Consider the following 72,089-nt stretch of genomic DNA (forward strand, 5'->3'; position numbering starts at 1 on the left):
GGTTTAAAGGTGTCTTCAAAGTCAAAGAAGTAAAACAGAAAGAGATGAGACCACTCTATGTATATTGTCAATTGCAAATTCTGTGTTCTTTGCATTAAAAATGATTCTATGCTTGGTTATCAAGAAACAAGGATCAAAACTTATTTTTTACTCCACATATGAATGGCAAGATTTTACTTAGTTCTATTGAATTACAACCTTCCTACTTGTATTAGTTCTCTGCTGCTACTTAGCAAATTACTACAAACTTAGCCATTTAAAATGACTCCAGGAGTCTGGGCACAGCATGGTTGAACTGTTTCTTATTATCTATCTAGAGTTTCTCAGTTGTTCTGAAGACATTCATGTATCAACAAGGCTGCATTCTCTTCTGGAGGTTCTGGGGATAAACTCCCTTCCAAGCTCACTCAAGTTTTTGGCAGGATCCAGTTCCTCACAAGACCCCATTTCCTTACCGGCTGTCATCTGGAGGCCACCCTCATCTCTTTGAGGCTGACACACTGCGTCTCACACGCATGCTCCATGTTCAAAGCCACAACAGCATGTCAAACCCCTCTCATCTTTTGAATTTCTTTACCTCCTTTCTGCTTCCCTATCCTGCTTTTTAAAGCTCTCATGTGATTAGAGCAGGCACACCTGGATAACCTCTGCATCTTAAGGTCAATTAAAACTGACTTGGAACTTTAATTATAACTGCAAACTTCCCTTCCAGCAGTACCTAGATTGATCTTTGATATAAATAACCAGGGTCTAAGAATCTTAGAGCAAGAAGGGCATCGTTAGGATTCTGCCCAACACACCACTCAAAATGTGGTCCTTGGGCTGGCAGCATCAGCATCACATGGAAGCTTGTTAGAAATGCAGAATTTCAGGCCTCACCCCAGATGTCCTGAAACAGCAATTTATCAAGATCATCAAGAGATCCATATGCATATTAATAAGAAGCACTTGCTTCTGAAAATGTGGGGGTTTTTTTCTTTTTTTTTTTTTGGCAGTAGACATTGGGTTGACAGAAACAAGAAGCAAACCATTCAATTCTTTTATTCCATCTTGTGTTTCTTCCCTCCCTTTCTGACATGGAGAAAGGGGTCAGATAAGGCCAAAGGCAACTTTCTCATTCATGGCCTGAAAGTGTAAGCAGAGCTGCACCCTGCCGAGCAGTGGAAGGAAAAGAGATTTTTCAGAGCATTTGCAATGAAGTTTTCAATGGTTTATTACTTCTTAGCCTTCAGCATTCGTAGTGGCACTCTTTGCTGCTGAGAGTGGACAATCTTGAGAATATTATGAAATCTTTTCATGTTTGTTTATGGTGCATGGCTGAAAAGTTTAAAACTTTAAATGAAAATAGATCCCTTTGCAGTACTGGGATAATAGTTAGAGGACAAAAATCAATTTTATTTTAGATGGAGGGAATTATGTACCATCCAATTGTTATGATATGCTGCATTATTTAGAATGTATCTCACAGGGGCTAGCTTTCCATGAGTGCATATTGATTTCATGTCCATTTAGCTGTAGAATGAGATGTGACTATAAGGAAATCTAAGTGATATTGGTTAAGGATTTTAAACATATGCTCAGCTTCCGAGAGCTAATCAACCTTACCAGGAGAATGCTGAAAAACCTGGATGTGCCTCCACTTGGTGCCAGCATGCTCACGATGTGGCAACTCCTCTATCCTGGTTATAAAGTGGCAACTCTTTAATCGTGGGTATAAGGCAGGATAATGTAAGATGGATATAATGAAAGAATCATGAGATCAAAGTTCTAATTAAATTTTGTAGCTAATGATAAAATGAATAGCTGATGAGAAAAAAAGGGAGCAACTAGATCAGAAAGTATTTGAGTTTATGGTGTGACTGTGTATATACTGACGACAGAAGTGTGGGTGAAGTGAGGGGGCAGAGGATTGAATGCAGAAAGAAGCCACAGGACCCTTTTAACAGGTTACAGCCAGAAAGATCTAGCATTCATTTTGAAAAAGTGACATGTCTCACATAGTATATATGCTATGAAATGTTGTATAATGTATTATATTAATAACTGCACCATTATTTCTTATATATGTTAGATATGCTAGGATTTTTTTCACGTATTATACGAAGCTTAGTAGAAATTTCTTCTTTGATTTCTGATTTTCTCCCTTACGGTAATGTGTTCCAAACTGAAATGGGAATGCCCCCCGAATACACATAACACTAATAACAATAAGCTAAAATTATTACATTTTAAAAAATGTATTGCATGCCACTTCCCTGCCAGAAGCCATGCCAGGTGTTATGGATACAAAAATGAATAAGCTTTTTTTAGTAGGAGCTTGTAGACAATTATAAGATAATTTGATACGAGTACTAAGAGGTACGTGGAAATTGCCATGTGACCACAGAAAATGAATGGTCAAATGTAGGAAACAAGGTGGCAGGACTGAGGAAGGCCTCACAGAGAACACTGTGATGTATATCAAAGAATAATGAAAGCTCATCTAACTTGGTACTCAATGACCAAGTCAAGTGAATATTAAAAAAAAAAAAAAAAAAGACACCAGAAACAAGTGTAGGTATTGGTATGTATAAGTTATAGCAATTCGACAGATTAGTGAGCAGATGAGAATATCAGTTCCATTAGGAGGGAACTCAGGAAAAATGAAACAGGAGACATCGAGGATAAATTATAATGTTATAATTTCTGAAAAATTACTTCATAAATTCTAATGTGTGCAAATGTCCTGCTGATTGTCTCCAAAGCAGTATTACCCACATTTTACAGATGCAAAAGTGGATGACCATGAAGGTAAAACGATCTGCTGAGGCTTTTAGAGCCAGTACATGTTAGTGACTCCAGTTCTTCTATTTCTACTACCAGTGTAATCCATGACCGCCTATAAAATAAAGTGCTTTATTCCATCTTTTCTGACTATTGCTTTGTGGTTAATTCTCAAAGTTTCAAACCTGGATACATGAATTAATAAATGTGAGCACGGAGCACAGTGCTTGCCCCTAAAAATCAATTAATTGATGTAAGGTCTCTTCTCCTTCTTTTTAAGAATCTACATTGTCACCGCTCTGGCGCAAACTACAGCATGTTAAGCTGTAGAATCGTCAACACCTCCTCTCTCATCCCTTAGCCTGTTGGCCAGCTCCCTCTAGTCTAGAATTCTAAATTAATCATCCTTAGAAATGACTTCACCAGTCCTTTGTTCTAAAATGTACAATGGTTTATTAATAATAACTACCATTTCAGAGAGTGTAATGTGGGGCAGCCTCTTGGCTCACTGTTTTGCATATATGATCTTGCTTAATATTTAAAACAATCCCTATGAGGTAGGCACTCTTATCACCTCTATTTTTAGGGGATGGAATAATAGTCCAAAGAGTGACAAGGTCAAGTTTCTTTACAAAATTATAAAGAGGCAGAGTCCTGATTCATAACAGTCTATTCACAGTACGCGTGCTCTTAACCTCTAAGCTTAAGCTGCCTCCTGCAGCAAGCTGATGGACAAAACAGGTGGAAAACAAGAAATAGGTATTGAGTATCTAGAGTCAGTATGACACAAATGGGGAGCTAGAAGCTTCATCTTTCCTGATTTGGGATTTGGGCCAAGGAGGATAGAAGAAAAACTTGAAAATTATTATGATTTTTTTTTTTTTTTGGCATTTTGGGAAAGCACAAGAGCAATTCCCGAATGAAACAATTTTCTTTTAAAAAAAATTTTTTTATGAGCTCAGAATCAATTACTTTTCTTTCCTTGGCTACAGTCATTTTAGGCCATGGGTGTCATCATCACCATCAGTATCAGTGAATATGATCATTAGGCTTTAAACTGCCCTCACATTCTTGGTCGTTTCCTAGTGCAGTTGGATTTAAAGTTGGTTATTACATTATGAAATGGAATGTGTTAGGTTTTCTCAAGTTCAGCTCTGGAGTTTACATCAGAGTGCTGTGATTATACAGTATTTGGACTGGAGCTAAAAATGACATTTTCTTAGAATATAAAGATTATAAACAAAGACTAAGAAAATCCCAATATACTTAAATATGCAATATACAAATGCTAAAAAATAGGTCTTTGATGTCACACATACTCAAGTTATTATACAAGCAGCAGCTCCAATGCCCAAGTCAGGGCCACAGCAAATGCTGCCCAGTGATAAAATTTGGTGCCCAATTCAATCAGCCTGAAGTTCTTGGAAGTGTTTATGGCCAGTGAAGACTCAGCAATATGGACCTGAGAGGTTTGAAAAACAGATGCAAGGAGGTACCTTCTTACTTTAGCATGTATCATGTCCTGTTTTGCCATTCCTTACCTCTCCCAATTTTGATTTTATACAGAAACTTACAGTTTCACGAAGTACATTTTTTCTTCCACGGTGTAGTCCACGGTAGTGATTCTCAAAGCCTACCTGTCCAAAAGCAGATTCCTTTGTCCCACCTTCAGAGATGATAGTTCTAGAGATGGGGCACAGGAAGGAATGCCCCGTGAATTATACTCCCTAAACATGTGAAATGCATTTCTATCCAAGCATCTGCACCCACAGGTGAGTCTGCTCCACCCAATCCACGAACTGCACTTTGAGAAACATATTACGACAAAAAGAAAAATGGCTCTGCAGTCATGGTGACTTGAGTTTGAATCCTGGGCTCTGCCCTCAAGAACTCTAGGACTTGAGACAAAATCTCTGAGTCCCTGGATGCTTCAATTTTCTCATTTATAAAATAGGGATAAGAATGTTTACCTGGAAGAACTGTTTTGAGAATGGAAAGTAATGTCTGTTTATTACCTTGGGCTGTGTTTACATGCTGCAAAGACTCAATAAAGTATCATTTATTAAAAATGTTATTTCATTTTTAACAAGTGAAGATGAAAATGAGGATGATGGCAAAAATGGCCAAATCCTGTGGTGCAGTAACACACCCTCTTAACCAGGACAAAAGATAGTACTTTCACCACGTGTCTGAACTGACTACCCCCTTCACCCCAGACACGCACAGACACATACATAGACACACTGATAAACTGTTTCGGTTTCTAATAGGCCGTAGATTCCTCACTCTTTTGGAAATGAGGAGATCTTTTTAACAAGTCCAAATTCCATGAACATTTACATAGTATTACTTATGCTTTAGTATTCACTTGAGTATTGAGGAGTGTGAATATGCTTATGGGTTACTGAATCCCTGGTATAATTCTACACCCACCTCTACACGATCTACTCCCACTTTTTTAATCCCAGGTAAAGGGGTCTATAACTCGGAGGTAGTGACTCTGTAACCTAAGCTATACCTTAAGAAAAAAAGTTTTAAGCACAGTTTTGAAAAATTAAATTAACAATTGCTTCTCTGCTTTATGATTTTAAAGTCATAGTTAATTACTATGACTAATTAACTTAATTGACTTCAAATTAATTTTAAAAATGTTAAGTGCTGTCTGTAAGCCAAAATCAATACTGATGGCCTGTATATACCAGAAGAAATGAGAAAAAGATGGCTCTGCTCTCACCGGGTAGGCACCATGTTTTTCTCATTGGTCCTTTGGGCAGGAATCCATTGAGCAGGATCCAATGGATGAACCCTGCCCAGTGGATCCTACCCAAAGGGATTTTGGTTAGAAAAAAAATAGCCAAAGGTCAGGATAGAGGGAAATATTGTAATTGAGCACATTCTGGCATACAGACATAAATAAATATATTCACAATCATTGTGAAAAGTTAGTGTAGGATTTCCGGGCTACGTGAAACAGGAGTAACACATCTACTTTGAGGAAATCAGAAATGAACACTCCTTTATGGAGATGAAGAAAGGTTAGGGACGCTCTCACAGTTCTGTTTTTTAGAGGGCGGATTTCTTAGTAACCACTAAAAGTCTCTTCTTTTGTCATAAGCCAAAGAATATGTAACGTAAATGCTTCTGGTTTTACCTGTAAGCTGCACTGCAGGCTTATAATTCTTGCTTTATGAACAAGATAGAGGAGAGAGGGAAAAGAATGTTTGTTTCCCTTGCTTAGACATTGAACATCTATACAATCTCCTCCTGAAAAACAAAACATAAATAAAACGGGAATTTTTCACGTTATTAATTTCCAGGCCAGGCGCAGTGGCTCACGCCTGTAATCCCAGCACTTTTGGAGGTGGATGCTGGTGGATCACTGGAGGTCAGGAGTTCGAGGCCAGCCTGGTCAACATGGTGAAACTCCGTCTCTACTAAAAATACAAAATTAACTGGGCGTGGTGGCACGTGCCTGGAATCCTAGCTACTGAGGAGGCTGAGGCAGGACAATTGCTTGAATCTGGGAGGCAGAGGTTGCAGTGAGCTGAGACCATGCCACTGCACTTCAGCCTGGGTGACACGGTGAGACTCTGTCTCAAAAATAAATAAATATTTTTGAAAAAATAAAATTTCCATAGATAACAGGGTGCTATTCAGTCATGTACCTGTAGTCACAGTGGTCTAAACACCCATCACTAAGTTGAATTTAACTGTAGTTCTCTAATAACATAAATGACATATCATAATGGAAGGAAATCAGAGAAATCTTAAGAGTCTAATATCATGTGTGCTCTGTTCTTCCAACTTCTAATCTAACTTAAGACCTTTGAATGTTTGATGTTGTTGCAATATCAATGAAGAATTTATGACATCTTGAGACTGTAAAGCATTAATATAACCTATCCTGTTATCTTTTAATGTTTGGCATTGGAGGTCTCATTTTTGAGTTTGAGATATGTAAGTCTTAATTCATTTCAAGTCCCTACAGAACGCAAGCTTCTTACGGAGAAACAGAAGTTTTATCACAATGCAACCAACTGCAACTCCCTACTACCTTCTCCTGCATCTTTTTTTCACCCCCAATGCATATGTAAACATACATGCAGGGACACATTACTAGCATGTCATTATTTGTGGCTTTGCAAATATGCCATTATCTTCCACGTTTCTGAGACTTTGGACATGAGCTTTCTTGTGCCATTTCCCATCCTTTTTTATCTCAGAAAATTCATATTCATCTCTAAACCTACTTCAGATAATCACTACCATTAATAACCATTAATAAAAATTAAAAATTGCATTTTTAAAAAATTGGAGATTTGATACTGTTAATACCAAATCTCCAATTTGTTAAAAATGCAATTCCTGTGAAGTGCAATAAAACGAAGTTCCATAAAACAAGCTACGCCTGTACCTATTTCAATTGTTTAGATAAACTATGCGTCTTTCTCTCCTGTTCATGGCTGACTTCCCAGCGTGTGACGAGTTACCCCTTACCCTCTCCAGAAGGGTTTCTGCTTAGAGAATAATGCACTGCAATTGTGATTTTTAAATATTTAGTAATTTTATCTTGAAATTTATGCTTTGAATGGTGTGTCAATGCAGCATGTGCCTGGGGTTTGGAGCCTTGGTTTATCAGTAGTACAACTTCCCAAAGCCTCCCAAGAGCAGATTCTCAGCAGTTCACTCTCCCACTCCACGTACTCCAAGCCCCCGATCCTTCCCTCCCCATCCTCACCCTGCCACTGCTGCCATCTTTCACTCTATGAGTGTCTGGAGAGTTGGGTACACTGCTCTATGGCCTTTTGGGAGGGGGCACTGTGGCAGCCACCCTACACTGGGCTCACTGCACCCCAGAACACCTGGCAGGTGCCTGGCCAGAGGGAGGCTGTCTCTTGGTGGGAGTGAGCCTTTCCAACCTCTGTTCGTGTAACCTGGCACACAGGTTGAAAGATTTTGGTGGAGTTGGCTATCTGCCATGGGTTGGAGTGGCAGGCTCGTGAGAAATGGAAATGTCTAGCTCAATGTTCGAAACCCCATGCCTGGCTGGGACACTGAGCAGGTCTGGGAGTTTGCAGGAAGGGCAACCCCGGGGTACCTATGACGGTCTGTTCTTGCTCCATGAGTATAACCTTGCTCCAGGGCATTCCTTCTGCTGACTCCTGTCTAGGGTGAAGATCTCTTCCTCCTTCTAATCTTCTCTGAATCTGGCTTGTGTTTATCTCTTCAGATCAACTCAAGGCACCCTCCAAGGATAAACCGTGTGATACAAGCATGCACTTTCAGTGGTTCTGATTAAGGGCTAAAATGCTCTGATGTTTACATTTAAAACTATCATTGCACAGTATAACCAATGGGAAAATTGATGCTAATCACTTGCTTAGAATGAAATTTGCCTGCAAATTAAATTTTTACAAATGACAAGGTAGTGGCTAATGCCTGTAATCCCAGCACTTTGGGAGGCCGAGGTGGGCACATCACCTGAGGTCAGGAGTTTGACAGCAACCTAGCCAACATGGTGAAACCTGTCTCTACTAAAAACACACACACACACACACACACAAAATCAGTCGAGCGTGGTGACATGTTCCTGTAGTCCTAGTTACTCGGGAGGGTGAGGCATGAGGATTGCTTGAACCCAGGCGGCAGAGGTTGCAGTGAGCAGACATTGTGCCACTGCACTCCAGCCTGGGAGACAGAGTAAGACTCCATCTCAATGAAAAAAAAAAAAAAGACAACTGGAGAGGAAGAGATGATTAAAAAGAAAGGAGACATCTTTGTGTGCACTTTTAATGGCATTATTTCTGGCTTTTCAAGCAAAAGATTTTATTTTTTCACCAGGACCTACGAATCAAGTAGCAAGCTCTGTACCTAATTAAAACTGAGTCCCTGAAAATTGGAGTACATGCTTCTTAATTTGCTGTTCTGTACCTAGCATAATATCTGGCATTTATCAAATATTCAATAAATGCTTTTTTGAGATCATTTACATAAATTTGATTTATGTTATATATACATCTGTGTGTGTGTGTGTACAACATGTAGGTGGGTAACACCTGAATTCTACATATTTATGATTATACTTTAATAATACTTTAATATAATAAATTAATATGTACTGTGATATGTAAAGATATATGAAATAGGACAGTAGAATAAAATACTTTAAAAACTGATTTCCAAACAGTTTAGTCTTTTAGTTATCATTCTGTATTAAGAGAATACTGCTTTAGTTCCTTTGCATTTAAAAGATCATTAATCTGAATATTAATTTAATCAATACTATATTAAACAAACTATAAAAGTAAATTAATATTAAGAAAGTGGATTCGTCACACTATAAGCTTAGTATCAGCTTATGTGCCTAGTATCAGCATATTTCTATGAGAAATAAGTCCTGTTTATACCAGCTATGAAAATCTTACACTGATTTTTTCTTCTTTGTTTATACTTTGATTCATGGAGAAAGCTAAGATTAATATGAATACTTTTACAAGTTTTGGATTGTCTACTTTCCAAGTGCTTATCATTTTGTTAACACCTGTAGCTAAATGTAGACAATATAGACTATGGTATAAGCAGATGTCTTTTAATATGAATATTTCCAGAACATTAGGTTCTAAATAGCTTCTTTTTTCTGCAAACAACACTTTCATTTACTTAAAATGCAGGAAATATGTCTAATGGTGCATGTGTAGAGACACACAATCACATAGTTACCTACACACAGTCACCCAGAGATACACACAAATTCATACTTGCAGGTACAGATACATAAAGGCATATGTGAACAAGGAGACACACAGATGTCTACAGAGGCACATATGCACATAGACCAGAGACACACGCATACAAACATGTACACATGCACACACACTGATTTAAACACATGCAGACTGGCAAACACACAAATCTATATATAGAAACAAACACACATACTGATCCAATTGCACACAGTTACATAACCATGTATACACACAGCTCATATACATAAATATATACACAAACAAGAACGTACGCTCACAGATACACACACATATATATAGACACAAACTCATGCATAGACACCTAGACACTAATATACATGCACATACTCATACCCCTTCTGTCACGTGCTTTTGGAATTGAGCAGAATTGCTTGAAATTAAAGGAGAAAAGCTAGATGAGATGCTTCTAGCAAAAGAGAGGAATACAAGAAAAGAAACAATTATAAAACCATTGCCTATACCAAAAAAAAGCACTACTCTTTCCTTCCCAATAATTAAGTCACTTTAGTCAAATATTTCATCATTGTTTCCTGAACATCTACTATGTGCCAGGTCCTGTCTGAACGCTCCAGTCCATGTAAAGCATGCATCGCTGAATATAGAAGCATTCTTTTTTCATTTTCTTAATACATTGTAAATTTATTACAGAATGTGGAAGCACCATTACATGTCATGCAAGTTAATGAAGATACTAATAACCTCTTGGAAAGCAAGATATGCCCCCAAATCCCTTCTCTTTGCCCCTCCATGTATTATTTTTTTCCCTAAATCAAAAGACAACACAAGTCTTAAGAACTGTAAAGTACCTGATATGGTTTGGCTCTGTGTTCCCAACCAAATGTCGTGTTAAATTGTAATTTCCAATGTTGAGGAAGGCACCTGGTGGGAGGTGATTGGATCATGGGGGTAGATTTCCCCATTGCTGTTCTTGTAATAGTGAATGAGTTCTCTGTTCATTTAAAAGTGTTTGGCACTTTCTCGCGCTCTCGCTCTCGCTCTCGCTCTCGCTCTCGCTCTCGCTCTCGCTCTCGCTCTCGCTCTCGCTCTCGCTCTCGCTCCTGTTCCATCATGGCAAAGATGTGTTTGCTTCCCCTTCACCCTCTGCCATGGTTGTAAGTTTCCTGAATTCTCCCAGCCATGCTCACTGCGCAGCCTGCAGAACTGTGAGTCAGTTAAACCTCTTTTCTTCATAGTCTTAAGTAGTTCTTTATAGCAGTTTGAGAACGAATTAATGAGACACCTCTCTCCCATCTGCCTGTCCTCTTCCTGTGTGTTCTTCTGCATTTGCTATTTAAATTGGCTTATGACCTTATTTTTCTGTGTGTGTTTTATTTTATTGTGTTTTGTTTTCCAGATAGAGGCAGCATTCACTAGAAAAATAAAATTTTAATAGATATATGTCAAAGTTACTATATAGTATTAAACAACAATATGTGAACCATTAACAGTCTTCTAATGAGGATGGATTAAAAGTAAAGCAAAGAGGTAATTGCCATCTTCTCCATTTTTCCTTCTCACCCTGCCTTGTAAAGCATGTGACAGTAGCATTACATCTAGGTTTTAGAAGGTTATTACTACAATCACGTGTGTTACAGTTTCTGCTACTCAGTATTGTAAATCCTGTCCAATTCTCTAACCAGCAAACTTCACATACACACAATTCCTCACTTGTAACCCTGGGACAATAATTAACTCCTTTATGGGGTTGCCATGAGACCACATTGATCTGAAAGTATACAGAATCAAAGAGAATCTTTAATACAAGACATTTATCAAAAATGCCTGCTATTTGAAGCTCTAAACAAAGTTAAAAATGCTCGATTAATAAAATAAATAATGTTTTCCTACTAACCCTTAGAGGTGAAAAATCCTTCTAGAATACTTTTTTGGTTGTCCATTCTTAACTTTATTTAGAAACGCTAGAAGTAAGTGTATTATTTTCCATCTTTCGTCCTTACAGGAAGTTTTGCAAACCTCTATTTACACATGGTGCACACAGACACCTACACCCATGCGCTACTCTACATTGTAGTATTAATAGGGCTCCTGTTCACCAACATTAATAGATTTCTAACAATCTTCCAGACACTTCTTTTACCTTTTGAGTTTGTCGTGGCCATTAAAAGAGAAAAGAGATGTATTTTCATTCCAATTGAATTTCCAGTTGAAAGTCCAGTTGAATTTCTAAGAAACTATATTTGTGCTATCTTCCTCCTACCTATCCAGGTTAATCTCCTTCCATGGTAATTTACCCCCAATTCTGTCTCCTCTCCCAACTCACACACAAATATCCACACCCTGTTTCCACCTGTCATTCTTCCTGCTGATACAGTCTCAGGAAGCATATGAGGAAAAGGCAAATGGCTATTTGCCTTGTCAAGTTCCTTGCCACCTAAAAATATTTCCCTGATTCTTCAGGCCTCAGCTATAATGTCTGATATGCGAAGGTCTATCTGACCCACAAAGGCAAATTTTGGTTCTTTGTCTCCCAAAGATATTTCTCCTTATTACAATTTCTTCTACCATTGAAGCTTCTTTTCTTATGGGAATTGCTTGTAGCCATTATTGTCCTCCTCAGTAGAATGTAAGCTTCTTGAAGTCAAAGGCATGTTATGGTATGTACTTACTATGAACAGTAGATAAACCAATGGTATTTCCAAGGTCATATGTGTATAACTCAAACTTGTAGCTTTTTACAGTGTGTTGTTAGAAGAGCTCTGATTTCACATTTTTACATTGGCTTCTTCCTTTTCAACTGAGGCTTTCTTTCCACTAAAAGGGACCCTGCTAAATAAAGAAAGAATTTGGTCTCATTATAATTCTCCACATGCCTAAGGACCTTGTGGTGAGGTCCTGGATCACATGTAATGCTTTTGACCTTTACTGACTCTATTCGGAACATACACAGGAATTGTCTGTAGAATTACAGCAACTCAAAGTAGACTTCTATTCACTAAGTTCCAACATACACTTTGAAGAGTTCGTAGTAGTAGCAGTTAATTTGTCACTTTCTCTCTTTCCTTTCTAAATAATTATTTCTTACTTGTGTTAGTGCATAAATAAATAAAATTATTTAAAGGTTGAGTGGCATTTTTTCTGTACCTTGCTTAAACATTCATAAATCCCGAACTATGGCTTCATATTTAATCTATTGTTGTGGTAGTATTGGGAAACACACATTGGGGTCACCGATAAGCTCACAACTATTCCCCCTCCAGTGTTGATATCTTTATAATCACATATTCAGGTAAATCAGGCCACTCATTGCCAGGACAGCCTTATGACCTGAGATGGTTTAGTAACTCACTCCCTGCTGACAGAGATTGGTTCAAACTATCAGGCCACTCATTGCCAAGGCAGCCTTATGACCTGAGATGGTTTAGTAACTCACTCCCTACTGACAGAGATTGGTTCAAACTATTGGCATGAGATTCTACCCAGGCCATTCATGCCCCATTCTCTTTGGGTAGAAATTGGCCAACTGTATAGAGCGAAATGCTTCTTTCTCTATATTTTCTTTGGAGAGAGCTTAGCAGTAAAAACTGGGTAAGAGTGAGAGGAGAAAAAGGAGGGTAAACCAAGAGAATGATAAAGTTGCTTTGGCATACCTGATGTGTCATCTCTACCCATTTCTAGATAATATTGAAAGAAAAAAATGAAAGTCCTCCTTTTTAGTGATAGTGACAGAAAGTAAACTCCATCTAGGACTCTGCTTCTCAAAATGTGGCTGTGGACCAGAAACACTGACATTACTTGAGAGGTGTCTTTTGGAAAAGAAAAATCTTAGGTTCCTCTCCAAACCTACTGAACCAGGTTGTCCATTTTAAAGTAAATCCCCAGGTGTTTCACATGCTCATGAAAGAATAAGAAGCACTGATACAGTTGCTTTATTTATTTATTTATATTTTATTTATTTATTTTTTTTTTTGAGACGGAGTCTCCCTCTGTCGCCCAGGCTGGAGTGTAGTGGCGTGATCTCGGCTCACTGCAACCTCCGCCTCCCGGGTTCACGCCATTCTCCTGCCTCAGCCTCCGGAGTAGCTGGGACTACAGGCGCCCGCCACCTCACCCGGCTAATTTTTGTATTTTTAGTAGAGAGGGGCCTTCACCATGTTAGCCAGGATGGTCTCGATCTCCTGACCTCGTGATTCACCCGCCTCAGCCTCCCAAAGTGCTGGGATTACAGGCGTGAGCCACTGCGCCCGGCCACTTTATTTATTTTTTACTTATTTTTGCTGCTTTCTCTGTTAAATGCAACTGGATCTTTTTAAAATTTCCCCAGCCTTTCTCCACCACAGGACCTTAGCAAATGCTGTTTTCTCTGCCTCAAAACCTCTACTCTTCTTTCTGTTACCTAATTGTCTTTAAACATTAAATCTCAGTGGAAGTGTTTTTTTTTGTTTGTTTGTTTGTTGTTTTTTTTTTTTTTTTTCCACGGGCATCTTTCTGACCAGGCTAAAGTACCTACTATATATGCATATGGTGTGTGAAATTTTAGAGTAAACGTAATGCATATTAAGCTTCATGACTGATTTATTTTTTAATTACTGAGTTCCCAGTATCGAAATTGGCACATACTATACTCTCCACATATATTTATCGAATGAATGAATGCATGAGTGAATGATGTAAAAATTTTTACAGACAAATAAAATGAAGCCCAGGGAAGTTGCGAGATTTACCTAAAGTCATCTAAAAACTGATTGATCTATTATCTATGTTACTGCTCTAATGCCTGAGAATAGGTATATTTAAATTCTCCTCTTCCCCCCCCCCCCACAATTTTCTTCACTGAAGACAACAAAATTAGAAGCCAAACACATAACCAAATGGGATCCCCCAATCTTGAAAATCTATGAAAATGAGACAAACTTTTTCTAAAGCATCCTCTTTTCTGCAGATATCTTTCTGCTGAGTGGATGGCTTAGATGGCATAAGCATATTTATTATCAGGTGATGACACTTTTGCTTGAATGCCATGTTCTTTGGCTGTAGAAAAAATAAAATATAATAAATCAAAGTTAAACTGCAGCAGCTGATCAGCCTCTGACCAACTGGAGAGTGGGAAGTCTCCAATGAGCAGAAACTCAGGTAATCATCTGATGTATGCTCTGTCCACAGTAGACCCCCCAGAGGTGGAATGAGTTCAATTTATCAAAATAAACTTCATGGCATTTCTATTTGGGGGTGCAGTGCAGTTTTTATTATTGGAAGGTTTTTTTTATCAGCAGAGAAATATAGGGAAGGGCTCGTGGAAATTTAAAGTGATTGTGATTCAGACATGCCTTGGCATGAAAGTAGGTGCCAAAGGATGAAGGTCATTTTTTCTTTATTTATTTTTTTTTTGCATCCCATCTGAACAACTTCTACACTGTTAAACTTACCAACTGCCTCTACACCATCACAACTTACCACTTATGAATTCTTTATAGGCATTCCTACACTGTTTATGGACAATGTCCTAGACAGTTTCTCTTTGCACATCTTTGATTCCTATTTCCTGAACTCTTTGTTATTGTTCTAACTTCTGGATTGCTATTTTGTATCATGATAATAGCCCTGAGCTCATACTCCTTTTGAACTTGGAAATTGTGGTGCTAATACTGTTCTGTTGAGCTTTATTTAGGCATGACTACATTGTGTTTTTTTTTGGTTCATTTATTCAAATATTTAATTTGTGAATGCAAGATACCACACACTGCTAAATGCTGGAAGATGAAAACACAGTACTCTCGCTCACACACATGTAATTAAGTTGCACTTAATATACATTACTGTGTTATTACAATACAGTGAGATGTTTCTATACAGACATGGACTGCCACTGAATACTTTCAATAAAGGCCCTGAAAGACCCATCTCTCCAGGCTAATCTCAAAAGACCCATCTCTTAGCACCATGCCAATTCCTCTGGGTTTGTCTTACCTCTGTCCTCAGGCCATTGCCCTATAACTTTGAGGCCACCCATTAGATTCACCTACATCCTCCTCTACCACACTTTGCTTATCTCAATTCTTGCATTTACAGGCACAGATAATTACAATGTTCTGCTCTGTTTGTAACTCCCAACAAATACTACATATCTTGATGAAAGTTATTGTTCTTAATTCATCTTTAGAACTCTAACATCTAATACTGTGTCTTCGGAGTTACTCAGTAAATGTTGAACTCATTGGCTCATTTGACAAATGCAAAACAAGCTTAAAGTGTCATTTTCTTCAAATGAAACTCAAAATAGGATTAACTTTGTCATCCCTCAGAAATGAAGCCATTTCTAATATGCCTTCAGTGAAGGAGAAGTGGAAAAAAAATCATTTTGCAAATTACAATAACTTGACAGCTGCTCGCTAAACAATGTCGCATTAATTTTCAACTTTCTGCACATGGCTGAGTGGAAGATCCCTTAATCCCAGGTCCCATTTTATTCTTGCCGCATTGTCTCTGTCCCCTCATTGTATCACTTGCAGAAATCACCAGTGACTGAGCACTCTCTTAAACCTTATTATTGTCAAAGAAGTCATAGACTAGGTTAATGTAGATCTGCTTCCCAGAGGTGTGTTAACATGGATTTAAGTTCTTTATTTTGAGTGATGGACTTTGAGAAAACTCCTTCTTTATCAGTTACTACCAGAGACATAGAACCTTCCAAAAGTGACACTAAACTAAGCACGTATTCTTGAGTTCTGCAGGCATAATAACTTTTAAAGAGATTGAGATTAATTTGACCATTTATGAGTAGGTGTAATCAGATGACCCTGCATGTTGAGGCCAGTGAGACAGTGTGTCAGAGGTTTAAATTCTTGGCTCTAAACGATCTACATTTCGGAAGCTTTTCTGAACCAATTCTCTAAGGTTTAGTTAGGTTGTCGTGATATTGTTGTTGTTGATGACGATGTTCCTGGCTTCCTGTTTCCAACAAATGGTTACTTTCACACGAAAAGGATGAGAGAGTCCTTCCTGAAGAGGCTCTTTGCTTTTCAAAAATCCAAACTGCCTTATCTCATCATTGAAAACCTGCTTAGGGAAACTAAATATATCTTTCAAATACAGAATATGAGTGGCACAAAATACAACCTAGACAAAAAAGAGGAAAGGTAATTGCAATCGAGCCAGTGTTTTAGAGAGTTAAGTGGTGTTTGATATGCTCATTCTCACCCAATAAGTAAAAGAATTGAGACAATGCACGTTTTTTGCTATACAAAGCTATTTTTATTTATTTAGGCTCTTTGACAAAATGCACATATTCACAGGCATTTCAGAAATTGCCTGCATAGCGCATCAGGGATGCTGTTCCTAGGAAAGGCCATGTGGGCTGGGAAACGGGCCAAGAGAAACACTCTGATGAGCACATTCCTCCCAGAAGTTAAATGGTACCTTAGGTCCTCAGGGAGGTCCTCCTGGGGTTGATAAGCATCGGAACACAAGTGACCTTAATCATTATGGTATGACATGGAGTTGAAAATACTGAAGACTGAACTACGCTCCTAATCAGGTCATAAACAGGGGTTACCGAGTGAGTTCCCTAATCCTGTTAGGATCACTCCTCATCAGGACTAAAAATAATAAGGAAGGGTACAAGAAAATATTTTATCATTCATCCACATTTTAAGTGCTGCGCAAAACAAAATAAGAAAGAATAGTCCAGGCGTGGTGGCTCACGCCTATAATCCCAGTACTTGGGAGGCCAAGGCGGGCAGATTACCTGAAGTCGGGAGTTCGAGACCAATCTGACCAACATGGAGAACCCCTGTCTCTACTAAAAATACAAAATTAGCCAGGTGTGGTGGCACATACCTGTAATCCTAGCTACTCAGGACGCTGAGGCAGGAGAATCACTTGAACCCGGGAGGCTGCAGTTGTGGTAACTGAGATTACACCATTGCACTCCAGCCTTGGCAACAAGAGAGAAACTACATCTCAAAAAAAAAAAAAAGAAAGAAAAAAAAAAAGAAAAAAGCATATCTGTCAAGAGGAACCAAATGTGAATATTCTTATGAGAAAAAACAGAAAATATTTTTAAAAGTAGGAAGACAATTATGAGTTCACTCTTTTGCATGCACGTACCTATTGATAAAATCATAGCTTGTAACTTGTATTTTAAATTTATATTCATATACGTATATATGCATTATGTATATACAGTAGTTTGACCTTGTATGTGGGGGATATGTTTTAAGACCCCTTGAAGTTACAGATAGCACCAAACCCTATATATACTATGTTTTTTTTCTATACTTACCTAGGATTAAGTTTAATTTATAAATTAGGCACAGTAAGTGATTAACAACAACTAATAGTAAAATAGAACCTTTTAAATAATATACTGTAATAAAAGTTATATGAATATAGTTTCTCTCTTTCAAAATGTCTTATTGTATTGGACTCACCTATTTTTGGACCACCATTGACTATGGATAACTGAAACCACAGGTAAGAGAGGACTACCACATGTGAATATATATACACATATATTTGGAAGTTATTTCTAAATATATAGTATATAAAATCTGTATTTATATAAATTTATATTTAAACTTATACATACACATGTGTGTATTTGTGTGTGTGTGTCTGTAATTTGAAGAGGCTTAAAAATGACAGCAAATAAGAAATAAGATGTGCTTCTGTGCATTCCCCTTCATGGCTTAGGGTCTGATCTCAACCCAGCATCAACTGTCATGCCACAACATGAGCCTTGGTATCTCAGCCTTTGTGTCCTACAGAACCATTAGAGCCATAAGGAACAATTTGTAATCCCAAGTGCACATTTGTGTGTTTTCTTGTGCTTTCTTGTTTCAGAATATGCCTCACTGTATCCATCTGGCCAATTTCCACTCAATTTCCACTCATCTTTCATGAACAAAATAAAATGCCAGTCATTTTAGAGAATCATCACCGACTCCTTCAACCCGTTAAGAGCTGTCTGCTCAGTCCTCTCCTGGCATCTCTTTCACACTGCTATGCCAATATGCCTCACATTTCTGCAATTATTTACTTATTTTTTTAGATGCTTCATCTCCACAGACTAGGATATACCGAAACGCATGAAAGCTATATCAGTGACTTTTGCTCCCAAATACCTAAAACTAATTCTAGAATACTAGAGTAGAGTTGTATCCTACAAATATTCACAACGAATGGATTGCTATATATATTTTTTCCCTTTTAAGCATTTCATAACCACTCCTCTATTGTAAGCTCCACTTTGTTCAATTTTAGTTTAGATCGTCCTATTCAAAAGCATGAACTTTTGCCAAGAAATTATATATAATGTTTTAGTGGTGATCTGTATGAGCCTATACATTTTTTGTCTACACAATCTCTGAGTTATCCTTCAAAAATGTTTAGAGGTTCTCCATCTTTGACAATATTCAATTTAATACAGAAATAGAGCATTTGAAAAAATGTATCTCCTCCAGAGAACACCACAGGCTTGATTGTATTTTGAAATGTTCAGCAAACTTTTCATTTCAAATATTTCAATCTTGCGTTAAATAGATGAAATTCACTATCTGCAATATCAAAGCAGGAAGAATACTTGTCAAACCATTTTGGTAAAATTCCAAGCAAGGAAGTTTGGAGTTTATCAAAGAATGTCTTTGTAATGAAATCATAGAGGCTTTTTAAATTATGGCTTCTGACCATATGGACTATTGTTTTCAGGCCTATAAATTCATTCGTGAAAGAGAAAACAGAACTCCCTCCTGAAGGGAAAAGGCATGCCACAATACCTATGCAGAGACCATCCTTTTTTTTTTTTTTTTTTTTTTTTTTTTGGGGACGGAGTCTTGCTCTGTCGCCCAGGCTGGAGTGCAGTGGCCGGATCTCAGCTCACTGCAAGCTTCGCCTCCCGGGTTTATGCCATTCTCCGGCCTCAGCCTCCGGAGTAGCTGGGACTACAGGCGCCCGCCACCTCGCCCGGCTAGTTTTTTGTATTTTTAGTAGAGACGGGGTTTCACCGTGTTACCCAGGATGGTCTCGATCTCCTGACCTCGTGATCCACCCGTCTCGGCCTCCCAAAGTGCTGGGATTACAGGCTTGAGCCACCGCGCCCGGCCGGAGACCATCCTTTTAAACTTGGATATTTCTGTGTATTTGAAGTAAACGTAGGACAGAATAAGTACATAGCGATATAGATCTCTATTTATCTTGACTCTTCCATCTCTAGTGTTTATACACAGTATTATTTGGCATTTGTTGAAAAAAATTTTTTAAATTAGAATGCCCACCTGATAAATCTAAATAGCTCAATTATATTCTCTATTAATAAGTCTCCTCTCTGGAATTCCTGATGAATCATCATCTAACATACCAAAAACACGTTTGGTGGAAAAGAATATATTCAACAATGAATATGTTGAGTTAATTTAAAGAATCCTATTCTCACTAAAAAGGTTTCCCATATTTAGTTGAAATCTTTTAATTTGGATAAAATGACCTGATACTTCCTCTATTTCTTACTTGCTTCCATTCCACCCAAATTTTTTTGTTTAATATCAAGTAAATTTTGTGCTTCAGCCCACAGTGAAGCCTGGAGTCTTGTGTTCCTCTGGTTTCATGCTGCAATAACAGGAAGTGAGATTTAGGGTGACATCATTTGTTCCAGAAAAATTTGTAAATATTTAAAAAGTTAGTTTGAAATCTTATTTTTTTAAAAAAAGTACAGTCACTGTGCATACCCAGGTTGAGAAGTACTTCTATCTTCTGGCTGTTGTGCAAAGAGGATAATTCTTTCATCTTCAATTTTTTTTTTTTTTTTTTTTTTTTTTTTTGTGACAGTCTCACTGTCACCCTGGCTGGAGTGCTGTGGCGCGATCTCGGCTCACTGCAACCTCCACCTCCCAGGTGCAAGTGATTCTCCTGCCTCAGCCTCCCGAGTAGCTGGAATTACAAGCAGCCGCCACCATGCCTGGCTAATTTTTTTTATTTTTAGTAGAGATGGGGTTTTACCATGTTGGACAGGCTAGTCTCAAACCCCTGACCTCAGGTGATCCACCCACCTGGGCCTCCCAAAGTGCTGGGATTACAGGCATGAGCCACCATGCCTGACCTCATACTAAGAGATCAGGAAGATAATACTCCTGTGTACCTTCTAACTCAGTATCCATATATCACTAGCATGGAGCAGTGGGGAAAAAAAATGAGAACCTTAGATTCAGACAGAGTTGGACTTGAATTTCAGACTTAATGCATATAGACAGCAGTGTAAGCTAAGTTTTTGTTTTTACTTTCCTACACCTTATATTTCTCTTCTATAACATAATAACATGATGATGTATTAACATGGTAATGCATGTAAAATAGCCAGTTAATTGTTTGGAACATCATAGATGTTCCATAAATATTGAATCCTTTATTCCAAGCTTTTTACAATTGCTTATTATTTGGTGTGCTTATAATTTCATCCACTCATTCTTTCATACTTTTATCCATTCATCTAATCATCTCACAATTCTCCCATTTTCCATCCTTCAATCCACAAACACATTGGCCACTTTTTATGTTACAAATAACTTTGTTAAGTGGTGAGGATATAGAGATGAGTAACGATTCCTGACCACAAGCAGATCTCAGCCAAGTGGAGATGACCTCTAGATGATAACAAATAAGGAACAACTTGTGTTATGAAAGAGAAATAAATGAAGTACTATTGAGTACAAAGGAGAGGGTTCTCTAAAGGAAAGGATTCCCAAGTATGGGAGACACATTTGATCAATTTAAGTCTATACTTTGTGGTCCATGACCCGTGCTAAGCACTTTACCTGGGGCATATTGTTGGCAGTCCTCCCAATGATAATTGCTATTACAGAGTTAGACTCATCTGAGAAATAAACAGCATAAAGCTTAAGTAAGTTAAATCACATGGTCAAATTCAAGTCATGAGTAGCCGATCTTGAATTTGACCCCATACTAGTTGTTGTAACTATTATGTTGCCTTCATGGAAAGGACAGACGTTAAAAGCATCACGGTATAAAAATGAGAAAAAGCAGAATTGTGTTGTCCAGTTTTATATTTATATTGCTCAAAATAAATTGAAAAAATAACTTGGATAAATAATGATTAATGACAGCCGCTTCCCACCAGGAAAACACCCCAGTTCCTGAGAGCAGTGATTAAACAGCTGAATAGCAGATAAAAAGAGACAGACTCAGGGATCTTAGCACCATAGAAGCCACAATGTATTTGCGTATATAGTTGGCCCTTTTGTTAATAATGGGTACGCTTTGACTATACTTTGAGAATACTCTAATCATATTTTATTGAAAAAAATCAAGTTCATATTGCAATGCTTTTTGCTGTTGCTTTTGTTGGTGGTGTCTTGGGCAAAGGCAATCTGTAGAGTGCAATGAGAAAGAACAATGTGTTCAACATTATTTCAGCCAGCATCACTCTGAGCCTTTTTCCCAGATGAAAGCAACTGATTTCAGTATTTTTTTCTCTATGTCTGTGGTTTAAACTAAAAGTTATCCTTTGACCTTCCTTCCTTATTTTCTTGTTTTCTCCATCTATCCCTCTCTTTCTTTTTCCCTTCTTTTCTTTTCTCCTTCCTTTGTAATTCTTTCAATGCCGTCAGATGAGACTCAGGTAGGCAACTGCATAGGAAGGCCAGAACCTGATGGGGGAGTAAGGGGTACCCACAAGGAGGAGAGTAGGACACAAGCATTTGGGAAAAATAGACAGAGTGGCCGCAGTGACTTGTCACAGGAAGTCAAGAGGAAAGAATTTGTGCAGGGAGGTTGTGGGTGAGAGCAGAAGCCCAGTGCAGGATGTTGGAGCTCAGACACTGCAAAGAAGCCTCACAGACATCACCTTAATCAAGTAATCAATGTTACTATATTCAAAATTGGGACAAATTGAAATTGCACATCACCTGCTAAGAGACAATGAGAAGAACACAGCAACATTTCTGTCATATTCCTGCCCAAAATACTGTGTAACATGAATCTAATCATGAGAAAATATAAGATAAACCCAAATTAAGGGAGATTCTATGAAATAACTGACCTATGTCTTCAAAAGTGGCAAGGTCAGGAAAGTCAGGCCAAACATCAGCAATTCTACAGATTGAAAGACACTACATAGACATGGCAACTAAATGCAATGTGAGATTCTGAACTGGATTCTTTTACTGAAAGATGTATTCTTGGGTAAGAAAAAAAGGCATCAATTTTAATCTCTGATTTTGATGGTTGTGTTGAGGTAATATAAGAGAAAATCTTGGTGGTAGGTATTACACACAAAAGTTTCAGGGGTTGTGGTGCAATCATATTAACCACTTCCTCTCAAACAGTTTCAAAAAATAGTACTATTACAACTTCTTAGTAATTTTTAAATTGCTCCATAAAAAAAATAAAACTTTAAGCTGGCATTAAGAGGAAGATTAACTGTCCAATCTCTAAAGAGTCATATAACCTTGAGTTTAAATTCAAGTTTGAGTTTGAACTTGAATTCAAATTCAAGTTTAACCCTTAAAAAAGGGATATGATATGGACAAGTTATTTAACTTACATACATTTGCACAATGGGGATAACCTTAAGTTTCATGTGAAGATTAAAATAATTCATAAGTTTTCTGTGAGGATTAAGATTTTTAGTGCCTGAAATGTGATTGGAAGAGTGCTTGACACATAGAAGCACTACATCAATCAGTGTAGCTGTATTATCACTATTCTTATTATCATCATTATTTTATTGAAAGGTTCAATTCCAAGAATTGTAATAAACTGAAATTTGCAACCACAGAAACCTGGGATCAAATGATTACTTAATAGTTAGGTGGCCCAAAGTTCCTTAAGTTTGTGAAATATCATTGTTTTCCATCAATTTCTATGACCTTCCCATGACCTGAAATTCATTTTTGCTTACTAAGTTCAGTCTACACTGGCTTTCTTTCAGTTCCTCAAAAACATCAAGTAGTTTCCAGATCCAAAGAATCACACAGTCTCTTGCCTCTTTCAGGAGCACACCTTTGCCCTTACTGGCCTGAATGATTCTATTACTTCCGAGCCCCGCTTGACGGTTGAATTCCCATAGTCCCTGATCATTAAGCTATTCTCTTTCATAGGTTTCTATATTTTATAGAAGTTACTGAAATTTGCATTTTGTTATTGTTTGTATCTTACCCAAAACAAAAACCTTTTTGAACTCAGCGTTCAGGTCTGTTGATTTTTGTTATATTCACCATTATGTACCTAAGATATAGCACAGGGTACAGCATATAGAAGATTTTCTACAAGTAGCAGTAGGATGAGTCAACGCATGAATAAGCCAACCACAGTACCAGGCACTTGAGGGTCATTATATCAACTCTTTAAAGCAGCCCACAATGATGATACAAAATAGATACTAATATCACTGTTACCATAAACATAATCTTGCTCCTTATCCTAGGCAAAATAAAAAGTCTCAGTAGATCTTGACACTTCTCAAAGAAAAACTAATTATTTTCATGTATTAAGCATCAAGGCAAGAGAGTAAAGGAGACTCACCCTAATTATGTAAGGAGACAATGTTGAATGCAAATTTTCAGTTTCCACTAAAAAATGAATGATTACTTGGGAAGAAAATAATTGCTTTGGCACTAAATGCAGCTGTTATTCATGTCACATTATTTATAAGACTGATGTGCATAATATTCCTCCAGTCTTACTATAAATTAAAACAATTCAGGAACATATTATATACAGACACTTATGAGAAGATGTGTTTACAATTGCTATTGCTGACTCCAATAAGAATAGAATTTTTCTCAGCAATAAAGGCATTTTATGGGAAATAAAGAAACAAATAACCTCATCGTTGTACGTTGGAATGATGCCAAACCAAACACAAGTTATGTGACATGAAAATGTCCTAATGATTTTAAGTTACTGAGCCTTAGTCACGTGATTTTAGATGAGAGTAGTGTATAAAGAATTATAAATGAACATTACAATCAGAAAGCATGGTTCAAACTCCGGCATCTTGTACGTTTGCTGTAAAACACGGGGCCCATTTTTCACGAGAATAAGGCCAGCTTCCTCATCAATCAAATGGGGACAATAATAACACTTATTGCATGCCCTTTCCTCAAAGTTCATATGCTGAAACCAAATCCTCAACGTGATACTATTAGAAAGTAGAGCCTTAAGGAGGAAATTAGATCTTGAGGGCTCTGCCCTCATGAGTTGAATTTGTCCACTTATAAGAGAAACTCCAGGCTGGGCACCGTGGCTCTCGCCTGTAATCCCAGCACCTTGGGAGACCGAGGTGGGCAGATCACAAGGTCAGGAGATCCAGACCATCCTGGCCAACATGGTGAAAACCTGTCTCTACTAAAAATACACAAATTAGTTGGGTGTGGTGATGCGTGCCTGTAATCGCAGCTACTCAGGAGGCTGAGGCATGAGAATCACTTGAACCTGGGAGGCAGAGGTTGCACTGAGCCGAGATCACGCCACTGCACTCCAGCCTATAATCCCAGCACTTTGAGAGGCCTAAGTGGGCAGACCACGAGGTCAGGAGATCGAGATCATCCTGGCCAACATGGTGAAACCCCATCTCTACTAAAAATACACAAATTAGCTGGGTGTGGTGTTGTGTGCCTGTAATCCCAGCTACTTGGGAGGCTGAGGCACGAGAATCGCTTGAACCTGGGAGGTAAAGGTTGCAGTGAGCTGAGATCATGACACTGCACTCCAGCCTGGTGAAAGAATGAGACTCTGTCTAAAAAAAAAAAAAAAAAAAAAGACTCCAGCCAGGCACAGTGGCTCATACCTATAATCTCAGCTCTTAGGGAGGCAGAGTGGGAGGATGGCTTGAGCCCAGGAGTTCGAGACCTGCCTGGGCAATGTAGCGAGACTCTGTTTAGAAAAAAAAAAGAGAGAGAGAGAGACTCCAGAGAGCGAGCTAGCCCCCTCCACCTTATTCCACCTTTTCAGGACACATCCAGAAGGTGCTAGCTAAGAATCTGGGAGCAAGCAAGCCCTTACCAGAAACCGAATCTGTCAGCACCTTGATATTGAGCTTCCCATTCTCCAAAATTGTGAGCAATACATGTCTGTCATTTACAAGCCACCCAGTAAATGATATTATGTTACGGCAGCCTGAATGAATTAAGACACCCTATGAAATTATTTTAGGGATTAAATGATAATGTACGTAACAGAGTTTAATGATGGCCACATGGAACACATTTAACAAACGATGTTGATGATGATGAAGACATGTAATTTTGTTTTGTATAAAACCATTTAATCTTGTATGAATGAGTGTAAAGGTTTAGTTGTTAACAATGGCTTAATAACTAGATTAAAGGCACCAGCCTACGTTTTAGTATTAACGAGGGGGAGAGAATATGGTATTACGTGGGGACGATGACACAGTACATCATGAAAATGAAAGTACCATGATAACACTAAGGACACTACTTCAGTTCCACCTGATCATGGATGAGCTCTTCCACGCAGGGATTAAAGCAGAAGCTTAAACTTTTAACTTGCCATGACTGTTTCAGGCATTTGATGCGAGTGTGTCTGGAGCTGGTTCCTTCCAGTGGGTTCTTGGTTTCACTGACTTCAAGAACGAAGCAGTGGACCTTCACAGTGAGTATTACAGCTCTTAAAGGTGGCACGGACCCAAACAGTGAGCAGCAGCAACACTTACTGTGAAGAGGGAAAGAACAAAGCTTCCGCAGTATGGAATGGGACCAGCGAATTGCCACTTCTGACTGGGAGGTGGGCAGCTTTTATTCCCTCATTTGTCCCCGCCCATGTACTGTTGATTGGTCCATTTTACAGAGCACTGATTGGTCCATTTTACAGAGTGCTGATTGGTCCATTTTACAGAGTGCTGATTGGTGCATTTACAATCCTTTAGCTAGACACAGAGTGCTGATTGGTGCGTTTTTACTGAGTGCTGATTGGTACATTTATAATCCTTTAGCTAGACACAGAAAAGTTCTCCAAGTCCCCACTGGACCCAGGAAGTCCAGCTGGCTTCACCTCTCAGGAGGAAAGAGTTGAATTGTACTGAGTGACCTTGTATATAAGATTCCATCACTAGGACCATTTTAATAATGAGGCAGTTCCCTCATTACTAATCTGACACTTAGAGCAGTTTAGTAGCTTATCTAGAAACTTAGAGCCAGGCCAATGATGAATCTAAGCCAGGGACATAAGTAAATATTCAGTGGCTTCCTTCTGTGGTACAGCCACGAGGAAAACTTGATTCCTGTTTCTCTTCTGGTAGTAACCGGTGATGTGGGCAGAGAATAACAGCTTTTTTTTTTTTTTTTTTTGAGAAGGAGTCTTGCTCTGTCACCCGGGGCTGGAGTGCAGTGGCCGGATCTCAGCTCACTGCAAGCTCCGCCTCCCGGGTTCACGCCATTCTCCTGCCTCAGCCTCCGGAGTAGCTGGGACTACAGGCGCCCGCCACCTTGCCCGGCTAGTTTTTTGTATTTTTAGTAGAGACGGGGTTTCACCGGGTTAGCCAGGATGGTCTTGATCGAGAATATCAGCTTTTAAGTGAGCTCAATACAGTGCTTGCAGGAAAAAAAAAAAAAAAAAAAAAAAAAAGTCGCTGAGTGAAAGTCTTTTCTGGGTGTCCTATAATGCAGAGAGCCAAAATGATCCTGAAGAAGTGTCTGTCTCCACGCCTTATCCATAGCATCTGCCAGGCCTCACTGAACCAGCATAATCTAGACCTCAGTCTTTCTGCTGTGCTCACATCATTGTCACTCCTGCCTCAGGCCCCTTTAGAAGGTACACTTGACTCTGTTTTATTTCCAAAGGAGTTCATTCTCTTTTTTTGTGAGCGAAATTTCTTGGAGTAAGGACTATAATAACAACAGTTGCTGCTGCCACTGCTGCTACTGAGTATTGAGTATCTATGTGTCAAGCACTAAGCTAGCTGCTTTAGATACATTATCACTCACCCTTAAAACAGCTCTGGAAATGGAAATTATTATTCACATTGCATAGAGGTAAAGTACATTGTCCAATGTCACAGAGCTATGAGAATAAAACTGCAGTGTTAACTCAGGCTTGCCTGTCTCCAACCCTATGCCTATCCAACTATACCACAATATAGACAGGTTTATAATTACCCAAGTACTTTCTATGTTCATTATGATTAGGGCAATTAAAAGCTAATAAATTGGCAAGTCACAGTTAATCATTATTCTGTTAATCTAACAGCACCTTAGATTTATATGGTGCAATATAACTTACACATTTTTTTATGTGATTGACTTCACTGATTCTCACACCAATCTCGTATTTCTCACATGTAGCTTCCCCTCTCACTCCACTTACAGGATCATCTATATATATGTTCAGATATTGAGAGCTGAACTTATTTCTGTTTATTCTTTTTCTTGTATCAGTGAACTGGTTGATGGAAAGAACACCTTATTCAACCTAACTATGCTTGAAATAAAGAAGAAAAGCCTTATTTCTTTTGGATATTAATCGCTTATCAGATGGATAATTTGGAAATATTCCCTCCCGATCTGTACGTTGTGCTGGAGCTTTTGACATGAAACTTTCCCCATATGTATTTTTCTGGCAACTTTCCAGTTTCATTTATTATATTTAAATCTTTATTCACTTTGGGATTTTTATATAGCATACGATGAGTGTCTAATTTCATTCTTCTGTGTGTAAATACTCAGTTTTTCCAATACCATTTCATGTAGAGAATGTCTTCCCCATTGTGTGTTCATGCCATCTCAGTCAAAAATCAGTTGATCATTAACGCATGGATTTATTTCTGGGTTTTTTATTAACCTATACCCTTGGTTGACATGTCCGTTTTAATGCCAGTACCATGCTGTTTGATTGTAAGTGCTCTATGTTTTGAAATCAAAGAGTGTGATGCCTCCAACTTTGGTGACCTCCCAAAGTGCTGGGATTACAAGTGTGAGCCATCATGCCCAGCCAGGGTACAACATTTAAGATAGACAGGAAAAATAGGTTTTGAGGTCTATGACACAGCAGGGTGACTATAGTCAATAATATTGTATTATATATGTCAAAATAACCAAGAGAGTAAATTTCGTATGTCTCATTGTAAAAAATGATAGATTTACTCCATCAAAATAAAAGAAGAAAAGTTGATTACATATTCTTTCTTTCCTTTGTTAAGTCACCCTTTCCCATCACAGAATATAAATTCAGCTCCCTTTATACTCTAATTGAAACCTCTGAGCTCACATGGCAGCTTTGCTCACTCAGGAGGATTATGTGCCAATTTGGGGGGAATTGGCTTGCCTAGCTTCAACTAACAGATGTTAAGGCTTTTTACCAGCCAATCCAACTTTCTTGTTATCCCTCTAAGGCAAAAAGCAACAACAACAAAAATTTACCTTTTCTTCTAACCAGATAATGGGCGAAAACATTTTTATATGCATTAGATGAAACTTGACCATCCGATTTCAATTTCAGCCTCAACACTGAGTTTTACTATGGGAGAGACGTAAGCTTGCATGGAGTGGGGGCAAAGTAGCATGTGAGGAAGGAAGAAAGGAGAGCAATGGCCGCCTAGGTGAAGAGGTGGCTCAGGGAGAAAAATGACTTCAGAGGCCAGGGAGGTGTTCACTTACATGACTTAGAAATCTGCAAATTAAAAATAAATAAACAGTCCGGGAGCAATGGCTCATGACTATAACCCCAGCACTTTGAGAGGCCGAGACGGACGGATCACCTCTGGGCGGATCACCTGCGGTCAGGAGTTTGAGACCAGCTCGGCCAGCATGGTGAAACCCTATCTCTACTAAAAATTACCAAAAATTAGCTGGGCGTGGTGGCAGGCGCCTGTAGTCCTAGCTACTCGAGAGGCTGAGACAGGAGAATCGCTTGAACCCGGGAGGCGGAGGTTGCAGTGAGCCGAGATCACCCATTGCACTCCAACCTGGGCAACGAGAGTGAAACTTCGTCTCAATAAATAAATAAATAAATAAATAAATAAATAAATAACAATAAGTAACATGTAATACCCATGTCTATATGGTTCAAATGTATATGGTTCAAATGATCTGCCTTTACCTGTTGCCATTCTTAATTTTTGAATGATGGATTATGAAATGAATGAAAATTTTTGGAATTGCTTAGTATTAAGAATAAAATTGGACCCATTATCTTATCTGGATCTTCAATGCTATCGAGATGCTAATGAGCAGTGTTCATAAAAGCCTCACCTTAGTATAACAAGAGATTAGTAAACTAGATTGCATTGCCCCTTGAAATCAGGCATTTGAATCATCTCTCTCTACAGTGCAGCCCTCTCCAAATGACACATTCTATAGCAGGCCAATAACTCATTTCTGCCTCCCTGAAGATTTCTCTTCCTATCTCTGAACCCAAAATGCATTACTCATAAATATTAACATTTTGTTAGTGTGGGATCTTAGACCAATTTGAATGGTTGAGAGTGGGATGTGATTTGACTTGAAAAGAGTAATGAAGTTATTGTGAGTCCAAGGATGGAAATGAGTTTTGGAGAAGAAAACATCTGAAACAGTGCATAAAATAAGTGACAATCGTTGGTTTCTTTAATTACAGTCTGAATAAGGAAAATCACAATGGAGATATTAAGCTCATTTTTACAGCCTTAAAATTGGATACTGACCCTTCAAGCTCATTTTTTTCCTTTCCTCCATGTCCTCAAGAATAGGCTTTTAAAATCAAAGACTGTCTAGCACATATTATCTATTATTATTAACATCTTTACATGCATAATTTCATAAAATAGTCACAAAAACCCAGCTGAATAATTATTATCATTATTCTCCACAAATGTATTGTCTTGTTACTTTACTTTCCTACAAATTGCAGAAGTGGGATATGAACCCAGAGCTGTTGAAATCTGGAGTCAGGCGTCTTAACCACTAGGTGCACTGCTTAAAATTAGCATGGTATGGGGGAGAATGGCGTAAGGTACAAATCGCTCTGTCCCTTGCTTTGTAAAGTTCTTCCTTGCTGTTTAAAGAATAATTTTTGAGTTCACATTTCTTCCAGCTTAATGATGGCACACATCATTAGCCTCAAATAGGTAGACTTAAACTATTTTTACATGCTTTTTTGGCAAAATAAGATGCTGTATTAGACACCTTCAAGGCTGTATTTGTGAACAGCGCACATTTGATGTCTCTAAATGCATGTGTATTGATGGACTCCTTGACTACTTAATGCTTTAAGGTAATTAAACCACAAAAACTCATTGGAGTAATGTTTAGGGCTGACTTAAACCCTTAAAAGCCATTAGCTGTTAACTGCCAAGTTGCTCTGAGTCTCTGTCTGCATGAAATTGAATAATATTTGAAAGGTTTTGTAGGCTAGTGGCAAGATTCATAAAAGCCCAACAGCTTTACATCTTTCATCACAAATCAGGAAATGGGAGGGAGGGCAAAGAACTAGATTTGAGAGGGAAAAGTGCAGTCGACGTTTCATCCACTGTTTCTCTAGAATCTTTTACTAATTAACCCCACTTGTGCCTTCCTACAGTGAAATTGCACCTATTAATTTACAATTTGTTTAATTCAATTCAATTTTTGCTGTACCTATAGAGATTGATAAGTGGAACAGAGGATGAATAAGGCACTGCCCCTGCCCTCGGCAGCTTTAGATTTGAGAGATACAGTCAGATAAACAACATTAAGTGTGGTGTAGAAAGCACACAAATAGAGGAATGTGAAAAGTGGAGAGGAAAGGATTGTGAGTGGCATCAAGGAAGACTTCTTGGAAGAGTTTATGACAGAGCTGAGTTTGAAAGGTTAATAGGAGTTTCCCAGCAGTGGACAGTGGCACAACATTTAAGACTAAAAAATACCAAAACACACGGGAAAAGGGTGGTGGTGTTTTTCACTCAAATTAAGAATATTTCACACACACACATGCATGTGCACCTGTGTGCACGCACACACACACACGTTTCTGACTTTTAAATACCTTTAATTCTGCTGAAGATTGTATGACCAACTGCTGGTCCTGCTCAGAGATAATTCTACCCATGGCTGAAAATGTTTTTGTCACTGAAGACTCTGCATGCTCACAACCTGTGCCTGTAATCCTTACTCATGTCCACCACCAGGGCTGCTGAGGCAAACCTCTCCACCATATCTTGCCTATCCATGTCAGCAAAGCTCTCTCCCAACATGGACATTCCTGCAGCCCCTTGCTGTGATCACTGTGTACATGATTGGACTCCAGATTTCAGATGGGCTAGAAGAACCTCAGAATTTTGAGATATCTGTGTGTGTGTGTGTGTATGTGTGTGCGTGTGTATATATATATACACATATACATACACACACACATACAGATATATAGATACAGATACATATAGATAAAGATATATAATGAAGTCAACTTATGTTTAAAAGGTATTCTTTACCATTCAGCTATAAATAAAATAGAATAACATTGACAAAGAACATAACCACCATTCATGGTGCTGCTTTGATGGGAAACCATATTGATGGCAATCGGTATATGGTGATAATCTATGTATTTAAGGAACTGAGATGTGGTAGACAATATATACATCTGCACATCAGGACTGAAATGCAGGTCGCAGTACATTGTTTCCTGTTTATCTCAAAGACTTAGTGGTGTGTCTTCACTTGTAAAGCAGAGATATTAATGTTTACTTTCTATGGTTGCTATGTGGGTTAATAGAGAAACGGATAGAAAGTGCCTATAATATAGGTAATGCTTGTAAGAGCTACACAGTATTTCTCTTTTTAGTAAATGCTCTGGGTAATTAGAAAATGATTCAATGACTTCCTTTTGTCTATAGAAAAAATGGACAAAATTTATTATACAATTCTAAACTTCTACTTAATATGTTCTAATAATCATTTGACTACCTATTTCTTCCCAAAATATATATTACATCTAAGCAAAAGTGGAATGAGCCAACCTTTCCTGAGCAGGATATTGCACTTTCTCTCATTCTGTCACCTAAATGTCTGTTAAGAAGTATTGAAGAAGCTGGACACAGTGGACCTCAGCTGCAATTCCAGCACTTTGGGACGCTGAGACTGGAGGATCACTTAAACCCAGGAGCTCGAGACCAGCCTGGTCAACATGGCAAAATCCCGTGTCTAGTGTCTACCAAAAAAAGTATAAAACGTAGCCGGGTATGGTGGCGTGCACCTGTAGTTCCAGCTACTCGGGAGGTTGAGGTAGGAGTATCACTTGAGCCTAGGAGGCACAGAGGTTGCAGTTAGCCAAGATCGTGCCACTGCACTGCTGCACTCCAGAGTGAGCAACAGAGCCAGATATTGTTAAAAAAAAAAAAAAAAAAAAAAAGCAAAAAAAGCATTGACGAGAAGCAGCAGCAGCTTTGGATAAGTTGTTTTTGCCATTTGTGCTTTTGCACTATTGCACTTAATCAAAAAGGTAGTTGGAGTTTCTTTCGTTGTTGATTTGTTCTATTACCAATTTTCATCCTTCCACCAACAGTCTATGGCAAGAGACTGTCTTGTTTTACTAAGTTCCTCAAGTCCTAAAGGAAATAAATAAATTCTATAAGAATTTGAATTACTTTTATTTTGAGTATAGGTTAAAATAGGTTTCAGGAATATTCCTGGAGCCCTTAAGATTCAACATGTTCACTTTGGTCTCCCAACCCCAGAGCCACCAATGACATGCTATATTTTATGAGATTGGTGCCCGCATAAAATACAGCTCCAGCCTAGCTATCTATAGTAGCAAACCACCCTTTAACTCATACTATTTATTCTTCTTTATTGCCTGCAGAATCCTCACCATAAGACAATTATTAAATTGATACATTGGTTTATTTACCATCTATTTCCCATTCTAGAATATAAGTTCCTTGAAATTGTTCCTTGTTAATATTGTCTAACATTTGAATTCTTACTATGTTTCTGTCTCCATGATTGGAAGAATAGATATATAAATAGTTGGTGAATAAGGATTAAATGGGATTACACACTTCAAATCGTTTTTAAACTCCAGAATGCCATGAAATATCAGACCCTTGCTGGCAATACCTCAACTGCACAATGGCTCCCACAGATTACATGTAACGCCACTCCTATCATCACTATCCGATAGCCACCATCTACTGAACACTTATTATGTGCTTAATATTTTATAGATGTGACAGCATTAATACCCATAAAGTGTCTATAAAAATAGCGTTATTATTTCCTCTCCTCCTTCCATTTTACAGAGACGAAAACCGAGGTCCATAAAATCTAAGTGCTGTTAAAGGGCAAGTAGTAGGAAATGGGTTTGGAGATAGGAAATAATCAGATTCTAATTGGAAGGTTATACATTTTTCTCTATGTAAGTGTTCTGGATCTGTCTTCAGTCAACAGAACACTGAAAGTTACCCATTTATATATTTTCATAGTATCCCCAAACTCATGTGAAAGAAAGAGATCAAAAGAATGCACACACACACACACACACACACACACACAAATTCATAATTTGCTTTTATATGTATAAGAATATGGTAGATACATACAAAACCAATACCATTTGACTCTGCAGTAGGAATTGGGGCTCTAAGACGGAAGTGAGCTACTTTTTATTAGGTACCTTTTGTTACTTTTCAATTTTTTTCTCATATGCAGGCATTATTTTTTAAGATAAATAAAACAGAACAACAAAACAAGACAAAATATAAAGAAAAGGAAAACCAGGGAACTGAACCAGACCAATGGGAGTGAGATAGAGAAGCAGTGACAGAGTCAAGACTTCCACTAGAAAGCACGGTTCAATGCCTTCAACATATGAAGAGTTATAAAATTTAAAATAAAGATTGCATAGCCCAATATGATTAAGAATGAAATAAGTAAGTAAAGTCCTCTCAATGTCATAGTTTTTTTGCATAATTGAAATCCCCAATATGTGTATATTTTATTCTCTGAACTTATTGCTCAAGGGATCCTTTTTTACGTGGAGTTCATAGATATAATGTTCTGGACAAAAGGCTCTGGCATGTGATCATCTAGAGTAGGACTCAGCAACTACAACTTGTCAAGCAAATCCAGCTTACCACCTATTTTTTTAAATAACATCTTATAGAATACAGTTATTCTCAATGGTCTACATATTGTCTGTAGCGGCTTTTGGTCTTCTTAACAGCAGAGTTGAGAAATTGTGACAGAGACCCTTATCATCTGCAAAGCTTAAGACATTTCCTATCTGGCCCTTTAAAAAAAAGGTTGAAAACCCTAATTCAGAGGATAAAATTGCCAGAATCTGCTGGTCTAGTAGATGTAAAGAAAAACATAAAGAGATTGATACAGACTTCAAAAATTTAAATGCTCACTAGGGCTACACAGAAAATATGAATGAATGAAGTGGAGGAGTTATAAAATAATAAAGAATGGTATAGAATGTAGCAAGAGGGACAGTTAACTCTTAAAGGGACAGCTATTTGTCCATTGAAGCCAATGTCTACCATTTTTTTCACCAAAAATGGTACTTATGTTTTCGTAAACTCTTCTGTTTATTTAGCTTTTTAAAATATTGTGACTAAAGAAAATGCAACTGTATATAGAGTTCAGCCAAGCAATGTCCAATTTGTAATCTCTAGTCTAAAAGGAATCCCAGATAGTTACTGGCTTGTTAAAAAGGTGATGTTGTTGCTTTCATTATACGCAATATATCTATAGACTGTTCGGCAAATTCCAAATATTTAATGTTTATTTTTCAATATTCTTCAAATGTGCAAATACTACTACTACTGCTACTACTACTAGCAACTATGATTCAAGACTAGTTTTCTGCTTTCTTGAGGAATGAGTAGGACATGAAGGTGCATGAAGGAGTTTGAAATACACTGATACAACTATAAACCACATAATTATCTCAATGGATGCAGAAAACGCTTTCAGTAAAAATTTAATACCCCTTCATGTTAAAAAATTTCAATAAACTAGGCATTGAAGGAACATACCTAAAAATAATAAAAGCCATCTATGACAAGTCCATAGCCAACATCATACTGAATAAGCAAAAGTTGGAAGCATTCCCCTTGAAAACTGTCACAAGACAAGGATGCCCTCTCTTGCCACTCTTATTCATCACAGTATTGGAAGACCTGGCCAGAGCAATCATGCAAGAGAAAGAAAGAAAACGCTTCCAAATAGAAAGTGAGGAAGTCAAACTATCCCTGTTTGCAGAAAACGTAATCCTATGTCTAGAAAAACCCCATAGTCTCGACCTAAAACTCCTTAAACTGATAAATAACTTCAGCAAAGTCTCAAGATACAAAATCCATGTGCAAAAATCACTGGCACTCCACTACAACAATAGTCAAGCTAACAGGTAAATCAGGAATGCAATCCCATTAATAACTGCCATAAAAATATATATATATATATACACACACACACACACACACACTTTGGAATATAGCTAACTAGGGAGGAGAATAATCTCTACAATGAGAATTACAAAACACTCCTCAAAGAAATCAGAGATGACAAAAACAAATGAAAAAATATCCCATGTTTGTGAATAGGAAGAATCAATTCATTAAAATGTCCATACTGCCCAAAGCAATTTTCAGATTCAGTGCTATTCTTATCAAATGACCAATGATGTTCTTTACAAAACTTAAAAAGCAAAACCTATTTTAAAATTCACATAAAACCAAAAAATAGCCCAAATAGCCAAGGCAATCCTAAGCAAAAAGAAAGTGGCTGAAGCCTGTCATGCTACCCAACTTCAAACTATACTACAGGGCTACAGTAACTAAAACAGCTTCCTACTGATAGAGAAACAGACACATAGACAAATGGAACAACATAGAGAGCCCAGAAATAAGCCCACACACCTTCAACAATCTAATGTTTTACAAACTTGACAAAAATAACCAACGAGGAAAGGACTCCCCAGTCAATAAATGGTTCTAGGATAACTGGCTAGCCATATGCAGAAGATTAAAACTGGACCCCTTCCTTAAGCGTATAAAAAAATCAACTCAAGGGGGCGGGCGTGGTGGCTCACACCTGTAATCCCAGCACTTTGGGAGGCAGAGGCAAGTGGATCACAAGGTCATGAGTTCAAGACCAGCCTGACCAATATGGTGAAATCCCATCTCTACCAAAAATACAAAAATTGGCTGGGTGTGGCAGCTTGCACCTGTAATCCCAGCTACTTGGGAAGCTGAGGCAGAAGAATTGCTTGAACCCAGGAGGCAGAGGTTGTAGTGAGCTGATATCATGCCACTGCACTCCAGCCTGGTGACAGAACAAGACTCCATCTCAAAAAAAAAAAAAAAAAAAAAAAAAAATCAACTCAAGGCTGGGTGCAGTGCTTCACTCCTGTAATCCCAGCACTTTGAGAAGCTGAGGTGGGTGGATCACCTAAGGTCAGGAGTTCGAGACCAGACTGACCAAAATGGTAAAACCCAGTCTCTACTAAAAATACAAAAAATTAGCTGGACATCATGGCATACACCTGTAATCCCAGCTACTTGGGAGGCTGAGGCAGGAGAATCGCTTGAACCCAGGAAGTGGGGGTTGCAGTGAGACGAGATCATGCCGTTGCTCTCCAGTCTGAGCAACAAGAGCAAAACTTCATCTCAAAAGGAACAAAAACAAACAAACAAAAAACAAAAATCAACTCAAGATGAATTAAAAACTTAACTGTACAACCCAAAACTACAAAAACCCAGGAAGACAACCTAGGCAATATCATTCTGGACACAGGCGTGGGCAAAGACTTCATAACTAAGATACCAAAAGCAATTAAGACAAAAGCAAAAATTGACAAATGGGATCTAATTAAACTAAAGAGTCTCTGCACAGCAAAAGAAACTATCATCAAAGTAGACAGACAACATACACAATAGGAGAATATTTTTGCAAACTATGCATCTGACAACTGTCTACTATCTAGCATCTATAAGGAACTTAAATTCTGAGGAAAAAACAAACAACCCCATTCAAAAAGTGGGCAAAGGACATGAACAGACAGTTTTCAAAAGAAGACATACTGGTAGCCAACAAGCATATGAAAAAACTCGGTGCCACTGATCATTAGAAAAATGCAAATCAAAACCGCAGTGCAATACCATCTAACACCAGTCAGAATGGCTATTATTAAACAGTCAAAAAATAACAGGTGCTAGTAAGGTTGTGGAGAAAAAGCAATGCTTATACACTATTGGTGGGAGTGTAAATAGCTCAACCATTGTGAAAAGCAGTGTGGCGTTTCCTCAAAGACTGAAAAACAGAACTACCATTCTACCCAGCAATCCCATTACTGGGTATGTACCCAAAGGAATATAAATCACTCTATCATAAAGACACACACAAGCATGTGTTTATTGCAACATATGTTATTCATAATAGCAAAGACATGAAATCAACCTAAATGTCCATCAATGGTAGACCATTTAAAGAAAATGTGGTTCATATACACCATGGAATACTATGCAAACATAAAAATCAGTATAATCATATCTTTTGCTGAAACATAGATAGAGCTGGAGGCCATTATCCTTAGCAAATTAATGCAGGAACAGAAAACTAAATCCCTCATGTTCTCACTTATAAATGGCAGGTAAATGATGAGAACACATGGACACATAGAGGGGAACAACAGACACTGGGGCTGACCTGAGAGTGGAGGGTGGAAGGAGAAAGAGGATCAGGAAAAATAACTAATAGGTACTAGGCTTAATACCTGGGTGATGAAATAACCTGTACAACAAGCCCCTGTAACATGAGTTTACCTACATCACAAAGCTGCACATTTACCCCTGAACTTAACTGTTTGTTTTTTTTTTTAAAGATACAAAAAAGAGGGATGTATACTTGTATTTTATAGTAATGAATGGCTTAGAGTTTTTCTAGCCCTAAAATCAGAAATATGTTAGCTGGATTGGAGGGCAGAGAAAGTCCAGGTTTTCAACAAAAATGATTGACTGGAAGAAAGCACGGGGGCATGAAAGAAGACTTTGTCCAGAAAATGTGACCGTAGTGGAAGACGATCAGAAGACAAGCAAGCAAATAAGAAGATGTGGTACGCATACGATAAAGAGTGAAGAAATGTTTGAAGCTACAGGGGAGTGCTCACTTCAGCAGCACATATACTAAAATTGGAAGCTACAGGGGATTGGAGGCTGTAAAGGTTTGGGGAGGACATAATAATTTGAAACCTGATAGTAACCAAAGTTAAGGCTATCAGGGCTATTGCCAGACTCTCTTCAAAAAGAAAATAATGGTTTTTCAATGAATAAATGACCACTAACTCTTAAAAATATCCAACTGGTTTTCTTCTAGGGTTTTTATGGTTTTAGGTCTAACATTTAAGTCTCTAATCCATCTTGAATTAATTTTCGTATAAGGAGTAAGGAAAGGATCCAGTTTCAGCTTTCTACTTATGGCTAGCCAATTTTCCCAGCACCATTTGTTAAATAAGGAATCCTTTCCCCATTTCTTGTTTTTGTCAGGTTTGTCAAAGATCAGATGGCTGTAGATGTGTGGTATTATTTCTGAGGGCTCTGTTTTGTTCCATTGGTCTATCCAGAACCTATAAAGAACTCAATCAAATTTACAAGAAAAAAACAAACAACCCCATCAAAAAATGGGCAAAGGATATGAACAGACACTTCTCAAAAGAAGACATTCATACAGTCAACAGACACATGTAGAAATGCTCATCATCACTGGCCATCAGAGAAATGCAAATCAAAACCACAATGAGATACCATCTCACACCAGTTAGAGTGGCAATCATTAAAAAGTCAGGAAACAACAGGTGCTGGAGAGGATGTGGAGAAATAGGAACACTTTTACACTGTTGGTGGGACTGTAAACTAGTTCAACCATTGTGGAAAACAGTGTGGAGATTCCTCAAGGATCTAGAACTAGAAATACCATTTGACCCAGCCATCTCATTACTGGGGATATACCCAAAGGATTATAAGTCATGCTGCTATAAAGACACATGCACATGTATGTTTATTGTGGCACTATTCACAACAGCAAAGACTTGGAATCAACCCAAATGTCCATCAGTGACAGACTGGATTAAGAAAATGCGGCACATATACATCATGGAATACTATGCAGCCATAAAAAAGGATGAGTTCATGTCCTTTGTAGGGACATGGATGCAGCTGGAAACCATCATTCTCAGCAAACTATCCCAAGAACAGAAAACCAAATACCGCATGTTCTCACTCATAGGTGGGAATTGAACAACGAGATTACTTGGACACAGGAAGGGGAACATCACACACTGGGTCCTATTGTGTGGAGGGGGTGGGGGGAGGGATAGCATTAGGAGATATACCTAATGTAAATGACGAGTTAATGGGTGCAGCACACCAACATGGCCCATGTATACATATGTAACAAACCTGCACGTTGTGCACATGTACCCTAGAACTTAAAGTATAATAATAAAAAAAAGAAATTCCAAAACAAACAAACAAACAAAAATATCCAACTGGAAATGCAAATACATAAGAACATGGGAGTCTTTCCTTTCTAATCTATGTTGCTTTATTGATAAAATATATTGATGAGATCATATAATTAGAATGCAACTGATATCAGCAAGGAAAGAGATTTTCCAAATGAAGAATCTGTTTAATAATGAGTTGATGTGCACACACACACATACATCACATTTTTTTTTTTGAGAGCAAGAGACAGAGAGACAAGAGAAATATAGTTACTGTGGTGTGCAGAAGAAATACGTATTCTCTTTAAAATTAAAATCTTCTCCCTATATGCCATTTAGTGAGTCCAGCTCTCCCCACTGTGAAGGGGAAGATTTAGTGTACCTAACAAATGGATTTAAAAATGAAAATGACAGAATCTTGGCCAACCACATTTGGTTTTATCAAATTTTAAAATGTTGGCGGTAATTGCTAAAATCTAAGTGCAGCCTGCCAAATGAGACCGAGTTGGTGCAGAGTACTAAATATTTCAGCCCTCACTTTGGGGTTGAGGAACAGTACAAATTCTTTGAAACAATTTGTCTTTCATCTCAAAGGATGGCTAATATTTTTGCAATTGATTTTTTTTTCTAACTGAAGTGATAGCTAACCTGATCATAAATAGAGCCCAGGCAGGTAACACCAACTAGACGGCAGGCAGGCATGGTTTTATTTCTGGACCTGACTTCCATGGGCGCTAATGCTGCATCTGCTTTCTTCCTGATTTCATTTGAGTGGAACCCAAATTTGTACAATTCTGCAAATGTGAGGAAAATGCTTAAAATTTAAATGACTTTAATAAAATTTGAATGTGTATCTCACAGCTAGGATGGATTTAAGGAAACCTGTTATTGACAAACTTTCTAAGCAAAATTTCATTGCATTTCAATTGAGGACACCTCTAAACTGGAATCACTATCTCTTCAGTTCTTGCATACTAAGGTTGGACATGCCATTATATTAAGACAATTGCTGTGAAAATTGTGTTTGAAAGCTCTTTGAAAATAAAGTTCTTAAACATCTATTGTAAAATTTTATCAAGTAACAAGTTTCAAAAATTCTTATCCATTAATGCATTTTTCCCCAGTGTGGCAACTTTCAAGGGAAGAAAATCCTATCATCGCCACTAAATCCTTCTTTAAGTTCTCATTGATCATAGCCTTAGAACAAGATTATCAAAAGTAGTCCTACACTGAGATAATGTGTAAGAGATTTTGGAAAATCTCAACACTCCATTTTAGATTAAATCTTGTGGTTTCCTAGGTTCATGTTCCATTCCACTGATAAAGATGGATTATCAGTGTGTGCCGCTTAATTAAGGACAAACAATGGCTATTGCTTCTTGTAGTTGTAGCGCAAATACCATAACCTTTCCCTTCTGTACTAAAAACCCTATATTTGATCTATTTGTCATTTAGGTGAATAATACAGCTATTGTGCCTTCAAAGAATCAAGTATTGACTTCGGAAGAAGCAATCTACCTAGAAGCGAGATTGTATTTTCTATCATGATGGGATTTAAAATTTTGCTACTATTGCCACTAGTTCAAAACTAATAGAATAGTTGAATTTTAAGTCAGCTTTTGATGGACATAGAATTTTGCTTCTTTAAAGTACTTTTACTGGGAAGAAAAAAAATAATTAGGAAAGAATTGCATGCTTTAATGTATAATTATATAAGTAGCTTTGGAACAGAAGTGTTAATAATAGTCCAATTTCAAAGACTTGAATTGTATTGCTGTTGTTCTTATGTTACAAATGTTGGTATCTATGAGCCAAAAATCAAAGCAGTGTTTACTTTTTGATGAAACAATATTTATTAGATCAAGGAATAATTTACACATGCAACAACCCTTTAACAACACTCTGATCTAGTATTGAAATATGAGAACAATGTGTTAATCCAAACTACAGAGAGCATTTGGTAGCTCTAGAATTATAAAATAAAAGCAATTGAAAGAGTCATCTACTACAACCCTGCCTTTTTACATTTTGGTTAGAAAATAGACAATCCAGCGGGTGCAGCGGCTCATGCCTGTAATCCCAGCACTTTGGGAGGCTGAGGCAGGAGGATCACAAGGTCAGGAGATCAAGACCATCCTGGCTAACACAGTGCAACCCCATCTCTACTTAAAATACACACACACACAAAAATAGCTAGGCGTGGTAGCACGCACCTGTAGTCCCAGGTACTTGGGAGGCTGAGGCAGGAGAATTGCTTGAACCCGGGAGGCGGAGGTTGCAGTGAGCCCAGATCACACCACTGCATTCCAGCCTGGGCAACAGAGTGAGACTCTGTCTCAAAAAAAAAAAAAAAAAAAAAAAAAAAAAGACTATCCAAAATAAGAAAATTTTTCAAAAATGTTGATAACAAGAGATGGAGATCAAGATCTTCGAGAATCTCTAAATAGTTTGTTTTTCTTTGTTAGAAGCAGATGCCAGAAGAGGGTTAGATATACAGGAGATTAATTAGGGAACAGCCCTGTGAGAGGAAAATGAAGATGGGGAGATTAGATACATCATCAGACCTCAATGCTAATTTAAGCCCTGTGGAATCAAGAGGGAAAGGAAGAATGTCTAGGAAAGTCCTAGGCTGCACTGTGGTTCTGGGAAAGTTCTGTCAGATGCAATGCTGAGTCCTGGAGCCAAGGCTACTGATAGAGGAGTCCTGTGTCTCTCAGCAGCAAGTTTGCCTGGCTCAGACACAGGCTTGGAGCAGGCTGTGGGAAGCACCACTTTGATGGATCCTAGAACACAGCAACTGGGGCCATTATCAAGTAGGCTTCCTGCAGGTCGGGATCTGAGACAGACATGTCAGATGTCCCTCAATTTCCTAATCTATTTAACATTTTTCTCATCTATCTAAAGATTGTCCTCTAATATTATTCAAATATAGTAGCAGTGCTTCCTGTTCTCTAAAAAGAGGTTTTATTTGGCCATGGGTGATGACTCACTGTTGGCAAGAAACAAGGGCCACATTATAAAAGGCCATGGCATGACGTAGAGAAAAATGCAATAGTTTCAGGTGATACTCATGATAATAATAAAAATTGTGATTATTAGTGGATGACTTCTATTCACTAGTTACTCTAAAGACATTTCATCTGAGTTACCTCTAATGCTCTCATTGGGTATAATAAGTTTTTAAGGAGTTATTTCTTCTCCATCTTAAAGAAGAGAATACAGACTCAGGCTCTGTGAAGACCATTCACTCAGCCAGTAAGTGTAACATCCCTTAACTTCTCTAAATTTCATCTCTTTCCTTTCCTTGTGCTCAGCAAATGTCACCTTACCTTCATCCCAGTTTGTCATGCAGAGTAATTAGATCTTATTCCTCCTAGTCCTGCTCTTATGTTCATTTTTCTTGCTGCTGCAAAGGCACCACTTACTAGCTATTTATTTATACCTTGCCTCATTCCACGAAGAATTTATTGTATTACAAGATTAACTGCAATTAGGAAAAATGTTTTAAAATAAAATGTAAATACAATACGAACACAAAGTGATGATTAATTCAGTTCCATTCAGCCAAAGTCAAAATGGGAACACGGAAAGTGAGTTAAAATAAGATATCTAGGCCAAAAAAGGCAAGCAAAGCATTATCATGTGAACTCTAGACCTGGACTGAGAAATAAAGACAACGCCAAAAAAGTAGTTAGAGTTAGTCTTTAGACTCTTGATTAACCCAAACATTTGGCTTTGAGCTTCCAGGCAGCCAAAATTAAAAGAGAAAGATAATTGGTTTTATCATTCTTATAATCCACATGCAGGAAACACACAACTCCTTCGGGAGAAACAAAGCTTTGCCTAGCACTTAACTGTAAAATAACATTTTCTGGGCATAGAGAGATGGGGGCTGGAAATCAGCTCAGAAGCAAGATTCCAGGCCTGATCTAATAAACTCATGAATAAGGGTGACTGGAGAGCTAATGAAAAGAATGAAAGGATGCTTGATATGAGGACGGGAGAACATGCAGAAAATTGGGAGGCTTCAAGGTACTTAGAGAAGAAAGCGATGGAGCAGTGAGAAGTGAGAGTTCTCTTTCATCCTCTTTTGGTTTACTCTAAGCCCTGATCTTACTCATGCTCCAGCTTTATGGCTAAATTCCTTTGTATTTACATCCTGGAGAAAGTATGACTGTAGCTTCTTCACTGAGCCATGCTCACAAATATTGGAACCAGAGGCAGACAGAGCTCTGGGCTAGAACTTTAATATGCCACTCACTGAAAAAGCTATTTCCCTTAATGGTCTTTATCCAAAGAATAGCCCAGTGAAGGTGACATTGGCTATTAACCTATTCTGAGTGTGGGAGGCCCACACAAATGATGCCTGAATTGTTCCTCAAGAACAATTTGGGTGTGAATAGAAACTGTAAAATAGGTTCTGTCACCCAGAATAAAAAATCCCCATCATACATGCAGAAGTTATTCTTTGAGATTACCTAGTTAAGAAAGCAGGCTTATAACCATGGGTAGATATATATGAGGATGATTTTTCAAACCAGTAAAACAAAAGTAACAGGCTTTACCACTGAATGTTTATTAAATTGCTCAGCATGATATTGTTAATAGTCTCAAAAAAACAATTTGAGTGTGCAAAGTGACCCAAAATAGAATCTATTGTGATGCTTAAACTGTTTTAAATATCCGCTGAGTGTTTTTGGGGTTTTGTTTTGTGTTGTTTTTAATGAGTTGCCCTTCAAGGAAGGAGATTTTAAAGGCATGGGAAGTAGCTCTTCTCCTGCCTCCCATGCAGCTTAATCACAGACCCATACCTTAAGATATGCATAATTTTCCAGTGAATATAGGTCAGGAAGACACATCTCAGTCTTGTCATGAGTCTATATCCCTAAGGGGAAAATTATGTTTGTATGTATGCATGTATGTGTGTGTATGTATTATGCATTATGGCATCATAAACATATGGATATATGTACAGATTTCTGTACATACACATTTGTGTGTGTTGTAGGTGTTATTTGCACCAAAACCTTCACCTGATGCTGCAATCATTATTAAATCAGAACAGGGATAAACAGGATGACAGTATTTGAAAAAACTTTTTGCTGGGGAATATTCCTAATAAATCCAACTCAGCTCATTAAGACAATCACCAGATAGGAGTTAATATCACTAGTTTTAACAACAACATGTCAAAGGAAGTAGAAAATTCATATAAAGGGGGAAGTGGGAAATGATGGCTAAAAGATGACACTGTACAAGAAATGGCAAGAAACTCCAAGAGTAAAAGCTGTTTTGAAGTTCAGTGACCTGTGTGAACTCATGCTGAAACACAGAGCTTCCCTGCAGGGTTTCTCAGAGATTGGAGCCTACAGCACTGGGGAAGTGAGGAATGGGACAGAGGAGGAAGGAGGAAAGATGAAGAAGGAATGAGGTTTTAACATGCACTCAACCCAATATATAGCCAGATGTTTGCTAGGCATTTAAAATTTGCTGTCTCTGACCAGGTGCAGTGACTCACACCTGAAATCCCAGCACTTTGAGAGGCCAAGGCGGGTGGATAACTTGAGATCAAGAATTCAAGACCAGCCTGACCAACATGGCAAAACCCTGTTTCTACTAAAAATACAAAAGTTAGCTGGGCTGGTGGCACACGCTTCTAATCCCAGCTACTCAGGAAGCTGAGGTACAAGAATCTTTTGAGCACGAGAGGCGGAGGCTGCAGTGAGCTGAGATCGTGCCACTGCACTCCAACCTCTGTGACAGGGCAAGACTCCGTCTCAAAAATAATTAAAATTAAAAGAAATAAAATAAAATTTGCTTCCTCCTATAATGTATACGATAAACTTCCATTCTGAAATCCCAAATCTTTCAATAACACATTTTTGTAACTTGTTAATGCAAAAATCTGACCTGACCTAAACTCATTTTGTCTCAGAACCTGACCTGAAAGGGTGTAAGTCAACGGTAGTATTTTAAAAATCTGTCTTTATATTCAAAAATTATTGAATTGTTAATATATCAGTCCCATATAATACGGAATATATGCTCATTATTATCTTTCAAAAATCTGCAAAAAGATTCTAATTTCTGAAACATTTGACCCCAAGGGTTTTAGACTAGGGTCATGGTCCTTTTTTAGTAACATTGAAATCTCAATATTTTTATATTTATTTTCATGTGCCTGCCATTTTGCTAACCCCTTTTTGAGTATTTGCTCACTGAGTCCTCATTACACCTCTTTAAAGTAGATCTGATGATACTTGAGGATGAATAAAGATATATATGTCTAGTTGAGGATTTTTTCCTTTCATAAGGTTACACAGTTTCTAAATATCCAGGATGTCTTTCTTTCAATACTATTCTATACCCTGTGATTCTTAGAAAAATGTCCACACGACTGTAAATACAGAAGAAAATATCAAAATGAAGTGGGAAAAAAGTCTATTTTTATGATATTGGTGCTCAAGAACAATGATCCAATCAGCCTTAAGTCTGTTAGTTTTCTTAAAGAGGCAGACAAAAATAATTAGCAATTTTAGAATATAAAATATCTTTCAAGAATATTTGATTTATATTTAGGGTTTTTGACTCAGCTTTGCAAAGATAGCATCTGTATTATAAATTTTCACAACTTTATATTTTCCTGATGCCTCAATCAATAGCCTCACAAACAGGCTGTGAGCACCCTGCCCAGAAAACCAGATGGTCTAGTGAGATAAGACTAGTCCCAGCCACAAGTTCCTCTTCTTGCCTCAGCCTTACTGTGGCCTAGTGACATTGAATTGCATCCATAAAACTCCCTCATACCTTTCACTTGTGTACTCCCCAGTAAAGGCACTTGCCCACTGGTCCCCACTCTCCTTCTTGACTCCCCTCCTGCATGGTTGAATCTGCTGCCCTGGAGCTCCTCCCAAATGGCCCCTTGTGTCACATGCCCTGCCACCTGTCTGTAGGACCTGTGAGTGTAACCAATCCTTTAATTTCCATCTGCCTGTCCAAGTGTGTTTTCCATGGTTGTGTTGAAATATTCATTAAACACACCACCCTCAAAGGAGGACTTACTCTCTCACTTATAACACATCACCTCTTTTTTGCTCTTTGACCTACAAGTTCTCAACATTTAAGTAGTACCAAGTCATTTGTGAATGAAGTTCATGTATTCTTTCTTTCCCATGGATTTTAACAAACATAAAATGATCAGCACCCTGAGTAAAAGTCCTCCTGTACACTGAAGACACTGAAGATTCTCTCTCTCTCTACATATATATATATGTAATATATTAATATTGTTTAATTAGTGAAATTTTGGGCCTCGCGATGCTTTCTTAGTGTGTAATTAAGCCTCATATCAACAACAATAAATTGTGGAACTCCTAAACATGGTTGAAACATGCCACTGCAATCTATTACTTCTGGACATGCTTCTTCAAGAACTAAAAGAGGACTTGCTCGTATAGCAACCCTAAAGTAGCATCTCATTTAAAGATTCTTAGGATATAGAGAAACACTGGTATCTATAAATGAAATATAATGCACACAGGTGGAAAGAAGTAGAAACAATCTGTTTCTGTTTTAAATAGAACTAAAACAGTACTGACTTTTTCACGAGTAAATCAATTGTTTAACAAGTTAATATCCAGCAAAGCACACAGCTTTTGGCGTCATCAATTGTGCTAAATACGTGGCATTAAGTTAATTACAAGTTATGAGGAATCTTCCTAGGGTATATCTTCTACCAATTTAGGGACATTCTCTTCTGTACTCTAATGATTTGGTTGGCCATATAATTCAATCAAACACAGAGCATTCAGCCCTCTCTGCCTAGAAAAGCACTCACTGTCAGCAATCTGAAATCAAATCATTGTGGTGATCACTCTGCCACATGGAGTAGGTTGTGACAATTTAGAAAGACAATGGGTATGTTAATTGACTCAATGGAGTTTCAAAGCTAGTAGCATTCAAAAGAATAAATAAAACCATAAGCTTTACAGCTGTTTAGACAGATGAGCCAATAAGGGAACCAGTGCTTCCAGTCATTCCTTATTATCAGAGAACAATTCCTTTGCTAGTGGATTAGATCCTCTTTTTTGTCTTGTTTGTGTTGACTTGCAGTCTTGTCATTATTTTCTCAGTTTATAATATAGTTCAAACATTAAGGGATAACTCTAAGAAGTTATGTGCTGTTGGGATTTGTCACTCTGCCAAGGACAATTTGCCCAAGACTTAGGAGGTCTTCTTAAGCTGCCTTTAGTTGTAGAATTTTCTGTACAGGAGCTTTATCCTCTGTTTGAAAGCATGCCCATGTGCTGTTACTGTAAATTTTTTCTTTTCTTTTCTTTTTCTTTTTCTTTTTTTTGCTTTGAGATTAGGAATGTATTTTAAATTGTGAGCTGTAGGTCACTGGAGAGGAGAGAGGTGCTTAAACAATACCTTTCAAGGATGCATTTGCGCTAAGATCTGCTCTGGTAATTTTGTTTTTCTATGTCCCCAAACAAAGTATTACACTGATATAAATCCAACACTGATGAAAAACAATGAAAGAAGTAAATACAAGCACTTCAAGAATGAAAATAATTTCATTGTGTCATCATTTAAATCTCAATTCCATCAATGGTTTCATTCATTTTCTTATTTTTTAATTGTTTATCTTTTTTTTTTTTTTTTTTTTTTTGAGGCGGAGTCTTGCTCTGCCGCCCAGGCTGGAGTGCAGTGGCGCGATCTCGGCTCACTGCAAGCTCCGCCTCCCGGGTTCACGCCATTCTCCTGCCTCAGCCTCCTGAGTAGCTGGGACTACAGGCGCCCGCCACCGCGCCCGGCTAATTTTTTTGTATTTTTAGTAGAGACGGGGTTTCACCATGGTCTCGATCTCCTGACCTTGTGATCCGCCCACCTCGGCCTCCCAAAGTGCTGGGATTACAGGCGTGAGCCACCGCGCCCGGCCTAATTGTTTATCTTAATTTTACAAATTAAAATATCCATGTATAATTATTTTTTCCAAGGAATCAGCTACTAGATACTTTTATCAATGCCATTTATCTGTATATTTCGAAGTATTTGCACTTGTTTTTGTATTTGCAATTTTTTATTTTCTTCCTCATAATCTTTGCTTTTTACTTTTAGTTGAATATTTAATTTTTTTATTTAATCATGTCTCTCATCAAAGAAAAGAAAATAACTTGAAGCCATGTCTTTCTTAAAATGTACTTTTATAAAATGTATTAAATGTATACTATTGAATCTTTGCTTAATACAACACAAATTTATTTATTATCTTACAGCTCTGGAGGTCAGAAGTTTAGAATGAGTCTCACTGGGATTAAATCAAGGCATCTGCAATACTATGTTCCTTCTGGAGGCTGTAGGAGAGAATACATTTATTTTCTTTTTCCTGATTCTAGAGGCTTTCTGTGTTACTTAGTTTGAGGCCCCCTTTCTGTCTTTAAAGTCACCAATGCCCAGTTGAATTTTCCTTCATCACATCACTGACACTAACTTCTGTCTCCCTCTCCCATTTATAAAGACCCTTGTGATTACATTGTGCCATCTGGATAACGCAGGATAATCTCCTCGTCTCAAATTCAGCTGATTATCAATCTCATTCAGATGTGTAACCTCCATTCTTCCTTGTCATGTACAATGAATGGAATTGAAATTGCCATTGTATTCCTGGGGCAGTGGCTCACACCTGTAATCCCAGCAATTTGGGAGGCTGAGGGGATGGATCACCTGAGGTCAGGAGGTCGAGACCAGCCTCACCAACAAAGTGAAACCCCATCTTTACTAAAAATACAAAAATTAGTCAGTCATGGTGGCAGGCACCTGTAGTCCCAGTTACTCGGGAGACTGAGACAGAAGAATCGCTTGAACCCAGGAGAGGGAGGTTGCAATGAGCCAAGATCATGCCAGTGCACTCCTGCCTGGGTGACAGAGCAAGAATCCATCTCAAAAAAAAAAAAAAAAGAAAAAAGAAATCATCATTGCAAACTTGTAACTGAGACAGTGAAAGAGATCTAACCTAACCAACTCTTTCTTGTGTCTAACCTCCAGGCTGTCCTTGTTCATTCCTGGGCATAGGCTGAACTAACTTTGGGAGGAATTTAGTTTATAGTTGAAAACAAAGATAATAACAGCCCTTTCCCAAAACAAACTTCCTTCTTACTTGGGGACTAGATTGACTTTGTAGGACTAACAAACTAGCCACAAGATTAAAATTGTGATTTGGGAGTCAAGCAATTGGAGGCTACAAGACTCTGACCCTCCTTGAACTGCTCCTAAGATCAGTGCTTGAGATATTTTGCAGACCCTGCACTTAATGGCTCAGCTGGCCCCACCCAGATCAATAAACTGACTCATCAGATATTGCGGCCCCCACCTGGAACTGCCTCAGCATTAAAAGACCACTTCGACTCCCTCTGACTTCATCTCTCATTGGTCAGGTCACTGGTTCCCCCACCCACCAAGTTGTTCTTAAAAACTCTGATCCCTGAATGCTCAGGGAGACTGATTTAAGTAACAATAAAACTTCAGTCTCCTGCACAGTTGGTTTTGCATGAATTACTCTTTCTTTATTGCAATTCCCCTGTCTTGATAAATTGGTTCTGTCTAGGCAGCAGGCAAGGTGAATCCATTGGTTGGTAACAGAATGTTTGTGTTCCTCCATAATTCATACATTAAAATTCTATCTTCTCTACCCCCAATTTGATGATATTGGGAGGTGGAGCCTTTGGGAGGTAATTAGGTCATGAGGGTGGAGACCTCAAGAAGCGATTCATGCCTTTATGAAACGACCCCAGATAGTTCTCCCTTTGGGCCATGTGAAGACATAATGAGAAGTAGGCAATCTGCAGAACCTGACCATGCTGATACCCTGATATCAGACTTCCACCCTTCAGAACTGTGAGAAACAAATTTCTGTTGTTTATAAGCCACTCAATCTATGGTAATTTTCTATTGCAGCTTGAACTAAAACACTAGGCATCCCGATCTGTTCACAGGTCCAGGTCGTGGACATCTTTAGAGGCTATTATTCTGCCACCACAGGGACTTTTTGTTCTAAAGCATGGGAATGGAAATATGAATCTTACCATGATCTGAAATCATCATATTTTAGATGATACTGCCTAGGAAGATGACAAGTAAGATACATTTAAAACATGGAAATATAATGAATGGATGGTGAATTGGCAATGAGAGTGTGTGAAGAGAGGCCTATTTCGAAGTAGATAAGGAAAGTCTCTTGGATAAATGAATAACAATAAGAAGTTAATGAACCAGATATCTAGGGAAAGAGTACTTCAGACAGAAGGATTGAAAGGTACCAAAGTCATGAACAAGAATAAGTTTGGAATATTCTTAAAACAGAAAGAAGGTGATGGAAGAACAAAGAGTCAGGGAAAGAGAATGAATCTGAGAGTAATAGCCAAACTTCTTACCACAGCTGATGTGATTTTGTGTGATTTGCCTATTTTTCCACCTCCTCCTTTGTGTGTTGGTAAACCACTGGACAAGTTTGAGTAGTGTTTTAACCACAGCGTTATAGTCTGGAAAGTTCATTTTGGCTGCTTTATAAAGAATGAGTTTCAGGGTACCAGATAGGAGTTAGTGAAACCAACTAGGAGGTGACTGACATAGTTCAAGGGAGAGATGAGATAGCAACGGAGTTAGAGAGTACTGGACATATTTGGACATATTCTTTGGAGGTAGATGCTGCAATGGGGTGTCCCATCCTTTGAACTATTGACATTTTGAGGTAAGCAATTATTTGTTGTGGGGAACTGTTCTTTGCATTCTTGGGAATCACTCATGCACAGGATTTGGTGAAGTCTTGAATGAAAGGTGTGAGGGAAGGAGAGTAGTCCAGGGTTACTGGTGAGTGCCAAACTTTCATAAGTGAAATTGTATAAGCTCTTTTTTATTGCTCTCAGCACACATAAAGCTGGGTTTTGTATAAATTAGGAGACTGGTGTCATTGAAGCCTTTAAGAGAATCTACAGGGAGAACTGTTTGTAATAAAAGTTTAAAACACTTTCTTAAAAAATACTTCCCTTAATAATGAAATGACATACTTGACTTTCTGGAGGTGAAATTTTATGGGCTTCCTTCCTCAGATACGAAATAACCAGTTTGGGTTCTGTTATGTCTAAGGTGATCCCATTTCTAACCTTTAATCTCTAGGCTCCAATTCCACTTTTAGAGACCTTACTTTGATTAACTGGTAAAAAAGTGATACACAGATAGATACAGAGATATGGATATAGATGTAGATATAGATGATATAGATATCACACACATACACACACACACACAAATATATACATAGCCCATTTTCCTCCCAGATTTTTATAGATTTGCTATACACAGAACAGGAAAATAATCATGTGTTGTATTCACCTAAAGCCTAAGACTCTAATAAACACTTTTTTTTTTTTTTTTTTTGAGATGGAGTCTCACTCTGGAGTGCCGTGGTGTGATTTCAGCTCACTGCAACCTCCGCCTCCCGGGTTCTAGCGATTCTCCTGCCTCAACCTCCTAAGTAGCTGGGATTACAGGCGCCCACCATCATCCTTGGCTAATTTTTGTATTTTCAGTAGAGACAGGGTTTCACCATGTTGGTCAGACTGATCTCAAACTCCTGACCTCGTGATCCACCCCTCTCGGCCTCTCAAAGTACTGGGATTACAGCCATGAGACACTGTGCCTGGTCCAACTTAACTTTTATTAATAATAAGTTACTTATAATTATATGACCCGTCACAACTTGATTGCGAATTTCCCAATGGCATAGACCACATTATGTCTTCCACATTTCCTGGTACAGAGGCAGTCATAATGGATATTTATTAATTTTTTGTGTGCAGAAGGGCTCATACCCACACATACATCTTTCTTTTCAATTCATGGGATTCTACAGAACTTGCCAATCAATCTGAAGCTTTCTAGACTCAAGAATTAGACCATTCAATCTCCTGATCAGCATGATTGGCCCAAGCTAGAGCAATTGTTTATCACTGGACTCAATCAATAGCCCTTCCTTGACGCTTCTTCTTGTAATTATTATTTTGAATCTGAGCTTTGAATAGTATAAGCAGAAAGGAAAGAACACAGAGCTTTACGCACTTGTATTCAGGATTCCTATATTGTGAGAATGCTGATCTGAAGAAGAACCTGATATTCAGTGAGATGAGAAAACAAATGTTAGAAGGTTTGACTTTTCCTGGAGTCATCACTAAGACTAGCTACTTTCTAGGTCAGGTGAGTCAACCAATTCCCCATGATTAATTTTTTTTTATCCAGTTATTGTCTCTTGCCAGAAAATAGCTCTGATTAATACAATAGGTAGTTTTAAATATCTCAAAATAATAAGAGCTATTATGACAAATCCACAGCCAATATCATACTGAATGGGCAAAAACTGGAAGCATTTCCCTTAAAAACTGGCACAAGACAGGGATGCCCTCTCTCACCACTCCTATTTAACATAGTGTTAGAAGTTCTGGCTAGGGCAATCAGGCAAGAGAAAGAAAGAAAGGGTATCCAGTTAGGAAAAGAAGAAGTCAAATTGTCCCTGCTTGCAGATGACATGATTGTATATTTAGAAAACCCCACTCTCTCAGCCCAAAATCTCCTTAAACTGATAAGCAACTTCAGCAAAATCTCAGGATACAAAATCAATGTGCAAAAATCACAAGCATTCTTATACACCAGTAACAGACAAACAGAGAGCCAAATCATGAATGAACTCCCATTCACAATAGCTTCAAAGAGAATAAAATACAACTTCCTAGGGATGTAAAGGAATCCAACTTCCTAGGGATGTAAAGGACCTCTTCAAGGAGAACTACAAACCACTGCTCAGTGAAATAAAAGAGGACACAAACAAATGGAAGAACATACCATGCTCATGGATAGGAAGAATCAATATTGTGAAAATGGCCATACTGCCCAAGGTAATTTATACGTTCAATGCCATCCCCTTTAAGCTACCAATGACTTTCTTCACAGAATTGGAAAAAACTGCTTTAAAGATCATATGGAACCAAAAAAGACCCCGCACTGCCAAGACAATCCTAAGCCAAAAGAGCAAAGCTGGAGGCATCACACTACCTGACTTCAAACTATACTACAAGGCTATAGTAACCAAAACAGCATGGTCCTGGTACCAAAACAGAGATATAGACCAATAGAACAGAACAGAGCCCTCAGAAATAATGCCACACATCTACAGCCATCTGATCTTTGACAAACCTGACAAAAACAAGAAATAGGGAAAGGATTCCCTATTTAATAAATGGTGCTGGGAAATTTGGCCAGCCATAAGTAGAAAGCTGAAACTGGATCCTTTCCTTATTCCATATACGAAAATTAATTCAAGATGGATTAGAGACTTAAATGTTAGACCTAAAACCATAAAAACCCTAGAAGAAAACCTAGGTAATACCATTCAGGACATAGGCATGGGCAAGGACTTCATGTCTAAAACACCAAAAGCAATGGCAACAAAAGCCAAAATTGACAAATGGGAGCTCATTAAACTAAAGAACTTCTGCACAGCAAAAGAAACTACCATCAGAGTGAACAGGCAACCTACAGAATGGGAGAAAAATTTTGCAATCTACTCATCTGACAAAGGGCTAATATCCACAATCTACAAAGAACTCAATCAAATTTACAAGAAAAAAACAAACAACCCCATCAGAAACTGGGCAAAAGATATGAACAGATACTTCTCAAAAGAAGACATTCATACAGCCAACAGACACATGAAAAAATGCTCATCATCACTCACCATCAGAGAAATGCAAATCAAAACCACAATGAGATACCATTTCACACCAGTTAGAATGGCAATCATTAAAAAATCAGGAAACAACAGGTGCTGGAGAGGATGTGGAGAAATAGGAACATTTTACGCTGTTGCTGGGACTGTAAATTAGTTCAACCATTGTGGAAAACAGTGTGGAGATTCCTCAAGGATCTAGAACTAGAAATACCATTTGACCCAGCCATCTCATTACTGGGGATATACCCAAAGGATTATAAGTCATGCTGCTATAAAGACACATGCACATGTATGTTTATTGCGGCACTATTCACAATAGCAAAGACTTGGAATCAACCCAAATGTCCATCAGTGACAGACTGGATTAAGAAAATGTGGCACATATACACCATAGAATACTATGCAGCCATAAAAAAAGATGAGTTTGTGTCCTTTGTAGGGACATGGATGTAGCTGGAAACCATCATTCTCAGTAAACTATTGCAAGAACAGAAAACCAAACGTCGCATGTTCTCACTCATAGGTGGGAATTGAACAATGAGATCACTTGGACACAGGAAGGGGAACATCCTATTGTGGGGAGGGGGTAGGGGGGAGAATTAGCATTAGGAGATATACCTAATGTAAATGACGAGTTAATGGGTGCAACACACCAGCATGGCATATGTAACAAACCTGCACGTTGTGCACATGTACCCTAGAATGTAAAGTATAATAAAAAAATGAAAAATGGTTATTGATGTCAATGTTGTTGTAAATAACAGTTTTGAATATAACATGTTTTTCTCTCTTTCTGAATAGAGGGGAAAATGTAATAAAGTTATTTAAGAGGAATAGCTCGCAAAACATCTCATTTCCAAGGACAAAATAAAGAGAAATTTTTAAAAAGAGAATATGAGTGGAGATATAAAATAATATATAAAGTACTGAGTGGGATTGGCTTGCTAGGATTTGCTTAAAATCCATTCATTCATCAGAATGTTGATGAATGGCTCCCTATGGAGAACAAATCTGGCAAACAGTTTGAAGAGATCAACAGTAGAAAGAAGACATTGCTCTAATTACACAGAATTTAAAGCATAAATGTTTATTCATCAATAAACTGTTCACTCACTCATTCATTCATTTATTTATTTGCTTACTGAGTTCATACAACATACCAATAACGGTGACAGATGTTGTGGACATAAAAGTAAACCAAAAATGTTTCTTTCTCCAAAAGGTCACAAGTCTCAAGTATAAATCAAGCAGAGGTGGGCAAATCATACAAACCGGAATGCCAGCCACCTACAGAATAATAAGTAACAGTGGTGGATTAGGAGAATTTGTGAGTTCAAGCTCTTAAAATATTCAATATCAGGTGTTTGGTTTTGTTTTGGTTTGGGGATTTTGTTTGTTTGTTTGTTTGTTTGTGTTACAAAAATATATTTGGGAGCTGAATATAGCCTGCATAACTTTTGGGCTTTCTGATGTGCAACCTCTGGTCTTGATACATAAGCAAATAATTTAATATCAGGTAAAAGGTTCTATGGGGGAAGGGAACTGTTGAGTTCCCTGAATTCACCTGTGAATGGCATTCTGGAAGCAGTGTTACCTAAATGCGAAAGAATGAGTAGACACAATCCAGGTAAATGGAGAAGAGCATCTCAGACAGATGGAATAGAATATTCTAAGGCCTGAAAGTTAGGAATGGTCTTGGAACACTGGAAATATGCAAGAGCTTTCATATGTCTGAGCATAGAGTCTCAGGAGATCATGAAAAATAAGGCTCCAGAGTTCAGCCTGTTAGCAAGGTTGTGTCCAAGCCTGGGGGCTCCTTGGTGACACAGTGTAATCTCAAATCTAACACATTTAACAATAGACAATAAAACAAAGAAAACCAAGAAACACCTCATAACGCGGAGTTAAGGCTTGCAACACACCGCTGTCTCAAGAGATTTTCTTTTGCTGGCTAAGCCTCTTATGTTTGGCACAAAACAACATTGTCAAATATAAGCTTGATTCCAGCAGGAAAAATTAAGATACTGTAGTCCCAGTGATTTACTACAATTGTACTGAATTTAGATATCTGCTTACCTGACGATACACAGAGAGAATGCCCTTAGGTTTTCCTATAAAACTCACTATTTGGGCTAAGCACATTAATAAAACTAACAGGTATCAGAATAAAAAAGTCTAAAAAAAGACATAAGTGAAAAAGGGTGTTGTATTCCCTTGTTTAAATTTCTTCTTTTTACTTTCTGTTTATCTAAGTCCTAATTTACACCCAACAGATTGAATTCTCTTTGAGAGAGCAAACAATTTTCAATTCTTCTTTCTGCCTTTAATATATTGAACAATACTTAATGCCTACTCTTAAATGTGTTCAAACAATATCTAGTTGTCTGGATTGAACATTGCATTCATTATCTACTGCTGCATAACAAATTATCCCCCAAAATTAATAGCTTAAAACAATAAACATTTACTATTACACAATTTCTGTGGGTTAGGAATCTGAGAGTGGCTTGGCTGGTGGATATGGCTCAGGATCTTCTACAAAGCAGCCATCCAGGTGTTGGCTGGGGCTGCCAGCATCTCAAGGCTCAACTCTGGGAGGACTCACATCTATGCTTATGCATGTGATGTTGGCAAGTCTGAGAATATCCACTTCCGACCTCACTCACATGGTCCTTTCCATAGGACTTTCCCAGATAGAGCAATCCAAAGAAGAATGTGATAAAATACCCAACAGGGAAACAACTGTTTTTTTTTTTTTTTTTGAGATGGAGTGTCGCAGAGTCACCCAGGCTGGAGTGCAGTGGCCCGATCTCGGCTCATTGCAAGCTCCGCTTCCCGGGTTCACGCCATTCTCCTGCCTCAGCCTCCCCAGTAGCTGGGACTACAGGTGCCCACCACCACGCCTAGTTAATTTTTTGCATTTTTAATAGAGACAGTGTTTCACGTGTTAGCCAGGATGGTCTTGAGCTCCTGACCTCGTGATCTACCCGCCTCGGCCTCCCAAAGTGCTGGGATTACGCATCCAGCCAGAAAGCAATAGTTTAAAAATATCCTAATCTCAGAAGAGATGACTTATCATTCCTGTCATGTCCTATTCATTATAAGTGACTTCATACCTCCAGCCCACACTGGAGGGCAGAAAGCTACTCAAGGGTGTAGTTTGAAATTGCCTACCACAAACATTTTAAAGAGAAGTTAAGAAATAGGATGTGGGCCGGGCGCAGTGGCTCATGCCTGTAATCCCAGCACTTTGGGAGGCTGAAGCGGGTGGATCACGAGGCCAAGAGATCGAGACCATCCTGGCCAACATGGTGAAACCCCATCTCTACTAAAAATATACAAATTAACCAGGCGTGTCTGTAGTCCCAGCCACTTGGGAGGCTGAGGCAGGAGAATTGCTAGAACCCGGGAGGCAGAGGTTGCAGTGGGCTGAGATCGTGCCACTGCACTCTGGCCTGGTGACAGAGCGAGACTCCATCTCAAAAAAAAAAAAAAAAAAAAGAAGAAGAAGAAGAAGAAAGAAATAGAGTGCATTGCTACTCTGAATGGAATCAGAATACTCTTATGGAGGAATAACCAATAGTGGATAAGAGAAAGTAAATTATTGTAGATTGACCAAGTTTGCAGAAGGTCATGGCCTGTTAGATCTCACTTCTCCTCATGACTCCTAATATCATCAATAAAATAAACCTCAAGATGGCTATGGTGATTTTAATGAATTTTTTGATAGAAATCAATGAAACAACTGACTTTTATGCTATTTTCTGTTAGAGTAGGGAAGCAAGTCAGATAAGAGAAACTAGAAGTATAAAGGTAGAGGGAAAAATAAGGTAGTGTAGCCCAATAACTCATAAAAATTTGAGGAAAATGCAGGAACTCATATAGCTGTGGAGCTGCATGAGCTGAGATTGATTGTAACCAGAAGTAAGAAGCAAAGATACTTCCAGTGAATTCTCAGGTGCATATGTATTAGTGAAATTGTGTTTCAACGTCAATTTCTCCTGCTAGACAGAAAAGAAGCTCTGCGATGTAATGAGCTATATTTTCCTAAGTCAATGGCATTGAGAATCAGATTTTTGGAGAAGAAAAATCCTGAAATAAGGAAAGAAAGTTTTGCTTTCTCTAATTCTTGGAACAGCGCTTGGTACAGAACCAGATGCTCATTTTTGCTTTGATTTTCTTTGTTTTATTTTTGGTGGACTGAAAGAAGGAATAAAAAATAAAAGAATGTGTTTACACATCTTGTCTCTGCAGTGAAGGGATCTATCGTTTTTTGACGTTGTTCTAATGCAGGCTATTGCATTAGACGCCATCACCTACTGTTGCCACGACACACAATGCCTCCTGACAAATTGCACAGAAGCCTATAAGGGGCTTGGCATAACAGCCTTGCTCAAAAGAGTGATTTGCAACCCAATCATTCTCTCATAATAAGAGTTATACAGAGAAGTAATTAGTTAAGTCAGCAAATATAGAAGCAGAAGAGGCAGTGACTAACCTCACTTTATCATGAAGCACTAGAGGAGGTACTGGTAAGAGGTGAGATCACTAAACCCTCTTTTTGTGTAAATCATCATAAGATAGACTAATTTTTGGAAAGAGGTTCTAATTTGCAGTGAGAATTGACTGTGGCTATTAAGATTCAAGGGTGTTTTCTTCCTTTCCTCCTTCCTTTTTTTAAACTATTGTGAGTCTGTTGACTTTGTATTCCCATGATCTAAGCTAAAAGAGAATGTATCTGGCACCTGGCATTTTGCACATAAGTGAATCTTATTAAAACCCTATATTCGTTAAGAACAAAGGTCATATGATATTTTTACAGAAAAATTTTCCTTAACCCTTTTGTCTCCCAGCAGACTGTTCACATGGTAGGTTATTTGTACCCCACATTAGATGGCAAACTGCACGAGGGAAGGAAGTATATTTATTTAATTCACTAATGTATCCAACATGGTAGCGTTCCTGGAGTATAGTAACTTCTTAAAAAATATTCATCAAGTGATTGTTTAATGAATTGGCATCATTTTCAAAGCCTCATTATAAACAGGATATGAATTTTCATTCTCTCTTGTCCTGATTTAATCGGCTCAAATTCCTTTAATAAATCATGCATTGCATAAAAATTCTGTCATTAAAGACAAAGAAACATCATATTCTGTTTGCTTTTTCTTTCTCTCCACCCATTGATGATACTGAATTTCAATGATTCTGACATCTAGAGTGGACCTTTCACTCAAAATTTCAATAGAATTGAGAATTAAACTTTTGGAAAAGAAAATAAAAATGAAATAGGCAAGGAAATTTTTAGTTTTTCAGTTTTACACAGGAAGATGAAAGGGTTTTTGTGATTTGCTTAACCTCTTCTACATAACTTCTCTTTATAAGTAAATGTGCCAGATGCCTCCAGTGCCCCATCTCACAGCTTCTCCAGTCCAGTTATTTGGATCTAACTTTTGCTGTAGCAAACCCACGTCTCTAGGTATGGCTTGGTGACACATTCATCTGAATTGCATCACTTATGTTGTCCATTTCTTCCCTAGGTCTTTTCTAAAAAGACATCTGTGTGCAACTTCTAAGGACTCAGACAACTCTCAGCCTAAAAGAAATCTGACACTATTTTGGGGTTTTCCAGAGAAACAAAATTGATGGAATCGATCTCTCTATCTATTGTCTCTATCTATCTATCTATCTATCTATCTATCTATCTATCTATCTATCTATCTATCTAGAAAGAGAAAAGGGGGATTGATTGATTATTTAAAAAAATGGGTTCATGAAATTATGTAGTCTGGCAAGTCCAAAATCTGTAGAGCTAATATCCCAATTCAAGTCAGAAGCTAGAAGTCTGCTATAGAACCAGGAAAAGCTGAGGTCCTTAATAGGAGGTCATCAGGTAGAAGCACTCTTTCTTACTCAGAGTAGAATCAGTGGTTTCTCCTATTCAGGTCTTCGACTGACTAGATAAGGCTCACTCACAAAATGGAGAGTAGTCTGGGATACTCATTCTAGGCATTTAAATATTAATGTCATCCAAAAACATCCTTATAGAAACACGCAGAATAAAGCTTGACAGGTGGGACATGTTGAATGAAGATAATTCTGAGTTCATAATTCCATGCAAACATTGATCCATTGTATCCATGTCTTCCTGTTTCACTTACTAAGGCTCATGGCTATAGAACGTCAAAGAAGCCGCATTATCCCTTCCTAAGAATAAGGATTTTGGAGTCTGACTCTGTGGGTTTAAATGCTGGCTACATTCTTATTAGCTGTGTGATCGTAATCAAGGTACTTGGCTGGTCTGTTCCTATCACAGGCTGAATGTTTGTGTCCTTGAAAATTCATAAACCAAGCCTTAATCCTCAGTGTGATACTGTCTGAAGATGGGACTTTTGGGAAGTGATTAAGCTTAGATAAGGTCATAAGATTGGGGCACCATGATGGACTTATCTGCCCTCGTCAGAAGAGACACCAGAAATCTCACTTGCTTTCTTGCAGTGCTCACATAAAGAAGTCATGTGAGCACTCAGCAAGATGGCAGCCATCTGCAACGAGACGGAGGAGTCGTCACCAGAAACTGACTGTGCTGACACCCAGATCTCAGACTTTCAGCCTCCAGAACTAGGAGAAAATAAATTTATGTTGTTTAAGCCACTCAGTTATGATATTTTTATGGCCCTTAAGCAGATTAAAACAGTACCTTAGACCCCTAATCTACAATATAGGTATAGCAGTCATATGTTTTTAGCCCATGGTGTTATTGTAAGAATTAAATAAAATAAGTGAGAAAAATAATATAAAGTGAGAAATAGAATATAAGTTGTTTTTGTTTCTTAGTAATAGATTCAAATTTAATCTGTCTTAGAAATTAATATCACTTTTAAAATAAATATAGCCTCAGAATTTGAGTATTTCAAAGGCTCTTTTTTTTTTTTTTTTTTTGCAGAAAAGATGTGATCATCGTCTTCATGTTTTACAAATTCTAAAGGATTTGAGAATGCTGAGGTCTATAAATAAAATCCCTTGCATTAAGCCTGCATATATGACTTCTAACTGGATTCTTCCTATTCACTGTGTTCCAGCAGGTCAAACATGTAATGTCAGGAAAAAGAATCCCAATAATGGTGAAGAGGTGCAGTTAAATGGAGCAAACTGAAAATGATTTTTTTTGCAATGTGTAGATTTTCAGAGGAGAAATTAAAGATGCACCGTGCTTACTCCAAGCAGGAAAACAAACAGGGAGCTTACATGGTTTGAGCCAAATTCTTTTGGAACATCAAACCTGAAACTCTTTATATTCTGGAGAGGGGATGACACTGAATATACCTTGACAGTCTGTCTGGTAAATGTGAATGTCATTTAGTAGTCTCTTTCCCAATAAGTGGCATGCTAACATCTCAATAAAATAAGAATGCAGTCCAGAAGTCAATCATCCCATGCCTTCTCAGATTCCAAGGAAATTGTCTCATCTGTAAGAGCGTGGAAAAAATTGCTCTCCTTCTTAATAAATGGAAATATTAAAGCATCAAGTAACACAACCCAGAATCCCATCAATAAATAAATTCTGTTTGGAAAGTAAAATTTGGCGAATGCTGGCTGACTTTTTTTCTTAACAAATATAACCAGAACGGTTTTATATTTCTCTTCCTTAGTATATTTGTGGTAGACAGAAAAATAGTCCAATAGCTATCACCAATTTCCTTCTCTCTTGCTAGTCTTTTACAACAGAAACTGGAAAATGCCATTTATTTCTTTACGTGACCTCTTTTACAACCGTGAATATTTGTGTACCGGTTTGGTCTGTAAAACATAAAGAAAAGTCTGATGGGATAGAGGGATAAAAAGAGACCCACTCCAGGGAAGAAGTGTTGTTGTTTTTTTTTCCTATAGCTTCCTCAACCCACATGTCTTCCTGCCTTTAAAAGTGGACATGATGCTTAACGTTGCATCAGTCATCTTGTGGCCATGAAGCAAGTGGTCCAGTCCCTGCCTGACAATGCCAGGAGCTGGACTTTATCAATAAAATTAGGATCGATGGACCTCTCAAATGGAAACTTTCTGAAGTAGGTAGAATTTTAGTACCCATGAATTTCACTCCCTACCATTACACCTATGAATATGTTATTTCACATAGTGAGAGGGATTTTGCAGAAGGAATTAAATAATAGACTTTAAATATAGGGAGATTCTCCTGGTGGGCTCAATGTAATCACTTGAGCCCATATAGGCAGATACAGTTCTCTGGCTGGCGTCAGTCCTAAATAAAAAGAAGAGGAAGACAGAGGAGAATTAAGGCAGATAGATGTGAAGATGAGAAGGCCGGTTGTATTAGCTTTGAGCCAGGGAACATGGCTAGCTTCTAGACTCTAACAATCCCAGACCAATCAAGTAAATAGAGACCTCAGTCCCATAGTCATATGGAGCTGAATTCTGCAAAGAGCTTGAATAAGCATCGAAGCAAATTTCTCCTGAGATCCCCCAGTTAAAGAGTAAGCTGGTCAATACCTTGATTTCAGTCTTGTGAGACTGTGAGCCGAGAAATCAGCCTAACCCAACAGACCTTTCACCTAAAGAAGTGTGAGATACTATATAGACATATATCTATGTTTTTTCAGGCCACTAAGTTTATGGTGATTTGTTACAGGAAGGTAGAGAACTAATACACTTCCTCAAAACACATTTATTCACTAATGTGTTTTAGAAGATAGGCCATTCTAGGGAGTCAAATAAAAAATACAATGACAATGACAGCAAGGTAATAATAAAAACTAATCATGACTGAGTGTTTCTTATTATTAATGTGTCAGGTTCTGTTCCACAGCAAACAAGACGGATTAGGGTGCTATTTCCTTGGAGTTCTTGTGTTAGTAGAAGAAATAGATAACAAACAAATAAATGCCCAAGAAAAAAATATTTGTGTTATACAGACCATTAAATAGGACAATTTAAAAGCAAATTATTTTTCAAATAGTTTCGATGGTATGGCCAGGGAAAGCCTCTTTGTAGAGGCAAAATCTAAGTGAAATCTGAATGATAAGAAGAAATAAGTGAATAAAACTTTGTGAGGAAGGAAATACAGACAGCTGCAAAGACTCAGTGATGGAAGCAGGCTTGGAGTGCTTGATGTTAAGGAGGTAAAACCATGGTGAATGAGGGAAAGCTGGTGGGAAGGACAGAGATGAAGTCTGAGAGGTAGAGAAAGATTAAATAGGGCCTCGGAGGCCATGAATGGTTTGTATTTTGTTCTTAGAGTAATAAGAAGTCAACGGAGAAAAGTGGGGGTCTGAATTATACTCTCAGTGATCACTGTTGCTGTATAGAACATACATTGTGCAGGCTGGTAGGTAACAGTGGAAACTGGGAGTCAGGCCACACCAGGTGATTAGGAGGCAGATCCAGGTGGCAGTTGTGGTGCTGGAACTAAGTGGATGGTTTCAGATTGTTTTGGAGGTAGATTAAATAGGACTTTCTGGAATATTCATTGTGGAGATGAAGGTAAGAATAGACTCAAGATTAGATTTTTAGTTTGAGCAGCATGAATGGCAATTCAGAAGATTAAGAAGGGAAAGAACTGAGAAAACTTGACAGGTGGGGTAGAAAGGATGAGGAATCAATCCTGCTTTGGCTTTTTAAATTTTGAGATGCCTGTTGGTTATTCTAAGAGATAATTTGAATATATATATAGGACAAAATTCCCCCAACTTAATGTTTATACATTACTCTTTTTTTGTGTGTGATTTCTTTAAACTACTTGCACTGTTCCTTATTTATTTATTTATTTTTATTTATTTATTTATTTTTATATTTATTTATTTATTTTTGAGACGGAGTCTCGCTCTGTCACCCAGGCTGGAGTGCAGTGGCCGGATCTCAGCTCACTGCAAATTTATTTCTTTTTCTCTAATCAAAATCAATTTTCACTTACAAAAATGTGTTTCACAAGGAAATGTTAAGGCCAATAGACACTCTATTCACTTTTATTTTTGCAGTACTAATATAAAAGGAAAGTAATCATAAAAATAAACACATTGTGAACAAAAGTATTATTTTGACTTCCTGTTTCTGTTACCTGTGTAAGGCTCTGAACATGTAGTCAGACAATTTTGTTGAGATACATATATGTATATCTTTGTGTGTATATATCTATCTAAATGTATATGCACACACACAAAGAGAGACAGAGAAAGAAAGAGCAGCAAGTATTAATTTGATGTGAAAGTCACAGTAGCTATAAAATATGACATGCCCTTTTAGTTTCTTTAGTTTCTATTGATTATTTCTAGAATATATTTTCTCTTACGTGAGTAAAATATATAATGCCATATGTATGTGCCACCTAAATTCTTCTCACCTCATATCTAAAATCGTTGGGCAATACATGACCCACACTTTGAGAATACTACTATAGGCTGAGTAGATGTTAAATCAATACATGATGAGATGGGGAGGCATAATTATTACTCACAGCCCACTTATTTTCTGGATTCACAGGCACACAAAGGGCACTGCACATACTCTTTAGACAAATGTTCTTTTCAAAAGAGATTAAAAATGTATTATGTGTCAGATACTGAGATGATGTTTACATGTTGTCACATTTAAGCCAAGAACAATTTGTATTAAGCTAACCAACTACCTTTTTCTATTGACTATGTTGCCCCTGCCCCTAGTTTGTAAATCAGATTGGATTTTCATGCAACTTTTCAGGCCAACCTAAAAATATTTTCTTTGTGTGAGGCACTGTCCTAGCATATCAGTGCCTGAAGCGTGCACATGCTCTATTCATGATCTGATTATCCAGTTAGATAGCCAGGGTTGGGGTACAATTTGTGTGTAGGATGTATCAAAATATTCTTCTTTTGCTAGTTTGACCCGTGCTTTCTCCCAACTTTGACTCAGAAAGCTCTTGACATTTTTTCTTTTCTAGGAGCACTTTTGTACAGATGTAGAATACCAGGCATTCTTAATTTTGTTTTTTATGAAGGTGCTGAATAGACTTTACTACAAGAGAGAGTTAAAATTGTATAAAGCACCGGATTGCACCTTGCTCTTTAGACATAATTGTGGGCTTGTGTTTGTGTGGGGTGTCAGGTGGGGAGACTGGATAGTGGTGATTTCTGCTACTCTACTATTTCTCCCAAGGCCAAAGAGACAAGGGGTAATTCAGTCTGGTTTTTTTTTTTTTTTTTTTTTTTTTTTTTTGCCTCTTGGCACTCCCCTGGTCTCAGTCCATCACCTGGGTATGAAGAATTACTAATTAGATTGGCTAACTATAACTGATTGAAACAGCTAATGAGAAACATTACTGCATTATAAAAAGGGAGATGACGACGTTTTGCTCATTCTTCCCCTTCTTGAACACTTGCACAGCAAAAGGTTTGTAAGCTTCTGGCAACGAATTGGTGAATTAACATGACGGGTCCTGTCTTAACAAGCCCAGCCATCACTCTCAAGTTTCTGGTTTCTTCACAATGACTAGATTGATATATTAGATGGGGCCCGTGCAGGCATCTGCACATTGAAGAAATAGGGAGTTAGAAGGCCTGTTACCCTTCCAGACTAGAGTCTTCATTTCATCAGAGAAGGTCTCCATTGGAAGAAGAGAACTATGGAAAATGATGGTGGAATATGTAAGAGATCTGGTCCAACCATTAATAACAAATAACTTGTTTATTATTTGGGCTGGTATTTGGCTCATGAAACCTATTATTTCATCTCTTCTAGGATTTTCTTCCTAGAGACCTTTACACATGAAAGCAAAAGCCAAATCCCTAACATCATTTGATGTTATATTTGCAACACGCCATGTGCCTTACTTTTTTGTTTCATAATTGCACAGAGCCAACCACTTTCAGTCCATTGCGCACCCAGTGGAGGATATATATTCATATTCTCTTTCAACACTCCTGATTATTTTCGCTTTTGACTCAGTATATTTTTTTCATATACTTATACTTCTTATTCTTTGTTTTTGCACTGTTGTCTCATTCTCTATTCAAAACCTAATGCAATGAAATATATGCATTCTTGTACAAATTTTGTTTTATATACCAAATATACTTCTCTAGTAATCACAATTGGTAACAAAGCTGAAAACTAACTGTGCCTCATAGCACCACAAAGCTAACTCAAAATATTTATTCATCAGCAAGCAAACTTGGTGTTCAAAAGGCAATAACAAAATATCAAAGTCTGAAAAATGAAGACTTGTTTTGTTATGAAATCAACTGGAAGAAAAATCAATGACCTGTGATACAGGAACCCCCTGCCTGCCTCGAGAGACCTCAGTATCATTGCAATGGATTCATGAATCATATGCGTGCATATACTTTCTCAATCAACAAGTGCTAACATTACAATGACTACTCTTTTAAAAGACTTGGTTTTTAGCATTTGGCTATATATGTTACAGTGGTTCTCAAAGTGGCTCAGCACTTTGAGAAGTGGTTTGGCTCAGCACCATTGGTGTGTTAGAAACGAATATTCTCATATCCTACTTCAGATGTACTGTATCAAAAATCTGTGGATGAAGCCCAGTGACACGTGTTTTTACAAAACCACCAGTTGATTCTGATGTACAGTAAAGTTTAAAAACCATAGATTTATAAAAGGGGTAAAAGAAGCATTACTTTGCATCAATGCTAATTACCAAAACTTCTTCTAATTACCTAATTATGGAGTATGGAAATGTCTAAAAATGTACTCAATAAGATGTTCCTCAGATAATTGTTTATAATTTATCATCAATTGTAATAAAACAATGAATGTACTACATAAAGAATAATGACATGGGGAATATTAATGTTTTGCTATTTAACAAAAGGTATTTTTAAGTTGTGAGTTTAAGATTATCCCAATTTTCTCAAAAGTATACAATTGACTGCATATGAAGGTCAAGGCTGTTCTTCCAAATAATTGAAATATCTAAAAAACTTACCTATATCTAAGATCAAAAATGTTTATAGTTTTCTTCTTAACATAAGAGATTTTGTCAAGAGTTTTATAGCTAACATATATGTATATAAGCATATACATATATACATGTATGTGTATATAAGCATATACATATATACATATATGTGTTTATATTTGTTTTCAATTGCAAAAGTTTGGAAACTGCACATTTACATAATTCTCCATGCTTTTGCCCATCTGAACAGATACCTCCTGTAGCCTTTTTTCTGGTTCTAAAATTACGAAAAGTATTTTCACTTAAAATTAACATAAAATTTACTACTCATGCATGCATTACATGTGCCACTGTTTTATATTTAACACCATATGTACTAAATAATTATGTTGGTAACATATTTACAATTGAGCACATATGGAACATAAGAATTTCATTAGAATTACTCTTTATAACTATGTAACTAAAATTATGTTTTATGAGTAACGTATATCTGAGAAAGAGGCTACTAAAAGGAATAAATACCTGAAATTGTTCCTTTATTTTTTCTGGCAAGCCTATGTTTTTCTAAAATCAATGCCAATTTGACTTCACTAAAATTTCTGAAGTTTCCTCCCCATAATTTATTTGGTTTTCTTTGTATTTATGCACTCTAGGGAAAGAAAAGGCTTGGCAGAATCCAATATATGGTAATGAAGTCTCAAGGTTTACTCATTACATTTACTAAAGTAATTTTATCATTATTATATTTTCAGGTATTTTCAACTACCAGTCTGCTTTTTGCTTAATGAAAGAATTCTTTAGAATTTCAAATGCCCTTTGAATGCCAGTTCTATTTCATGAAACACTACGGTTCAGGATTTTCTGCTCTCCTATCCTTGAATGTATCTTAAGATTGGAAAGAGTGGTCTATCGATGTAACTTCAAATTAATGGATGTTTTGAGGTTCTTCACAAGTAACAAGTTTTGTTTCTAGGTACCAGATGCACAGCTATGTGTTTCTTTTGCAACAAACAAAAGTAGGCTACTGCTTCCAAAACATTAAATCAAAACATTAAATAAAATAAAATTATTTCCTAGGAGAAATAATAAACTGCTTATGAAACAAAGAACATAGTCAAAATTCAGAGCAATGATTTGGAGTTTTTCATCTCCACCCTTGACCATTAGACATTCACAATCTCCAGGCTCTTTTTCTCAATAGATAGATAGATAGATAGATAGATAGATAGATAGATAGATAGATAGATTGGTTGATTGATTGATTTAAGATAGATTGATTTAAGATAGATAGATAGATAACAGATAGATGGATGGATAGATAGATAGATAGATAGATAGATAGATAGATAGATAGATAGATAGATAGACAGATAGATAAAATAAAGTTACTGGTCCTTATTACAAGAACAGGGTCCAAACATCCTTTGGATGTTCAAACTACTTGACAAATCTCCTCTCCTACATGATAGTTGGAGAACTAATCTTTTTTTGTATTACATTTTAGTTTAATTTCTGAGACCCATGTTTTCTTGGTTTTCAAATTGAAACTATTGTTAAAATAAAGAATTAAAAAATTAAAGCACAATTTATGATAATCATTTCTTTTATCATCAAATCATAAGAAGACAAAGACTAAAGCTATCAATGGGGACTACTGTATGTACATAAATACCATAATATATAGTACTATTACTAATAGATTTTTTTTTTTACAACAAATTTTCATTTGGGAGATAATGTTCAGAACTTCCCCCATCCTCTCTTATCCAGTTGGTACAGGATATCGAAAAGTGCTCAGTCACTAACCATTCTGGTTTGCCAGGGTATAAAGGATTTCCTTGGACATGAGACTTCAAGTGCTAGTATCCAAAGTGTCTCAGGAAAACCAGGACTGTTGGTCACCCTACTAGAGATGATGTATGAATTGGTGTATTAGTTATTTTCACACTGCTATAAAGAGCTTCCCTGAGATTGGATAATTTATAAAGGAAAAAGATTTAATTGACTCAGAATTCCACACAGCTGGGGAGACCTACAATCATGGCAGAAGGTGAAGGGGAAGCAAGCACCTTCTTCACAAGGCAGCAAGAAAAAAAAGCGAGCAAGAGCAGGAACAACTGCCTTATAAAATCATCAGATCTGGTGAGAACTCACTCATTATCATGAGAACAACATGGGGAAAACCGCCCCCATGATCCAATCACCTCCTTTCTTTGACGCATGGGATTACAATTTGAGATGAGATTTGGGTGGGGACACAGAGCCAAACCATATCGACTGGAGTTGACATTAGCACATGAATTCCTATCGAAGAAAAATGGCTACCCCAGAGCCAAAGCAGAGTAAATCATATCTTACAGGTATTAGTTAGGAACACCATGAAGAATATTTAGAATTAGCATATCTGATGACGAAAAAGGCAGGATCTAAGGTACTGCATTAAACGGAGTTAAGAGTTCAGGCAAGACACAGCAAACATTGGAAGAAACTGAGCCTCTTTTTCTTCATGTTCTTACTGGTGGGTAGCAGGTCTTCCCAGATGGCTGCAGATGACGACTTAAAAAACAAGACTATGAGTGCTTTTTTTCATTTCTTGAATTTGATTTCTTCAATCTTCCTATACCTAAAACATACTTCTTACCTTCTGTAACAGGCTGATAAGTGGGACTTACTTCAGGGAGAAAAAAATATTCACACATTCCAATTATTATGATATTTAAGGGAGCATCTTAACCTATTTTCAAAGGTTTATCTGCTGCAAATACGAGATTGATTTTACTTCCTCTCTTTATTATAGTCTAGTGTTCATATACTAATTCTTATTATATTGCCATGAAATTACAAAAAGAATATCATAACAATTTTGTGTTTATTCTAAACATTCTTGATAAGCTGTTAGCATTAATGCAGCTGAGGTTTTATTATTTTTCTTCCCAGAAAGAATGGAAATGAGTTTACTTAATATGAGGTGATGGATTCATATAACTGTTAGGATTAGGTAATATTGAAAACAAGAATTTTTAATAGAAAAAAATTGCTGAATTTTTATTCAGCTGAAATACATGGACTTCAATTCTGAAGTTGGAATAGTTGGCCTGATTTGGTCTTTTGTGTTAATTGATATAGAATATAGAATGCTATATTCTGTAATCATCCTCTCCAGACCCCACTAGAGTGTACGGCATGTACAATCTCTGACTATTCCTTCTGAAATCTCATACAGAGACTTTGTGATTAAACTTGTTTAGCCTTTTCATTGAAGAATCTTAAAGCGTATTTTGAATAATGAATCTGCAAATGTCCTCTTACAGAACCACTCAAATATAGATAAGCAGAAACCCAGGATATGCTAACATACCACAAAAAAATAACTTTTCTTTATTCCTTAATACAAAGTAAAAACCATTAGTTAATTTTAAGTTATTCATGGACTTTGAAATAAGAAACATTTAGGTTTGAGTCCTGGCTCCACCTTTTAACTGTGAGACCTTGGATGGTCCTCTGACTCTTCTAAGAAACAGGAATAGTAATGACTCTCTTGTTACGTGGCTGGACATCTGGCAAAATCTTTCCCATTCCAAAGGCCAACCCCTTCAAATTAAAATGTATACAAGAGTATAATACCATTTTCCAAAATGATAAAAATACTGTCTTTCAGTTCAACCCTCTAGTGTTTTTGAGGTATGGGGTAACTGCAACTGACAGTCTTAATGAAACTGGTGATGCAATGGGGTAAGAAAAGAGAGAGTGAGGCTATTAAATAACTTATACTTCAATGTTGAAATCGGAAGTGGGCTATAATATAAGTTTAAATTTGAGTAGAACCCTTTAGAAAAATATTCAATGAGACAAACTCCCTTTTTTATTCAAAGTTGTTGTTTTACTTTGCCACTATAGAAGTCCCCTATAGTTGATAAACGTAGGTCTTATTTATAAGGATGTGTCCTCAGTCTCACAAAAAAAAAAAAAAAGAAGAACATACTTTTAAAAAGGGCCTCATTCATTGTTACTGAATTGAGTATTTCTGCTGCTAACTCGACCACCATCACGCACTATCACCCCATATTGCACATACCTCTACTTTAGTTCCAACTCATTATACTGCAATCATTTACTGATAGGAGCATCACCTTGTCTCTGAGGAATTCCTAGTTTAGAACTAGTGTAGAATTGGTATCAGGAGATGTTAGGTTCATGCAGTCATGCATTTAATATGTGATTTGTGAAGCTTAATTGAACTTTCTTTGTCTTTATTTCAACATAAAGAAACTGAGACTCAAATTTCTGTATTTATGAAAATTTTCTCAGGACAGGGGCCAGTGAATGGAAGATATTATTAGTTTCCCTTTGCTGCTGTGATAAATTAACCAGAACTTAATGGCTTAAAACAATAAAAATTTATTGTTTTATATAAATGATAACAAATATAGTAATGATAACAAATGTTACTATATATATTATCAATACAGTTACTACTTAA

The sequence above is a fragment of the Rhinopithecus roxellana genome, chromosome 20, assembly GCF_007565055.1.
Source record: "Rhinopithecus roxellana isolate Shanxi Qingling chromosome 20, ASM756505v1, whole genome shotgun sequence".
Lineage (NCBI taxonomy): Eukaryota > Metazoa > Chordata > Mammalia > Primates > Cercopithecidae > Rhinopithecus > Rhinopithecus roxellana.